Genomic DNA, 59,460 nt, shown 5'->3' with positions numbered 1-59,460 from the left:
TGAACATAGTAGCACTGCAATTGATATTCACATAAGTATCATCTGTGGACCAATGTTTAGAACTATTAGTTACATAAACTAATAAACTAATATTAGAGCAAAAACCGATAATATAAACAGTTTTTAACGTGAAAGATGAGCTCTAGCGTTATTCACCATCATGTCATATTTGATATTAGTTTTGCGAATCACCCAAAAAACAATATAGAAAAATCACATAAACCCATAACAAAAGAACACAAAAATATCAAAATACAAAAACCAACATCCAAAAAAATGGGCACGACTAACGATCTTGATAACAAAGTTTATGATTTGTCATTGATGACCCTACTTAGCCTTAATTGTTATTTGAACAAGTTAAAGTTCTGTCTTGGTCCGAGTGAGGCTCTTCGTCTCTCTGCATGTCCATTGAGTTTTGAAAAATCCAAACATCTCAGAGATAGATAGAGAGGTAGAAACTTATCGAACGAATTGCACTCCTTCGTATACGGAGTCCATTGATGAGAAGGGGTTGGGAAAGGTTGAATCCAATTCCTAAAGTGATGAATATGAGCTACTCAACAAGAACTCACTCAAAAAAAATTAGATCTTGATTTTATTTAAAAAAAACTAATAAATAATAGAGAGGATGGAAGAGCAAAGACGCTTAATTAATGAAGGGGATGAAGATCGAAGAGCGGAGAAGTGATGCCTGAAACTCTAATTTTGGAAGTCGACTCTCAAAACTGCAAACTCTCTTGAATCCCTAATTTCTTCATGTCGCCTATATAACCGCAAAATATAAATATAGAGTTGGAGGAGATGATGTGAACATTTATAAATAATGAAAATAGATCGACAAATATAGAAGAACAAGTGAAGTTAGCTAAAAAATTTATTGCTAAAAGATGGTGGTTGAAAAAGGCACTTATGTATATTGATCAGCTATATGAGGGGTCATCTAGGATTTAGCTAACTCGTTTACATGGATTGGAAATGCTCTAACATTGACTGATACATTTATTGAAGTTGTAAAAGTAAAATAAAATACTAGTAGGACACATTGAGGGAGAAATGAACAGATTGATGAAGCTGGAAGTCTGGAACTTCTGCTGCAACTTATCAAGTAACTATTTTACATACTTCGTTTAAAAAAATTGTTGCCACCTCATTGCCCGTTCCAAGTCCAGGCTGCAATCTAGACATGCAGTGCCCCCAAGATTTGAATCTTAGATCCGTCACTTGGCACAGGCAATCACGAAAAGAGGGCACTTTTTACGAACAGTAATGCCTGAGACACCAGTCATGTCCAAATCCACCATTCTTTCTCCATCGGGCAATTTAAAATCAAACTTGTGCACTACATTTGCTATCGCAAGCTCATTAAGGGCCATCGCGAATCTGATTCCAGGGCAAGACCTTCGGCCTGCTCCAAACGGAAGATACTCATAGTTTAGGCCTTTGTAATCAAGAGGACTACTCAAGAACCTCTCAGGCCGAAACTCCTCTGGTTTGTCCCACAATGAAGGATCTCTTGCAATTGCCCAAGCATTTATCAGTACTTGTGTCCCTGATTTTATGTCATACCCCATTACTTTTATGTCCTCCCTGGCCGCCCTAGGAAGTAGTAGTGGAGCTGGTATATACAGTCGCATACTCTCTTTTATTACTGCTTTCAGATAATGCATTTCGATTAAATCACTCTCCAATATTTTAGGCTTCCCTTTGCCTATCTCCCTGACCTCGTTCTGCAATTTAATCATGGTGTCTGGATTTTTTATCAGAGCTGCTATTGTCCACTCTAAAGTTGTTGACGGTGTTTCAGTTCCAGCAAAGAACATATCCTACAACAAGTATATAACAAGTAAACGATTGAATTAAACCTGCATGAGCTCTGATACCATGTTAAGTGACCAATTCTCCCAAAACCTCAAGGTGTTGGAAGGAGGGCTTACTAGAATCATATTATATTCTAACAAAACCGAATGACAGATGCAAACATTATCAAACAGAGCGGATTTAATGACAGATGTTCTTACAATTATTTGATCATGTAAAAGTGTGAGTTTAGTAGCTATTTACCAAGATAACAGCTTTGATGCAATCTTTGTTAATCTGAAAGTCAGAATCTATGTTCTCTTTCTGAATTTCGAGCAGAATGGAAACAAAGTCCTTGTTGGCATAACTATCATCTGATGCAAGATCACTTTGATGATCTCTGACAACAGCTTCGAGAAAAGCATCAATCTCATTAGCTATTTTGTCCACCTTTCCCTTTAATCCTTCTAGCCAATCAACCCAATAAAGCAATGGAATATATTTCCCTATGCTGCGGAAATAACCCAAAAGCTCAGTCATTTCCCCGAGCAATTTCTTATATGAATTCCCTTTATCACTTTCATATTTCCTTCCTAGTGCAACCCTGCACACTACACCACTAGTTAGTTCAGAGAACATCTCGCTTAAGTTCACTATTTTCGAATGAGAAGACTCAATATTATGGATCAAAAGTGCAACTTCTTCTTCTCTGACATTACTAAACGAATTAACCCTTCTTTTACTCAGAAGCTGAATGACACAAGTACTCTTCACCTGTCTCCAATATTCACTATAACGAGCAAGCGCCACGTCCCTACCGTTATAGAAAATTCGATTGGAGATACTTGAATCAGGCCTGTCCGAAAAAACCAGATCATGGGTTTTCATTATCTCTCGAGCTGCATCAGCTGTGGAAACAACAAGAACGGGCACACTTCCGAACTTAAGTAGCATCAAGGGACCATACTTTTGAGCCAAGAATCTAAGTGAAATGTGCGGGTCTCGACCAAGTTGATAAAGATTTCCAATTATTGGTAATTTTGGCGGGGAAGGGGGCAGATTTTCTGGGACTATATTTCTAATTCTTAACCATTTGTAGAGAAAAACCGTGACAGAAAACAATGAAATAAAATATAGATGAAGGGTATATTGTTCTAACATTTTCTTTGGTATTACTTGGCCACTATAACAGGTAAATTCTGCATATATATGGAGGAAAAAAAAGTGTGGACTGGTCACATTTGATGTACTGAACATTCAACATTTTTACACGAGGTTAAAGTCTAACGACGAATACTAAGGCCGTGTTCACTTGGATGGAATGGAATGAGGGGAGAATGGAATGAAAACTTATGTAGAAGTTTTATGGAGAAAGAAGAAAGTATGAGATAATAATAACTTAATATGAATGGGTTTAAATTTCTTGTGATAAAGATTGCAAGGAAACATGATGTAGAAAGAGAATGAGCATTCCTTTCCGATACATGTGGATTTTATTGAAAATAGTAGGAATGGAATGACTGAAAGAATGAAAATCATAAAAGAATTCCCTAATCAACACCATTTTAGAGTACAAAATTCATTCCGTTCTCCCTCAATTTCATTCCATCCAAGTGAACACAACCTAAGATTACATGTTTGATTTTTCTCTAATTTAGCATAGGAAAAACATTGGACCTATCTCCTATACACATGTGTTAGAAAACGGGTTTATCATATATCGTATTCTTTTATCATAAAAGAATTCTCTAATCAACACCATTTTAGAGTACAAAATTCATTCCGTTCTCCCTCCATTTCATTCCATCCAAGTGAACACAACCTAAGATTACATGTTTGATTTTTCTCTAATTTAGCATAGGAAAAACATTGGACCTATCTCCCATACACATGTGTTAGAAAACGGGTTTATCATATATCGTATTCTAACAATATGCAGTCATTTTTGATTTTATTGACTTGGTTGCAGAGTTATCTGGACCATATCAGTTGCAGAGGGACAAGGTCGTTGACGCACAGTCAAATTTCCACAAAATTTTCAATACAGTTAAAGGACATGGAGTTCTCTTTTGAAAAGTATACTTTTGATTTTGGGTTTTGAAATTGCAAAACTTGTTTTGAATTCTGTCATTAATCAATTAATGAATATTTTCATTTTTCGCATAATTTTTTATAAGTAGTCTACATTCTGAGGAGTCTACATTCTGAGTGATGATCAAGAATGAACTATATACTGAATCCAAACCAGTAAATCAATATACGCGTTGAATTGATGTGCCATGCTTCGTAAGATCTGCCAATTTGCTGGCAACAAGTCCATGCCCTCTCGAGGAAACGATGTAACTTGATGGTGTCTGAGTATATTTCCCCCTCCTGGATAACAATGGAAATTCGCTACATTGGCGCCACTAGTTCATCTTTCCTGCAAGTCCTGATATTGACTTTAGCAGTGCTACTATTAGTAACTTGAATAACGTCGCAACATTCACCTCTGTTCTCGTTCTGTAATGTAACAAAACAAATGACTAGTGAACACAAGAGCTTTAGCATAAGCTGGAATTCGGTTAAGATAAGTAATTAATCAAGCTGACCTTTACAGGTTCTGCTGCAGGTGAAACAACCTCAATTCTTGAGATATAATCAGCAGACCGCATTGTCAATCGACACGTTTTTGCCTTACGTTTTTCCAGTCGTACATAATTTGTCACAATCGTATCTGATGTCATGCTTTTCTCAATAGTATCCAAGTAAAAAATATGAGGAGCATCACAAGGTTGTTTCGGTTCATATGGCCTAATGTTGAACATATAATCAGGCGGTCGTTTTTTAAGGCTCCAGGGAGTGAATGTCTCCAGGGGTTTACGAAGAATGCTGACAGGGAGAAGCAGCTCATATATATGAGCCGAGTAGCCCCATGAAATGGAAAATGACCATTTCATTCCCTTGTGATAACAAATGGTTTGTTGTAGCATACGTGCCTCATCGAAACTTGCAGCTTCCATGAGGTGTTCCAGGGATTTATTTCGCGCTAATTGAGGGAAAATTGGGAGGACAATATCAAGATGATGCAGAGTTACCAGTGGTGATTGAGGGTGTGCTGAAAGAAGCCCTGATATGTCGTCCACCAGATCAAGCTGCAAAATACTACTTGTTAAAAAATTTCTGCTTGGGGCTTTAGATATCTCAGGACCGGCCTTACTAGCAACATATGTTAACTCAAAAACGAAGCATTATGCTAAAGGAAAATGCTTGGTGCACATAATTGTGTACATAACGACATGTGGTGGGTTTTAATTGGAATGACCCCTGTATTTACATCAACAATCCCAATTAAAACCTCCCGCATCAATTGCCATGTCATAATTTTGTGCACCTAGCACTACTCTATCTTAAAATCCAAACGGACTAGAAAACTAAATTTAAGTACCTGATGAAATCCCTTCTCGAATGTGACTGAAACTCCGAGTTCAGAAATGCAGAACTGCAGAATCTGATCACTGGCATAAAGATACGGATACCTGTTGATACAAGCATCCAAATTCTTCACAAGAACAGCAGCCAAAGGGTAGCTCAATGCATAACCTCCACCACCATAGGCCATATCAAACGAAAAATCATAATTTGATTTTGTACACTCCGAAGTTCCCCCAATATAGAAGTATTTCCTATGATCATATTTTCTCAAAACCTTCAACAGATTGTTCAGAAAGAATACCGTGTCATCGTCTCCCAGGATGTACCATCTGACACCCGAATGATCCTTCACTTCTCTAAACAACTCCAAAACCGTCCTAACAATCCGGACCACATACGGCTTCACGTGTTTTTTGTACACCTCAAATTTTGTAGCATTCTCCGCCACTCTGTACGGAGGAGAGGAGGAAGGCCAGGGCAGGAGGTCTTTCGAGGGAGGATCATCAAAAAACACGATCCCTCGCGTTACATTAGGCCTCCACCAGGACTCAATGTACTGTTGTCGACTCTTCCAGGACTTAGCTGCTGCGGATATGCCAAACACGAGGTGACTCACATTTGTTGTACTCGGAGAATTAGGCCTAGCCCGAGCCCGAGCAGGAACAGGAACAACAGGGGGAGGGGACCGAGAAGAATGATCAGATTCAGGCTGTGCTGAAAAATGAGAAGATTTAATCTTAGGCGAAGAATTCTTTGGCTCCGGGTGAGATAATCGTCGAGTAGGAATTATACAATCCGCGGGCTGACAATGTGTGTTACGAGAGACGAACACGAAGAATGCAAACAAGATGAGGACTGCAATGACGAGTGCTTGACATAAACCTGCAAAGAATTTGTTCGACGGAGATCTCAAGTTTTCTTTCAGCTTGCTGCCTAATGTATGCGGCATATTCAAATGATTGACATAGATTAATACAGCGATACCAGAATATCATAGTCTAAAGAATTACATAGTCTGAATAATTACAAGCACTTTCATTTTCCTCGTTCTTCTCGTTCTTGATCTCTGTTCTTTAAACCTATTCTTTAGGATCACATAGGCTACAATGTAGTTAGTCGTTGTTGACCATGATCTTTATATGTTTATGCATAATTAATATTTTAGTATAATTACATTCAAATAAAAAATAAAAAATTAGTATAATCAGTTTCTGTTAATCAGTAATAACCTTATACGACTAATCAGTAATTAGCTTGGTGCTGAGTGACCATTCATTTTTTTTTTTAATTTCTCGTTTCTGTCTATGAAACAAATCATATATTATAATAATAGGTCCAAATTGTATGGAGTTAACAAAATATTGGAGTACTGGAATTCAAATTGAATAAAATATAATCTAAGATTTTAATTTTAATTTTATTTTTGTTTTGCAATATTTGTAAACATCTAACAATCCATCCGCGCATTAGTTTTTACAACACAATAATTGTCATAAAAAGGTTGAACAATTACTTTTACAAATCACAGGAGTATATGTTTGACAATATAATCATTATAAGTAGAATAACGATGATTGCTAAAGTTCGATGATGTTAATGATTAATCGGTAATTATATGTTCAACAAACTTATAAACTACTTTTTTTTTTGAATTCAAAAAAAAACAAACTTATAAATAATAAATTATAAATTTGTATAATCAAAAACATTATTTATGATTAAACTTGAAAATTATGAATGATACTTCAATGCTCCAATTTAAATGCGAACTCCATAGAACTAACTCGTCCATATAAAAACTCAGCCGAAAAATAGATTAGTAAAATAAAAAATAAATAACGATTAAAAATATAACACGTTTACTCTCTTTTTTATTAATTAGACGTTTGACTTTTATCACATTAAATATGTGAGCGACTCGTAAACAGTGAGAAAGTAATACTACAGTATAAGATATTTTCAAAATAAAATAAAATAAACTACTACAGTATAAGATTTTGACATTTATTTACAATGTGGTCAGAAAAAAAAACCAGAACTAGAAAAAATTTGATAATCTGCATTATACAGCTATAAACATGGCAGAAGGACCCTGTCTTTTTAATCCAACAGTACTAACTGGAGTATGTTTTTTTCCCCCTTATCTAGAAGTCTATCATGCACTTTGCTAGTTACTGAATCCTAGGTATACAGAGTGCCCAATGAGTATAATTTCAGGTACATGGTTTGCATTTTAATCCGTTTATAATTAACAACACTCCTAGATTCAAGTTTCACCGGTCCTTTCTTGTTCCTGAAAATGTGTTTTTATCAGCTAATAACAGAAAGTACACAAGCTCTTGTTAAATTATATTTTTCAAACAAAATGTCCTTTAACACTTTCTTTTCTTCTTTTGCTAAACAAGATCTCTTGTTTGATTTTCTTCTGTTTCTTTGCTAGACGAAAGTTCTTGTTTCCGCTGTCATCTCAAATCCGAATCAGAGGAATGCTGCATGTCACGCAGAGGAAGCAGAACAAGCCAGGGTAATCTTGATTCACTTATCAGTTTCACAAGGCCATTATTCTTAATTTTATAGTGCATGCGATGGAGAAGGAATGATGATTATTAATTATCTTTGCTCGGCACATCCATTTGTTTTCCTTTTTAGGTAATGCTACGTACACAAATCTTGTTCCCAATATTTTATGACTGATTTTAATTGGATGGTATATGTGCATACAGGACTCCAGTATTATTAACACAACTAGAATTTAAGAAAAAAATTGGGAACAATTTTTGGGGTAGCTAGTAATTTTCTTTTCTTAATATTGACTAGTAATTCCGAAAATTCGGATAAAATCATGTGGGGAAAAGCATGGCTTGGAAATTTCAGCAAACTACTTTTATAAAAGAGAGCAGACAAACACCACCAACCATCATCTGGAGTTGGATAGATATCCTTAAAATGGAGCCTTTAATCATGTGGCTGTGCCAAGGATGAGTCATTTGTCATGCAACTGAAAGTTCAGATCCATTAACTAACGTTATCTACATATTCATGCATGTATGATCATGTGTCATGTGTGTTTATAAATGAAGATTAGGCACTTTTGTTTATAACTTAAATTGGTGAAAATGTGTGTTACAGACACCTTAGTATGTTTAGGATTTTTACCTAGGAACCGACTACCTCCATAGCCAACAAAGTTATGTAAATTGGACTAACCGAGCGAAATGCACGGTTTGGGACCCGATCCTTTTTGGTGAAATCTTCCCACTAAGTGTCCAAGAACGGGTGAGGTTCAAACCTGTACCTTTTGGATCAAGGCCCCGTTTTCATTGGGGCAGCCTTAGATTGAAATTTTATTGATTAGTCGTTTATGATCAATATAAAAAGGAAGCAGCCTCAGAGGCATAGACAGAATATTTTACCACTGCTAAGATGAAGAGTGAATTTGGAAGACAAATTATTCCATTTTCATTCAGCTCATCTGCCTGTTCAGCTGAGAATACTATGACAGATGTTCTTGCTAGTCGATATCATGCATCTTCGAGTTTTAGACGAAGTAGTCTACTGTCCTCTAGTTTCCTATGACTGATGAATGTTAACATTCACAAAAGTCTGACATTATATCTTGAAAATGCAGGTAAAATAGGTTCTGCAATAGGTAGCATGAGCAAGATTGTTGAAAGAGTAGACAATTTTGCACAAGGCATTCGAGAACATGGTAATTATTTCATCATTTACAAAAACTTTCTCTGTTTTTCTTACAAAATCCCTCTGCTTGATTAAAGTCCTGTCATATCTTTCTGAGTACTAACTGTTTATTGCGCGATCGATGCTTTGCAGTGAGAATAGGATCCAAGATAAGTGAAACTGTGAAAGGAAAGCTGAGTCTGGGAGCGAAAATCATACAAGTAGGCGGAGTAAAGAAGATATTCAAACAGAATTTTAATACCAGAGAAGGAGAGAAACTATTGAAGGTTTCTCAGTGTTATCTGTCCACAACAGCTGGTCCATTAGCAGGCTTACTCTTTGTCTCCACCGAGAAAGTTGCCTTCTGCAGCGAAAGGACAATGAAAGTTTTTTCTCCGAATGGGGAGTGTATCAGAGTGCATTACAAGGTTGTGATACCTCTAGGAAAAATAATGAGAGCTAGCGAAAGCGAAAATGTGAAGCAACCATCTAGAAAGTATATAGAAATAGTGACACATGATAATTTCGAGTTCTGGTTTATGGGGTTCTTGAATCACCGGAGGACGATCAGATGCATTCAAAAAGCAGTTTTTCACGTTCAATGAGGATTTTGAGTATGGGTTTTATATCAATTAAACCACCCAATTCACTCCGAAATCTCAATTAGACCACCCAAAAAAAAAGTATATCATTTAAAACATTAATTTAAGATAAAATATCACTCCGTTAATTAGCAATAAAATGATTGGACGGAAATCTGAGCTGGCAGAGGACGTGGCACTTCATCTGTTCCAACGGCTAGTTGCTGGTGTATATATACGATACTTATATCGAAAAAACTAGGGTTCATAACACTGTAAGCTTCTCCACACTTATCAATGGCTGAATATGATGTGTTTTGCGAATGTAAGAGGAGTGCTGCGATTCGAACATCACGGACCTCTAAAAATCCAGGGAGGCGTTTCTGGTGTTGTGCCAGATTGAAGGTAATTAAGTAATCTGGTAGCAGTTTATGATAATTAAGTGAAATTTTTAATTTGAAGTTTGTTCTGGGAATTTTTTTTGTAGAATGAGAAACCATGCAATTTCTTCATGTGGCTGGATAATGAAACAATGGGTTTGGCAGATGATGGTCTGGAGGAAAAATTGAAGCAACTTGAAGATAAATTGGCTAGAAAAAGTATGAAGAACAAGCAGTTGAAGAAGCAAAAGCCAGAACAATTTATGTATTTCTGTATTGTTATTGTGGTGATGTTTGCTGTCATGGTCCTCAAATTATAAAGAAGGCATGAACTTGTAATTTTTCATTGTTATGAATGAGAAATAACATTACAATTTCAGACATACTAAGCTACGTAAAAAGTATAGTCCAAAAGATCACATATTTCATTCACCAAAAGATTCACAAAAGATTCAGTAGCCACAAAAGACAAACAAAAAGATTGGCCAATGTTAGATAAGCATTACAGAGTGGACAGAGCAAATTAAAAGTTTCAGTAGACAAGAGAATTAATTTCATTCTACAATGACTGGATCATCTTCAGTGTTTGGGATGGTTTTGAAGTTGGCGTTTCTCAGTCTGTTACTTCTTCTAGGTGGACTTGGGGCTGAGTGAGCTGAAGAAGTCTGTTTTCTTGGAGCTGAGGGAGCTGGCCTTCTTGCAGCCCAAGGTGCCACTTGATTATATGGTGGAGCTGTGAAAGCCCAACCATTTAAAGGCTTGTAAACTGCAGTCTCACCCAATGGACCAAGCACTCTATGCATCAAATGACCACCTTGATTAGCAGACTCACCTTCATTAGCAGCTGGAGATGTCTGTGAAGCTTGTGTGGGGATGTTGCTACACTTTGGCCTTCTAATAGCTAGCTTTGGCCTTTTAATACCAAGAGTTTTCCTCTGAACCTTACTCATACTTGCAGATTCATCAGCTTGATCCATCAATTTTGTTGCAGTCCTAGCAGTTTCTTCATGTCCACCAATATCTTCACCCATTCCAAAATCTTGTTCTTCACCAATCCCAACATCTTGTTCATGTCCAGCAAATTCAGTCCTAGACTCTTGTTGTTGGCCACCTTCAGTTGCAGTAGTGTCACCTTGTTCTTGTTCACCAACAGCCACCAGCTCTGGACATTTAGGCTTTCTATGACCTGGCTTTTTACACTTGCTGCAGTGATGCACCCTTTTGCTGCTCCATCTTTGCACTTGTTCCTCTGTCACCTTTGCTTTCCCTTGAGTTCCTCCCTCCCACTCCTCCCTCCTCCTTAATCTCTTAGGCCTGCCTCTCAGTTTTTTTGGGAGTTCAGGGGGGAGTAACACCTCATCATCATGGAAATCCCAGTAATCAACACCTTTTAATGCTGTTAAAGGAAATGCATAGGCAGCTGCATACTTATCCCTCTTGTAATAATCTGATAAATAGTCTACAGGTTGTCCCCTTCTATCATAAATAGCAGCCAGTGCATGACTGCATGGTATTCCAGTCAAGTCAAAGTTTCTACAGTCACAACTTCTACTATCAAGATCAACTGTCACAAACCTTGTGTTGTATTTAACCTGATATTTACTCTCTCCATCCCAAACAGCCCTCCATTTCCTAGACTGCATAATGTTTGCATCTAAAATTTTCTTGATTTTAGGACATATATCCCAATTACTGTCCCTTATTTCTCCCCTCTTTTCTGTTACCCTCCTCAATAACTTGAAATGAATTTCTTGTATCATGTCCAGAAGATGCAAGTACCTTTTAAATTTTTTGAGATTATTGAGATTACTGTACAAATGCAAGAAAATTAAGAGTACAATAAAAGCTGATGGATGCAAGTACCTTTCATTGATGATCCAAGAGTTGAAGCACTCTGACATATTGTTCTCTATATTATCGGCTTTTGGCACAGTTGAAATAAAGGCTTTGGACCATGTCTTGGCATCTATCCTGTTCAAGCTAGCAGCTGCCAACTTTGAGTGATTTTCAATTTGTTTCATGAAGTTCTTATGTGCAGCTGGGTGAGTAGAACAAGCAGCATTCCAAAATGCCTTTTTAATTACACCAGATGGAAATCTAAATCACAAGGTACAGGGCAAAACATAATCAATAATTATGGAAACTTAAACAATATTATTAAGTATGCAGCAAGTACTTACTTCTTTCTAAGATTGGAGTAGATGTGTCTTGTACAAAATCTATGTTCAGCTTTTGGCAAGATTTCTTTGACTGCATTTTCAAGACCCTGCACAAGAATAAAATTAAACAGTTGTGTATGACTGAATGGAAATTGAAGCAAGTATAATAAGTATGCAGCAAGTACCTTTTGTTGATCACTGATGAGAGTTAATCCTATGCCGTCATCCAGATCCAAATCATTTTTCATCAGCTCAATAAACCACCTCCAACTGTCAGTATTTTCACTTTCTACAACTGCAAAACAGACTGGATACATACAGTTATTCCCATCTCTCCCCACTGCACTCAGTAATTGCCCTCCACAGACAGATTTCAGGAAACATCCATCCAACCCAAGCAGTGGTCTACAACCAGATTTCCAGCCATTTTTCAATGCAGCAAAGCATAAATACAATCTCTTGAATCTGTTCACATCACCATCATTCAGTCTTGTGCCACATATCTTAACTGTGTTGTGTGGATTACTCTTAAGAACCTCATGAGCAAAGTCCCTCACCCTTGAATAATGTCGTGTCAACTCTTCTGCAACACCATCAAGGGCTGATTTCTTCACTCTCATAATTTTTATCCAAGGCACATCTACTTCCATCTCATTCCTTATTGTCTCAATTATCTCCTTCACTCTCCATTGCGGATTTTTTCTGATTCTCTCACCATATCTCTCAACTAAATACTTTACGCTAGCAAGCTTGTTCTTATATGGCTTGGTGCAAAGATGCTCAGTTACCAGTGTCTTAATTTCTACAATTTCAGTCTTCTTCTGCCTTCTAACCCAAATCCTAAAAGGACAGCCAATTTCACACTTTACATGTGCTCTGTCAGGCTCATTACATACAAAATGCACACCCCTCCTTTCCTCCAAACCATAGCTCCTAACTTGCTCCCTAAACTCCTCCATGCTTACAAAAGCCATCCCAACTTCCCACTGAAACTTACCAGACCTGCTTGAAATACCCATAACTTTCCTTTTTTTCTTCTGCAACAAATTAGGAGGAGGCCCTATGTATCCAACCTTTGTATTTTCATCCTCACTTGAGGAATCAATGGACCTCAAGTCATCAGACTCATATTCTTCCTCATTAAAAGCTGTAGGTGTGGCCATTGCAGTTCTCATTTCATCCCTAAATTTCTTAGATTTATTTTGATTTTCTCTTAATTCTTCATCACTGTCAACTACAAAAGAATTCCCACTGTCACTGCCCTCACTCTCAGAACCATTGTACTCAAAATCTCCATCCTCACTGTCATCATTCTCCTCCATATCCTCACTGTGCTCTTCCTCAACTAAAGGTTTCTTACCCTTATCTTTAACAGTCAGGTCATCCGTGAATGAGTGATCAATGTAAAGTTCAATTTTACCATAAGGCTTGCAAACATTAACACACTCCCTAACAGTATCATCATCATATAACAACCTCATCCCATTGCACATATTTTTACCATCATTCTTAAAATGGACTAAACACTCAGCACTGTAACCATAATTGTCTGCAAAATCATCTAAATCCCTAAATGACAGCAAATCAATATCAAACTGCTTAATCACATCGATATATCCACCAATATACCTAGGGTTTCTTGCATCAGATGTGAAAGTCCCATGGTGGTGAATCTCTATATCCATAAACATACTGTAACATGCATTCATCATCTCAGTACACATAAACGATTTAAATTCAAAATATATACATACCAATCACAAGAATGAACACAAAACATACATACACAGATCAATACAATATGCATATTATAGTGAACAGTAAAATAGGGTTTTAAGAAACGAAAATTACCTTGTTCGATGCTGTGAATACGCTTGCTTTACTGATCGTAGGTGCTTCAAATGTATGATTAAACGTTGATCCTTCCTTCAGCTGATCGATTTCAACGAAGCTGTAGATTATCCCCAATTCTCATTATCTCCAAGAGGGGTTTAATTAGGGTTTATCTTTTCAAATCCCCGCCTATATCCTCTCTTATACTTATGTTTTTTTTACTTTTATTCTATTCTTTATTTGCTATTAATTCCTTTATTTTACTTTTTGATTATTTGACTCAGCTGCTGCCATGTAATGCACTACGTGGCGTCCAGGTGGTGCAACGTGCACTTAACTGCTGACTAATTGACGGAATCAAACGTTTTCTGTTTAAAATGCTGACATCATCTAACGGAGTGATATTTTATCTTAAATTAATGTTTTAAATGATATACTTTTTTTTTGGGTGGTCTAATTGAGATTTCGGAGTGAATTGGGTGGTTTAATTGATATAAAACCCTTTTGAGTATATAAATACATATTAGGCAAGATTTTTTGTTTGCTTGGTTGTAAAATGTAATATGTAATGATTTGGTGGTAATATATTATACATATTCCATTGTTTCCAGATTAATTTACAAAGTTAAAGAAATTAGCTGGGAGTGGAAATAGAAGAAGGCAGATGCAGTTCTCTAATTCTCCGGTCCAACTAATACCTCATTGGCTAAAAAATTCTGATTCTGCAAAATAAATTTTAAAGATGGGTTTGCTTTGGAGCATTGTGTTTCATACTTGTTGATTTTGAATTCGAGATAGATTCAAATCTTCGACTGAATTTCATAATATGACCCTAAGAATTGCACATGATCGATGTTACTAGAATTTGTATATGATTTTGAGAGTTAGATCGTAGAAAATTGTCAAGTGACCAATTCTTCTAAACCTGTGTTTGGGAGGAGGGCTTACGAGGATGATGTTATATATATTCCGACATTCCCCGGCCCCTCACTCAAAAGCTCATTTTTGGTCGAGAGTAGATCACGGACGCCCAGCTTCGGGATCGAACCCGATTATGCCGTGATACTGAGCTCTGATACTATATTAAATGATTAATTCTTCTAAAATCTCGAGATGTTTTGAGAAGGGTTTACCAGAAGCATCTTATATTCTAACAAAAATTCTCAGAACCAAGTTGTCAAATAGTAAAGACAAAAATTTTGCACAACTGCGATTCTCCTCCTTATCTTTCTCGGAATCGCCGCCACGGTGTTTTACTTCGTCTACAAGCCGGAATCGCCGAAGTACACCGTCGATTCGATCGCAATCATCGGCTTCAATCTCTCTTCATCTCGCCCTATTTCACCGGAGTTCGACGTCAGTATCAGCGCGAACAATCCGAACGACAAAATCGGAATCTACTACGAGAAGAAAAGCTCCATACAAGTCTACTACTCCGACGATCGTCTCTCCGCCGGAGTTCTCCCCGTCTTTTATCAGCCGGTGAATAAAGTAACGGTTTTCAAAACATATGCGTCTTTCGTTCAATTATTTTCCAGTTGAATGAACTTCTTTTTGTTTGATTAAATTATGATTAATTGCTGTTGATTATAGTGATTTGTTTGATTTTAATTAAACTTTTTGTTTGATTTGTGCCTGCTGAGTAATCGGTTGACAATATGAGGTTATGATTTTGCGGTCATGTGCGAGGGAGATAGCGTAGCAGTGGTAGAGGCGGTGGCTGAGAGTTGCGGCGACGGTAGATCCGCCTTCAGAAAGGAAAGCGTTAATTGTGCCTTAATTGAAGGCGTTATTTGTGCCTCATAATTGAGAGCGTTATGGGCCTCATAATCAAGGGCGTCAACCGTGCCTCATAATTGAGGATGTTAATTGTGCCATTTTAATGGGCGTTAATGTGTCTTAATTAAGAGCGTTAATATTTTATTAATTGTGCCTTAATTAAGAGTTTAATTGTCTCAATTATAAGTTATCATAATTGTGTAAATATTTTGATCAGCACATACATATACACGTGATATTATTAATAATTAATTATTGAATATATTTTTATAATTTATGTAATCTAATATATATCGTCTTATATTTTTCTTGTTTTCATTGTTTTATTTTCAGGATTCTTGGAAGAAGACCGGTTTTTCTTTTCGGACATTAAAGTTTTATTGTCTAAATTTCCCCGGTCATCTTGCATGTCCGACGGTTAGATAATAAGCTTTCTTGAATGAAAGAATTATTACGGTGAATTGCCGATTCATATTTGTGAGATTTATTCTCATTTTTTGAAATAAAATAAAATAAAATTTTGCACAGCCAAGTTGTAACATCCAGGTCTTAAATCATGATCCATTAGTTATCTGCGTACACTTGTAGATTTTCTGCTCCTTCACTGTCCCATATATGTCGGATTCAAATTTAGAGTCCCGGTTACATCCTAATTATTAATACAATAGGGAAAAAAACATTGATGTATTCACCTATGATATGTTATAATATGTTATTCTCACGATCATGATATATGTATTTTTATCCGGATCATACTTTTTGTGTGTTACAAAAATTGACAAATTTTGTGAAATGTGACTATATTATATCTTAAATGTGTATATATTAGTTAGCAAACAAGTTATATGGTAGGATATTAAAGTAAACTAAAATTTAAAACTTAGAGTAATACAGAGAAAGTAAGCACAATTTCATTTTTTATTTTTCTTAAGAGATTCAAGCGATTTAGAGCGAATACGTGAATGATCCTAAACCAAGTTATTTGGGTAATTTTTATTATAGATGACCTATATTTATTAAAATTATAAAAAAATAGATTACTTATTTTAATGTTGAAATTGATTTTTATTAAAAAAATCATAAAAATAAAACAAGTTGATAAATAAGTACATCGTATTAATTTATGACTTTAGGTCAGTTTTGACTATTTTTAGTTTTAAGCTGATTTCGGACTTATTACACAAATAAACTAGAAAATGGCTTCATGCTCGGGTTTAAACGGTCTGTGGTACTATTTCCATTATATTCTAAAAAATATTGTCAGATACAAGTGTCAAAAAGTAAAGCACAACTTTGGAAGAACCAAGCTCTAACATCCCGGTCTTAAATCATGATCTACCGATTATCTGCCATAGTGCTTGTAGATTCTCTACTCCATATAGACAATTACAGTTCTCATATATGTTCAAATTTAGAGTAAAAAACATTGATTTGTTCACTTCTGATGTTATTCCTACCGTCAATGTGAAATATATGTATTTTATCAAGATCATACTTTTTGTGTGTTACAAAAATTTTACAAAATTTGTGTATTGTGACTATTTTATGTTAAATGTGTATATACGTAGTTAGCAAAAAAATATTATATGGTAGGATATTGAAGTAAACTAAAATACAAACAAACCATTTGAATAAATTGATAGTAGAAATATACGCCTATTCTCGGCCACCACCGTAAATCCATTAATTTTTAGAAATGTAGGAAGTAAGTCTGGATTTTTCTCATAATGAGTGTATTGATCTTGATGTGAATGGTTCTTCTTATTAACATAAATATTTGAGTGATTGACACTTTGCACCCCTTATGTTTAGGCGCTTTTTCAATTTGGTCTCAAATAATTTTTTTTGACAGTATGCACCCTAAAGTTTGAAAAGCGCTTCGCTTTGCATCCCTTTGACCACTCTCCGTTTAATTGACCGTTAAAGTTAACAAATGTGGGGTTTACACTTTGCATCCCACACTTTGCACTCTGCACCCCATATCTGTTAATTTTTTTCATGAGTATTTTGTATCGGCTAATAGGAAAAGATGACAATTGAAGGACCTGAATTTAACTCTGCTGAAGTTATAGGACATGTTGGTTTCACAGTCAATCTTACTGCGAAAACCAAGAAATACAAGTGCAGCGCCATAATGCGACAATGCACCCATGATTACAAACACATGAAATATCTGGTGGCTGTGTCTGGCTAGATCAAACCACCCAGGCCTCCACCTCTCAGGAATCCGGGTGACATAGAAGAGTGTGCCAATTAGATAAGAAAGTGTCATGGCCAGTTCGTTACCAAGTATGATGTTCCTGCTGGGTTGATCCCAGTTCACTACCATTGCGTGAACTGCAAGCACTAGGCCACCAAACAGCCCCATTGCCACAAATAGCGAGGCTCTAAATGAGCGAAATTTATTTGTTGAAAATACGGGAGAGAGCAATGTTACGAACTTGTGATAGTGAATATGCCCATAATTGTGATACAGCTAAGGTAGAGAATTTGCCAGTGTGGGGAGCATTGAAAGATGTAGTAGATTGGAGGGAAAAAAGAGGTGATGATCATGACTGCGATTCCCACGTAGTCTATTCGGAGCATTAAGATATTCATGGGATGGGAATTGCAGCAGAAGAGGTGGCAAATGCTGCTTGAGAGGAGGCAAAACATGGAGCCTCCAAGAAATACAAAGAATGGCCACCGTGTAACTTCCAGTTCTGGTAGTGTAATGTCCATGCCCAAAGATGAATGCTTCAGGTCGATGAGTTTTGTCGTGTCCTGTGTTATCAAACTTTTCATCATTTGTCTATCAAAATTATATCTATCTGCGTATTCATCAATTAGTATGTCTTAGTCCTTGAAGCTTTTTACATGTGTTAATTGGGACAGAAAACTGGAAAAGTATTGAAGCTGCAGTGAATAACATACGGAGAAGAAATTTTTGGAATTAATCATGAGAAACATTCCCCGGTGAACCTAATGGCGAAGACCGGTAAATATAATGATGAGATTGGATGATGAGCACCATCATAGATAATTTGTTCTATCACTAAAGAACTGATACAAAGTCCTGGTTATTCAAGGCCTAGTGAAGCTTATAGCAGTTTTTAAGTTACGTGGCCAATTTAAGGCCTACAAGTTTGTACATGAAATCCAAAGGTTATCGGCCACAAATCTACTTAATCTGTGAATTGGCACGATCAATCAACCAAACTTTATTGTCACGATTTTAAATCAAGCCAAGTTGATGGAAGTTAGCTCGAGTTTGGCAGGAATTATAATTAGATTTTATTTGTTAAACAGTTTTCTTTCTTCCCTGATTCTGAAAATTCTTTTATCTAAGTGATCAATACTTTATCTGCTATAATTAAAAAATCTTTACCTGTTATTGAAAGAATATCTATCATCCATTTCTATTAGTTACAGATGAAGTCAATAATAATACAATTTTCATTTGCTGTAAGGATATTTTAAAATTCAGGTCCTTCAATTGTCACCCTTTTTCGTATTAGCCGATACAAAATACTCATGAAAAAAAATTAACAGATGTGGGGTGCAAAGTGTAAACCCCACATCTGTTAACTGTAACGGTCAATTAAACGGAGAGGGGTCAAAGGGGTGCAAAGCGAAGCGCTTTTTAAACTTTAGGGTGCATACTGCTAAAAAAAATTGTTTGAGACCAAATCGAAAAAGCGCCTAAACATAAGGGGTGCAAAGTGTCAATCACTCTAAATTTTTCTAGTATGCATTTGTTGTTATTGCATCTTCTCAACTCTTTCTTAAATCTAAAAACTTATTATAAAAACAAAAAAAAAAAAAGTTTTAAACATGTGCCTAATAAGATGCTTGGTGGATTATGATGTGTGAAAAGTAATAGACCGAAGTAATCTTAGAGACAACACTCTCATATGAAGATTGGTGAGCATATGACTTGTGATGGATTAACTCTATTCTGGATAAGTTCTCAAAGAGTCGAATAGATAATTGTTGTGTATTCTAAGATTCAATTTAGATGGCCGCATAAAGTTCAGTACTTTACACATAAGGATGATGGTTTTTCAAAGCATTCAACATAGATTAATAAGTCGAAAATGCATGCAAACCAGGTTATCACTTGAAAAGATTGTTTCAAACTGTTTGTGGGTCAATCTTGAATTAACAGTCCTGGCGGCTTTCATTGTTCAAATAAACAACTCTTTCTCGGGTCAATCTTGAATTAACAGTCCTCATGATGGGCTCACCGCGGTTCATGATTACAACATTATGTCGAGATCACGTAGTTATAGATTTATTGTCATGCAATGGTAAAACTTCTCCCTGTTTTTTTTACAAATTCCTTCTGCTTGATCAAAGTCCTGCCACATCTTTCTGAGTAGTAACTTTTTATTGCCCGATCGATGATTTGCAGAGAGAATAGGATCCAAGATAAGTACAACCGTGAAAGGAAAATTGAGTCTGGGAGCGAAAATCATACAAGTAGGCGGAGTAAAGAAGATATTCAAACAAAATTTTAATGCCAGAGAAGGAGAGAAACTATTGAAGGTTTCTCAGTGTTATCTGTCCACAACAGCTGGTCCATTAGCAGGCTTACTCTTTGTATCCACCGAGAAAGTTGCCTTCTGCAGCGAAAGAACAATGAAAGTTTTTTCTCCGAATGGGGAGTGTATCAGAGTGCATTACAAGGTTGCAATCCCTCTCGGAAAGATCATGAGAGCTAGCGAAAGTGAAAATGTGAAGCAACCATCAAGAAAGTATATAGAAATAGTGACACATGATAATTTCGAGTTCTGGTTTATGGGGTTCTTGAATCATCGGAGGACCATCACATACATTCAGAAAGCAGTTTTTCACGTTCAATGAGGATTTTGAATATATAAATACATATTAGGCAAGATTTTTTGTTTGCTTTGTTGTAAAATGTAATATGTAATGATTTAATTTGGTTGTAATATATATTATACATATTCCATTGTTTTCCACAAAGTTAACGAAACTAGCTTGCAGTGGAAATAGAACAAGGCAAATGCAGTTTTCTAATTCTCCGGTCCATCTAATACCTCGTTGGCTAAAAATTCTGATTCTGCAGAATAAAATTTTATGATTGGTTATCTTTGGAGCAATGTATTTCATACTTATGTTGATTTTGTATTCGAGATAGATTCAAATCTTCGACTGAAATTCAAGACTACACATGATCGATGTTACTAGAATTATTATATGGATTTTAGAGTCTATCCTTAAAATTTCTCAGAACCAAGTTTTCAAAAAGTAAAGACACAAATTTCTCAGAACCAAGTTGTAACATCCTAAATACCGACAAAGTAAGCACAATTCTGTTTTCTGTTTTTATTAAAATTAAGAGAGCCATTCAGAGTGAAGACTTGAATGATTCCTCATGGAAATACATAGATAAATTACGAAAGATGATTTTGAGTCCCGACTCATGGGTTTCTTAAATCATCAAAATACTTTTAATCATTTTCAAGTAGCAGTGTATCAAGAACACTGTGCATAGTCAATATGGCCATGCCTAGGCTACCCGTACGTGCCATTTAATTACAATCTTATACTATGAGAAAAAACTCTGTGCACAGCAGAACTTTCTGTAAGATCTTGTATAGCTTCTTCCTTTATGCCAATGATGTTTTCGTTTCATAAGCTTGATAATTGCATGTTATTCTGATGCTTTTCAACTATAGTAGTATAGGATTTACCGGTTATGCGAGTAAACCAATAAATGTATGTTATATTTATATAAAGGAGGTTCTTCAGAGGGTGACATGGCATGTCTCAAATCTCTCTAAACAAAATCTCTGATTTTCTAGCTTTTTATATTTTTTTAATTAGAATTAGAATTTTGTTTTAAATTCATGATAACTAAGGTCAGGTGATGAGACGTGCCTTTTTGTTGTCTTTGTTTTAATAAGGAGCCAGTTTTGGCTCCCGCCGTAACAACTGCAATGCTGTCTTATCAATCTAAATCTTTCTCGCATCATCATGCCTTGCAGTTTGGAGCGCCAGGGAATCTTCCGCTTTCCTTCTTTGCACCAGGTGAATCACTTCTTCACTGAATTTTTCTTTGATCTTTCTATGTTTATGCATGCATATATACTTGTGCTCAAAATTGCTTAAGCATCTTCTTTGGTGGTACTTTAAGGGAAGCTTCTGGCATCGTGAGGATGAAAAGTGTTATGAAACTGAGCACTCCCCAATTTAAAGCCTCTCAACTTAGAGATATCCTTTGATTAGTGTTTTTGATTTTTGGGTTTCTTGGTGTCTCTGGATTGTGGTCTTCTTGTGGGTTTTTTGTGTTCTTGAAATTTAGTTCTTCTCATTTTTTTTAGTGTTTTAGACTTTTTTTTTGTTGTGGCTGAAATTTGGCTTCTAGGGAGGCTGGTGAGGGTGGTCAGTGTTGAAAGAGACCTTGCTGCTTCAGATACTTGGCTCCATGAATATAAGGTGCTTGGATTCTGTATTATGTGCATGAAATTTCCGATGAAAAAGTCGAATTTTGTATGTTTCTTTACAAGGTTTTGTGTTGCAATTCATGCTTTGATGATGAAGCCATCTTAAGATTAGAGACTTTCTTCATCTGCAGAAGCTTTTTGGTTTAAAAGTCTGCTATGATGTTATCAGAAGTGATTAGTAATGTATTGTTTTGTTTACAAGATTGCATAATTTATGTTTGGTTCCTGCTGGCGGCAGTTTTGTCTTAATTTGCAAGTATCCCAGTGGCTAACAGATGAACAAGTGTTGTTTGTTCAATTGCATGCAGACCATTTGTTACTTGCTATGATCCCAGAGGAGTTGTGAATTGCGGGATTAGAAAGCACAGGAATTCTAAAAAATTGGAGGAGAGGCTTGAGCAACCGAAACTGCTCAAAAAGGTAAATATAAATGACTGCTTATTTCGTTTGTGTCTCTTTAGTGCCCTCCCTTTAGTTTTGCCTCTTCACATCAAAACTCTGACGCTAGCCACTGATCAGGCCAAATCAATAGCACCATGGCACTCTTGCACCAATTGAAGGCCGTCCTAGCATGACTCCGGTCTTACGTCCTAGGGGCATTGGTTTAAAGTATAACTTACTTTTTTCAACTCTTAAAGCTAGGACAGAGAGAAAAGCTGTTGGTGTTCCTGATTGTGAGGGGGCTGCAACTACAAAAGCCCCGTGGAACACACCTGGTATGCTTGAAAGCTAAAGTTTATAACCTATTATGACTTATTCTTTATTACAATTAATAGATCATCGGTTCTCTATGCTGTTGCAGAGCTCTTCGATCTTTCAGGCCTTGAAGGAGAAACAATTAGAGTGTGGGAAGATGGAACAAAGAGGATTGGTCGGCGTAGCTTTAGTATACTACGAGCTTGCGTGCTGCCTTTGCACAAATGGTAAGTTGCAGGTTCCACCACCCCAGAAAACCAGAGACGACTGTCACTCTTAGTGACCAAGGACTGCCTTTGCGACCTATAAGTCTTTCTTTCAATTATTTAGCTTGATCAAGAATATTAACTTATTATATATTTTTAAACCAACATCACTGGCTTGCATTACTAAGCAATAACCATTTTGCGTTATGTTAGGTTGTACAGTATTGGTTATGATATCAATTTACTTTACAAAAGCCTGCAATTTTTGATGGTATATCTTAGTATATGTGTGCATATATTGTTTCTAATACTAGGAATGGGACTGTCTCATATTATCAAATTTGGCATTGGAGAAACAACTTCATACGGCAAGGGAAGAGCTTAGTCATGCCCTTTACCAGGTTTCTATTTTTTTCGTCATCAACTATTGGTTCTTGTATAAGTTTTATATAATTTCTGTATGTAGATTGATTCAGTGTGGTATATCTATGTGTTGGCAGCATGATGCTGCTTGTATAAGTTTTATATAATTTGTCTACGTAGATTGATTCAATGTTCTAACTAGCTAAACAGTTAGAACAGAAGTTTCTGGAATAACAAGAAAGAGAAGGAGATTACCTAATTTACATATGAATATCATGTCAGATAGATGTCCTCTGATTTATGTTTGTCATTGATTCAAATTAATCAAACTGCAAACTACAGCTACGACATACTTATTTAGTTTTCCTTGCAAATGATTTTGTTAACATGAAGTTGGAGACTGGTTATATCTGATTATTTGCTGGTACCAATATGATTAGTCAGATAAGCTAGCCGTGAATGTGTAATTGTGATGATTTGGCTCTACTGATGGAAGTCTGGTAACTGAACCGATTTTAATTGCACAGAATAGTCAAATGGCCGTTTTCATAATTAGCATTCCATGACAACAATGACACAATTGATATGCAGGACGTGTGGACTAGACTATTTCAGGTTGTAGACGTAGCAACTAGATTAATGCAGGAATTCCAACTGGAATATCTTGAGGATATGTTCTGAGGAACGGTAACTTTACTCTCAAGGCAAAGTGTCTTCCTTCTATCTGGATGCAGTTGTGAAACGGAAGTATAGCATAGCTTACTGCTTCTTTGGAAGATATCTATTGTTTCAATAATAAGAGTTCATACCTTTCTAGGCATCATAAAACAAGTCATGTCCTCTTCTATTTTTAACTGATTAATATTTTAGAGTTTTTTGTTAGGAAAACAAGCTGGAATAATTAAATTGCTTAATAAAACTGTACAGGCTGGATAAAAGAGTAGTCCGGATTTATAATAGAAGCATACAGCTGCAACTGGCATTGTGCTGCTATATGCTTCTATTTTAGTTTTTTTAGCATGCTCTATTTTTGAATGGCCACTTCTCTGTAGTAGGTAACCCTAACCCTATGTGAGACTTTGCTTAAAGTTATATAGGATGTAAACAGAAGTTCTTTCTCTAATTGCTTTTATATCTGCAGGCTGATCAATGGAAACTCAACTAAAGAACATGATCTTGTCACGAAGAATGATCTTGAACACCTGTTGCATCTTTTAGATGGAAAGGGATGGGATAGGCCTTGGCACTATCTCAAGGACCGCTCTGCCTCAAACATGGCATATCAAGCCTGGCACCATGAGCCTGAGGTACACTTGAACTTAACATTGTTATCTGCTTTCATGTGCAATGTTTTAAGTGTTTCAGCTAGTGGTGCATCGTGCTGAGTTGGAAGGAATGAACTCCGAGAATCAGAGACTGAGGGACATGGTGGATGAGGTGACCAACAATTACAATAATCTTCAGAAGCATTTAGTCGCATTTATGAGGCAGCAGCAACAGAAAGTGGATAATAATGAAGTAGAAGCAGATGTTGTTGGTGATATAATAATAAAGGTGAGCAATTTGTAAGACAAAATAGCATGCGAAATACAGTGCCTACGCAGTTCATTGATCTTAGTCACAATCTCTGTTCCCGTGAAAGAAAAACTATATTTTCTTATATTTCAACAACAATTATAGAATAAAAGGATTCAAAAAACTATAAATCATAAATATCTTTTAAAATGTCTTATATTCTATTTTTCTCACTCGCGCGGAGCGCGTTTTTTTCTCTAGTTATGAATAAAAGATGTCCATGAAAGTGTTGAGTGGGTGTCAACCCAAATCCCACATCGAAAAGATAAAGAGAATTTGTTTTGAATATAAGCAGCCTAACAACTCCATTATTATAAGGCTTTTTGGGAGGAGCCCGAAAATAAATCCGTGCGGCTTGGCCACCAAGGGTCACAAGACTGAGATAAAATCATAAATTAATAGGATGTACGTTTTTGATCAACTTAGGTTATTTTTATGATTTTTTTAATAAAAATCAATTTCAACACTAAAATAAATAATCTATTAAATCTATTTTTATTATTATTATGTTAAAAAATTATAAGTCATCTATAATAAAAATTATCCAAACAGACAATTTAAGCCAAACGTTTATTAAATTAAGTCAACTTAAACTATAAGTCATAATTTTAATTCTACCCAAACGGGCTAATGTTTTTGATATTGTACTTATACCATCGATGAACCGAAAAATTCTTTGACAATAATATTTCAGGACAGGCACCCTGTTTTTTTGACTTGAAATTTTTTGACATTGGATTTTAGATATTTCACTTTTCAAGATAATAAACTTGAATTCAACAAAAGAAAACCACAATGAAGAAGTTAATAAATCTTTTTGTTAAGATAACATTCATCCAAAATATTTTTGTTTGAATAAATTACATGGTGTAGTTTAATCCTTGGACAAAATACCGTTGAGCCAAGTACAAACACATACTCCCTCCGTCCCTCCCATTTCTTATCAAATGGGTTGGACACGGAGGTTAAGAAATATGTATAAAGTAGTGAAAAAGAGAAAGAAAAGTGGGTGAAGTGGTGGGACACATTGATTTTTAATGTATAAAAAGAAGATAGTGGAGTAAAAGTAGTGTGAAAAGGAAAGAAAAGTGGAGAAGTGGTGGGACCCATTGACTATATTTGGTAACTTTTGAAATGTGAAGAATTGGATGGGACACCCCAAAAAGGAAAGTGTAAAGAAATGGAAGGGACGGAGGGAGTATGTATCATCATCTTGACAATTTACTGATACCAGATTACCTCCAGGTTTACTCGACAGGCATGCTCTCCGGCAGCTTTCAGTGTTGCAGTTGCTTATTGGTATCGTAGTGTTGTTGGTTATTGGATGACCGCCTCTAAATTTTGGGACCACTTTCTCTCTTCTTTGTATACTACACCTGTAACAATAAATAAATATATTATAATATTCAATCAAATATTGGTCAATTTGATACCATGGTAAATGATAAATTCTGTTAGATCTCGAGGTGTTGGGAGGATGGTTTACCAGAATCATATATTATATTCTAACAAAGATTCTCAGAATCAAGTTGTCGAAAAGTAAAGACACAAATTTCGCAGAACGAAGCTGTAACATCCAGGTCTTAAAATCATGATCTATTAGTCATCTGCAATAGACTTGTAGATTATCTACTCCTCTACTCCATATAGACAATTACAGTTTTCATGTTCAAATTTAGAGTCGCGGATTACATCCTAATTATTAATACACCAGGCTAGGGAAAAAACATTGATTTGTTTAATTCTGATTTATTCTTAAGGTCAATGTAAAATATATGTATTTCATCAGGATCATACTTTTTGTGTGTTACAAAAGTTTACAAATTTTTTGAATTGTTAGTATATATATGTTAAATGTGTATATACGTTGTTATCAAAAAAACCTATATGGTAAGATATTGAAGTAAACTAAAATTTAACATTTAGACTAATTTGATACATATACAATTATTACATTAGCTTCACCTGGTTATTAATTTTTAGCATATAGTTTAGCTATAAAGTAAGTACGGATTTTTCTTGGCTAGCTATGAGTGTATTGATTTTAATGTGAATGGTTCTTCTTCCTAACATAAATTTTTCTAGTATGCATTTGTTGTACACTCCAATATGAAGATTGGTCGATGACTTTTGATGGATTAAGAGTCTATTTGGAAGTGCCGTTAAAAATGGCTGTGCTGTCAGAAAAAATGCTAGTAAAAAAAGTGTTGTGGTAGAAATCAGATAATTGTTTGTTAATTTTTTGAAATTTGCTTATTTTGATTTATAATATAAAAAATAATGTTTTTGATGAGGTTTGACAATGAAATTTGTAACAGCTTTCCGAAAAAATGGAAAAGCAGCTTTTTTCAAAAGTATAAGAGGACTTGCTTTTTCTAAAAGCAGCTTTTCAACTAAAAGCTGATGTTCGGAAAAACTGTTGTTAGATTTACCAAATAGTTTTTCATCTGTTTTTCAGCAAAAAACTGTCGTTGCTGTCTGCAACAGCAACCCAAACAGTACCTAACTCTATTCCGGATAAGTTTTCAAACAGCCAAATAGGTCTTTTGATGGATTAACTCTATTCCGGATAAGTTCTCAAACAGCCGATAGGTAATTGTTATGTATTCTTAAGGGTTAATTTGGATGGCCGCATAAAGTTCAGTACTTTACACATCGGGATGATGGTTTTCCAAAGCATTCAAGATAGATTAAGAAGTCGAAAATGTCTGCAAACCAAGTAAGCATCTGGAATGGGTTGATAGAGTTATCCGTTTGTCATCCCCATGGTCTTGGGTTCGATTCTCACCTATATCGAATTTAATATAGAACAGATGATACTAATGAATATCCTTTAGGCTTATCAAAAAAAAAAGTAAGCACCAGGGCAGGAAAGATTGTCTCAAACTATTTGTGCATGGCTTTCATTGTTCAAATAAACAACTCCTGCTCGGGTCAATCTTGAATTAACATTCCCTCAGGATTCACTGCGGTTCATGATTACAACATTATGTCGAGATCATGTAGTTTGATGGTATTTCCAAATATCATCATGTTCAATTTCTTGTTGGTTAATGGTCTCTACATTTTTCCTAAAGAAAGCAGGCACAAGCATGCATGTTTGATATCTTTTTTTATCTTGAATTTCATGCCTTCGCTTTTGTCTTGTCAATAAGCCCGAGAAGAGTCATGCACTAAGATTAAAGATTATTTAACCGTCTCGACTTTCCTATAAATACTACACTGAAACAAGAGAAAGAACCAGAGCTAAGCATTGATCATCTGAGAATTCATCAAATATGAAGAATAAGAGTGCGGAACATGTATTTGGAATTCCAACAAGCTCAACAGCATATTCATCTGAGAAGTCACGCAAATGTCTATCTATCAGTGCTAATTATTTTGAGAAGTCACACAAAGGACGTCTGTATTTCCCTTCTAATCAATACTTTGCATCTCCTAAATACAGGCAAAGTAAGCACAAATCCATTTTTGTTTTTCCTAAAATTTAGAGAGCCATTCAAGCGAAGACGTAAATGATCCGTCAAGGAAATACGTGGATATAATTACGAAAGATATTTTGAGTTCTGGTTCATGGGTTTCTTAAACATCAATATTCATCTTCACTAGCAGTGTATGAAGAACACTGATGCATAGTCAATGTGGCCATGCGAATTCGAACTTTCTGTAAGATCCTGTATAGCTTCTTCCTTTATGCCAATGATAATTTTCGTTTCATAAGCCTGATAATTGCAGGTTATTCTGATGCTTTTCAGCTATAATATTATAAGATCCTGTATAGGTTATTCTGATGCTTTTCAACTATAACTCGTATGTTTTCGCTATTGTACTTGAACCATCCGACCAATCGAAAAACTCTTTCACACACTTTTTTTTATTTGGGACTTTAGATATTTCAAAGGAGACACTTTTCCAGATAATAAACTCGAATTCAACAAAAGAAAACCACAATCAAGAAGTTAATAAATCTTTCTGCTACGGTAATACTCATCTAAAATATATTTAAAAAAATTACATGAAGGGTGTAATTCAATCTTGGGGTAAAATACCATTGAGCCAAGTACAAACACATGTATCAACATCTTGACACTTTACTGATGCCAGATTACCACCAGGTTTACTCGACAGACATGCACTCCGGCAGCTCTGACTGTTGCAGTTGTTTACCGGTATCGTCGTGTTGCTGGTTATTGGATGGCCGCCGTCTAGATTTTGCGACCACATTCTCTCTTCTTTGTTCGCTACACCCGTAATAATAAATAAATATTTTGTAACAGTTAGTCGAAGATCGGGTCAATTTGGCTTATCGAAAACTGAAAGAGATATGTAATTTGGGACAAAGAAACGTTCATACCGACTGTAACAGGCAAGTTTATGCTAAGTGTTGCATAAACGACACAAATGCAGAGAATTCCAAATATGATTTTGCCCATAACTCTGTTTGCTTGCAAATGGAAAGTTTAAAAACTGCCTAATTATTGTTTCTAGCTTCTCAATTACTTGTGGTCTCAGACGTACTAGAGACAGAAAGGAATTTATAGGGAAAATATGTGGCGTGCATTTAATTAATATTTATTATTCCATAAATACTCACCTAAAATCTTCATGCTGTTTATGTATACTTTTTATAATGATATTTTTTTACAAAAGAGATCTGGCTTCTTGTCTTTAGCGGTTAGATTTTAGGAAAATTTGTAAAAATATGATAGCATGTCTTATGTGTGAATGTTCTGACCACATGTTTTTAAATGCAGCTTTTAATTATTTTTTATTTTACTTTCTTAAATGTAGTATTTATTTCTGACATTTATTTTATTGATATATAACTGATTTGAGTATAGATATTAAAGCTTCATTTAATAATTAAATGATGTCAGTATTTATTTAAACAGATTTACATTGTGTTTGATAACATATAATTTATTTTAAGCTGCATATCATTTCAAGTACATAGTCATGGGTCAGAATAACTTTTTGACTATATTATCCGAACTTGTTTAAAAATGTCTAACATAGATATCTATCCGAGTGTCTCGACAATATTTTGAATTTTTTTATTTATATATTTTTGGCTTAAAATAAATGTTGGAGTTTCCACATTTATGTACGGGTGCTAAAAAGTGACTAAATTCATTGTCAACTTGCAGTTACATCATTGAAATCCAAAAACTTGGAAACTGATCATAAAATTAAATTTAACTTGCTATTTTGTCATTGAACATTAATAGTTTGCACAATTGTTAACTCTAGTTTGATTTTAACGGAAAACATTAATACAGTTAGATCTTTGCGATTGTCATAATGAAAATTTTATTAGTTCAACAAATTAGGGTCCATTCGATTATGTATTAGCTTATAAGCATGTTTCATATTCATTATTTAGCAAAAATATGTGCTAATTTTCGGAAAAAGTACATATTTGCATATTTTTTCTAGAGATATGGACTTATTTGTGGAAAATAAGGTAAGCTAAATGGAGTCGTTTGAACTCGATATCTATTTAATAAAAATGCACCCATGAAATTAAAAAATATAAAGATATTTTTCGAAAAATTGACATTTTTCTACTATTATAAATTTTACGAAATTATAAAAACGCACCCATAAAAATTTGAATTTTATAAAATTATAAAAGTGCCCGCATAAATAAATATATTTTTCAAAAGATTGACATTTTCATCCGTTCCATGCATTTCGTTAACGACACTGACGACAACTATCTAGATACAAAGTTCAGTTAGTTGATTGCGAATTTTTAAAGTTTAGTACTCAATTGCATGCAAGTTGGTCATAAATTGAGTGACTAAAAAGTCTATCAACCAACACCCAAAGAAAAATGGTCATAAATTGAATGACTAAAAAGCCTATTAACCAACAACCCCAAGGAAAATGAAGCGTAGGTGTAATATAGCTTAATTAGTATATGGATTTTATTTTGAAGTTAAGTCTTATATTGTCTATCCAAATCCTAAAAAACACATGACTACCGATACCTTCAAATTCCACTTTCAGCTGAATCTTTAAAAGTAGAGGGTATAGTTTCTTTTACATTAGTTCTCTAAAACTTCTGATGCTTAGCTCGAACCTTGTTCCAGGTAACTCTTTTAGTTGAATCTTCAAAAGTAGAGGGTATAGTTTCTTTAGTACTAGTCCTCTAAAACTTCTGATCTTTAGCATCGAACCTTGTTCCGGGTAATTTAACCATTCTATGAGCCCTTCCCAAAATTGGGAGTACTAAGGTTCGAGTTTTGTGCATTGGTACGCCCTTAAAGACTCTGCTGCCTTAAAGATCGTCGTATTCTTTTTATCTTATGTACCTCCAGCCCACGAAGAATGACAGTTTATAGGATCATCTAACCTGATTTACTGATTATTTCTCTGCTAAGGTCGTCACTGGTACAACATAATGAATTAGAAACCGAAAATGTAACTAGCAAAATATAGACTGAAAACTTTAGAAAGATAGTCACATTTTCTCACTAAGTCTTAATACAGGGCAGCTACAATAACATTGCAGCAGTATTATATATGCAGATTGTATTATGTAATCATCAACCGGTAACCGGTTTAGTTTGATTGTTACAGCTTTTCACCGGCAAAGCATGCAACTGATCAACCTTTCTCATTTCATTACTTTTGCCCCAGAGCACAGCATATAATCCGCATATTATAATCACTCCTCCAAGCACACTGTGATGAAAAAATTATATAAGAAGTGCAGTTATAGGTATTTCCTAATGTTGTACCAAATAATTGTTCCCATGCATTGGTACTGGGAAATCATCGAGTTGCAAACACTTACTGATCGCTTAAAACAAATATATATGAAGGTTATGCCAGAACATGAAGATAATAGTACCTTCCAAGGTGTAACTTTTCATCTAACAGCAAAGAAGCAGCAAAGACCCCTACCACAACCGTCAGAGGATTAAATGCCGAGACAAATATAGGGCCTCTCATTTGCACACACCAAGCAGCCATCGTAAATGCCACTCCAGAAGCCCCTATTCCCTGCAAGCTTCAGTTTAACTTCTTCCCAAATGAACACAAAATTTTGTACCATCTCTCTGCAAAGTATACGTAAAGTTTGTAGAAGGTTTAGTATAATTACGGAATAAGCAGCAGTGAAGAGCCTGATGTTGAAGCCTAATTTCCATTGACTCCAATCTCTCTCCAAGCAAAGCGTAAATATTGTGCACTGAACTGAAGCCACTACATTCATCAAGGCTATGCTGGTGTAGGGAAAAGGATACCGCTTGGTAATCTTGGCCTAGTATTGATAGCAATTACAAAATGTAACAGTTTTCTAGCGTAAAAATCTTGAAATGTTTTAGATTATAAATTCATAACATACCTGGACAGTCAACCAGAGAGCATAACAAAAAGAACCACAAAAACACAAAAAAATACCCAATAATTGGATTAATCGAGGATGTTCTTCGTGGCTAATACCATTTTTAAGAAGGTCAATGTGAGTGTTCCAGATATCTATACAAGGGCCTTTATAGAATGTCAGGATCATTGCACCAGTTACACCAACTATTGTTCCCAGCACTTTTACTTTCCCTGCCGCTCTATCCCAGCCTAACTTCTCCGACCTACGCACAATTTAGAGTGCATCACTGATCCAACAGCCAAGATGCATGTTTGTAGTACGGTAAAGATGTTTATGTGTTGGTGTACGCACCTGAGGCTAACAGCCAAGATAAAAGTCATGACGGGAACGAGATTGGTAGTTGCCATTGCAAATGTTGCTGAAGACATGGCCAAGCCCCGCAAATAGAAAGTTTGCGCTAGTGAAGCTCTGAAAGAAACTCATTTAATTAGCTGAATGCAAAACCACAAATATTAAAATATATGTTCACTATGGCCCTTCTGAATTGGCTTACCCAACTAAACCAGAAACAAATGTCTGGGAAAGTATTGTCCAGGTTAGCTTCATCAATTTATTCCTGTACACAAAATCAGAAAAACAAATCAACAATATTACATATCTAAATACAATTGAAAACAATTAAAGATGCATCTAGAAATATTAGATAGTACCCTTCAACGAAGAGTGCAAGGGGAAGCATAAAAGCAGCCGCAAACAAGAAGCGATAAGCAACCAATATGTTCAAGTTCATTCCATCCATTGCAGCCAACTTGTAGAATATATTCATCGCGGAAAATGACATCTGTACTACTATCATTACTAATGTTGGCTTCAATCCATTTGCTGAAACACGTAATTTCTCCATCTATAGCAATAACCTCTAAAGGCTAACCAAATCTACTATTATATACTAGGTGCACTTCACACAAAACAAAATCTGGTGCTAGCTGGTGCACATTTAGCGAATTTGGTTGGCTAGCATTCTTACATTCGACCTAGATCACATGAAATTAGTGTCGGGATCTTCTAGTAGACAGCGTATGCATTAATATCTATTGATTCTGCGTGACTGGTCATAGTCACACACAACATAAGACAAACTGATCAAATACAAATATCAAGAGAGCTGATGGACAAAGTTTGGCTCACCAGGCCAACTAGCTAGACTATTTACATGAAACTAAACATCATTCAGTACAAGTGTTAACTAGTTATATTGCTTACTCCATTGCAGACTAGCCATTAGTTTTGCGGCAAAGATATACACATAGAGGCTAATAAAACTCTATAACTACAGAACCATATATCAGTTTATATACTATAAATTAACATGATGTTACAAGTGACTAAACAACAAATTGGAACCACCTACAATTCAAGGATACAGAGTAATAGAACTGTTTCTGAAAATATCACTGTCTAATTTGAAGTTACTGATGAACAAATTGTTTCTGATCCAAATAAACATATGATCTCAATACAGATTACAGCTCCTGGTTTGCTGCAAATTAACAGAGTCAAGTTAGAGGTTTCCTGAACAGAGTCAAAGTTTAATTATTTTTTTTCTAAAATGAGTGGACTCTATTCTAGTTTTCTAACCTAATAGAAAATGATGTTAAAGATCATAAATGAGGTTTTTTTTAGCTATTATTTTTATGAAAAAGTATAATTCATTCACTCTTGATGATATAATAATCATGACAAAAATATGGATAATTTTGTTACTATTCATTTTTAATGAGTGCACCATTGAATTTTCTAATTGGTGTGAGATATATATATATATACATATATAATATCTCACCTTTTTTTGCTAAATAATATTAATTTGTTTATTGGGAAACGCTATGATATAGGAGTAAACCAAAAAATACTTATTTAATTGAAATAAGTTTTAATTTTTATAATTATGTAATATATAAAACAACTTAGAGCGTCAAATTCACTGTTTTAATTAAATAATAACAATAATATTATTAGTTGTAGTTTAAAAGTAACTCGTGACCTGACAAAAAAAATAAACTCGTGGAGAAGGTTTGCTCTTAAAATATTACAATCTTTCCAAATAAAATTACTAGTGTCCTTTAAAAGTAAATGACCATGTTCAACTATGGGTGATTAACATGTTTCAAACCATTCCAGCAAGCCATGGAAGAGGCGAAAGTGCAATCATTTTGGGTGTTGTAGTAAAAAAAATTTATAAACATATACTCCCTCCGTCCCCGTCAATAGTATACATTGGGGGACGGGGGCGCAGCACGGACTTTAATGCTTCAATATAGTATAATTCTGTAAATTATTTTTAAGATTTTCTTTTTTTTGTATAAAAGTATAACATTTATATTTTTATACAAAAAAGGAAAATCTTAAAAATAAGTTGTGGAACTATGTTTTATAAGAACCTTAAAAAGCGTGTCGAGCAGTGAAAAAGAAACGTATACAATTGACTGGGACAGAGGGAGTATTTTTTAAAGCATTTTGGTTGTTGAAGTCAAAAATTTTATAAACATATTTTTTTTAATCATCCAAGATCTATTTTTATAATTTTGAACATTTTTTAGCATCCTTTTATTTTGCACTAATACATACTTGATAAAAGAAACAGTAAACTATTTTACCCAAATCATTATCATCAATAGCTTTTTCTGGTTCTAATTTGAACCTAACCCTGCTTTGATAGAAAATTATTAATTTCTGGGGGCCTTGGCTTGACCTGTATGTTTCTAACATCTTGCCTAAAATACGATTCACATTCATTACCCCTTGCATTTCTCAAATGCAAGACTTTGTGAAAACAATGTACGTATTCACGAATGAATGAGGCCAAGAAAGAATCAACTAATTATATTTTTTGTTTAATAAGTAATACCATATAATATAAAATCACTTGGTTAATTGCAACTAATGTTCTGGTTAATTCTAATTCATTTCTTGGTCTGGCCAAGTTTAATAATCTAGGAAAGAAATTGTAGGTTTGGAGTTTGCTGCTAGATTAAATGTAGTTGAAAGAAATTCATTTCTAGCTGACATAACAAAAATTTATCTCCAACAACAAAGTACATAAAAATAATTAAGAAAAGGAAATTTAATGTTTAGCACAGCCGTTTATGTGACCCCAAATAGTACCGGTACAAGACCAACTGGGTTCATCGGAACAAGAAAAACACAAATTCATTTTGTCTGTTTTGTCTATCACCTTAATGGAAGTAGATTACGATGGCATACATGTCATAGCTCAGATTAACTGCAGCCCGCAATGCCGTCTTAACAACAACCTCAGCAGCTTTCTACAACAACACAAATAGCAAAATTAGAACTAATCAGTCAATTAATGAGACCACCTATTCATATAAATAAGTTGCAAAGCTTACCTAGTGGCTCTAAGTGGAACACAATCCACTACTCCCTGGTTACCCAACACATTCCATATATTGTCGGCACCAATGATAATAAATCGGTCGGCCTCCTCAACAACAGCTTCTCCAATCGAGTAATCCATATGATAATTCATTATTTCAACATCAATCGGTGTCACCCTGCCATTCTCAAATCGGGCTTTCACACCTCTAAACGGCCCTCTCATTGCTACATACAATCCTTCTCCTGCAACAATGGTTAATATGAAGTGATAACTAGTGTTGTCAGCAGAAATCCACCTTCTGAGGTCCCGACATCCTTCTTCTGTTAATTGCATATTCAGCAGACCTGAAACGTACATGAAAGTTAGTATGTGTTAAAATATAAATCAGACATTACAATTCTGAAGTTTTACCTCTTAAAGCACGGTCGATGTGCACTGATTGTTGCCTGGTGAGCCCATAAAATATTCCTGCAAACTGCCATCTGTTGTCTTGCATTTTAGCTCAGCATTTCTTCCAAATCTGTAAGAACTAATTTTAAGAACTTGGTTCCAAGACAATGACAATGACATGATCCCTCCTAAAAAAATTCATGTTCCAATGAAGGTTGCTTTCAGAGGTCCCTGCCCTTTCGGTCAAGATTAGAGATTCTTCTTGAAATAGAGGAATCTCTAATCTTATCTCCACAAGGATTATGCCAACGAAAATATGCTCTTGATATTATCTCCGAAGCAGGTTTGTTGGGTGCTAAGCCTGCGATTTTACCAATTCAACAAAATCATAAACTTGGTCATTTACCGGTGCATATATTAAGGATCCAGAAAAATATCGTAGACTTGTTGGACGTTTAATTTATTTGGCCGTTACACGCCCCGATTTGTCATACACGGTGCATATTCTTTCTCAATTTTTACAAAATCCTCGCCAAGAGCATTGGGATGCAGCATTACAAGGAGCTCCGGGGCAAGGAATTTTACTTCGCTCTGATAGTGAATTATCTTTGACTGGTTGGTGCGACTCTAATTGGGCTGCATGTCCACTTACACGGCGATCTCTTACAGGTTGGTTGGTATTTCTTGGACAGTCTCCAATTTCTTGGAAGACTAAAAAACAACATACAGTTTCTCGTTCATCAGCTGAAGCTGAGTTTCGTTCAATGGCCTCTATCACCTGTGAATTAAAGTGGTTGAAGGCACTATTGTTGAGTCTTGGTGTTCATCACAAGAAAGCTATTCCTCTATTTTGTGATCGTCAGTCGGCACTGCATATTGCCAAAAACCCCGTTTTTCATGAGAGAAGGAAACATATTGAGGTAGATTGTCACTTTGTGCCAGATGCTATTCAAGGTGGTATTATTTCTCCATGTTATGTTCCCACAACTGAACAACTGACAGATATATTTACAAAGGCACTTGGGAAGAAGCAATTTGATTTTTATTTTTCGCAAGTTGGGCATATCTGATCTAGATGCTCCAACTCGAGGGGGGTATTAGGAAAATATATTATATATTTAATATATTATATTTTGGATATTTATTTTATAGTCATAAATTGTAATATTGGGGTTGATATATATGCAACTCCAAACACATTATTTGAGAGAGTTTTTGAATGATTGAATAATAAACTACCCCTTATCAATTTTGTCAATGGGCCTTATAGATGGATTTAATTTAAAACACGAAAGTTGATTTGTTTATAAAAATATTTATTCAAAGGAATTTCCTTTTTTGCATGACAAAATTTGTTTATATTTTATTTTTAAATCTTTTGCTGAATTTGTAGTTGGTGATGTCTTAATTTATCATATTTCGTGAGATTATTCACACCCTTTTTTAGTTGATCTTTTATTGAACACACTTTTTTAAAATTGAATAAAGTTAATAAAATTTTATTATATTAAATTTGTTATAATATAAACTGATATAGGATAGTTCGCATTAAATAAATTTTCAAACTCTCCGGAGGTCGAATGTTGGAGATGTTTTCCCCCGTTATTAAGAAAAAAGAACCTCAAAAGACATTGGATTTTAAATTATTATTTGTTAATATATTGTTATTATTATTTTTTAAGAATTATAAATTTTTATATCTCAATTTCACTTTTATGCAATAATTTTAACGATATAACTATATAAGCAAAAAGAAAGCACTGTATTTTATTAAATTTTATACATCAAAGGCAGGACTTGATTGTGAAAACACCATTATCAAACATATGAAACCTGATTTGAACTTTCTCCTTAGCATGAGCAACTTGAGAAACTTCAACTTAAAATTTGGATTGTTGCCCAAAATTAAAAATGATGTGCAATACGTCAAACATTCAAAACAGAGTGTTTGATATGCTTTGCTACTGGAATTTTAGTCCAGATTCCAGATTCTGCAGAAGGAGAATACATTCTTTTTTGAAATGCCATTAGATTAAGATTGACAAGAGAAATAATCACTATTTTTTTTTTTGAGCAAGAGAAATAATCACTATTGATTCTGCGCAACTGGTCATAGTCACACGGAACATAAGACAAACATATCAAATACAAATATCAAGAGAGCTGATGGCCAAAGTTTGGCTTGCCTGGCCAACTAGTTAGACTATTATGTTGTGTTTGGTTGGGGGGAATGGAATGGAATGAAATGAAATGAGTAAATATACTTGAAACTAATAGAGATAGGAAGAAAATTTTGAAAAAAAATTGAGGAAGTGCAAAATTGCTATGATGAGATTTGAGAAGAAATTGAGAATGAGAGAGAATGAAGCATTCCATCTCAAATTGAATGTGTGAAATTTAGCACATGATGTAAGGAATGGAATGGAGGAATGAATGAAATTTCTTGAAAATTGTCCATAAAATAGTTCATTTTTCATTCCATTCCATCCGGAATCATTCACCCCAACCAAACACAACATTAGTCGGTTATATATGAAACTTAACATCATTCACAAGTGTTAATTAGTTATATTGCTTACTCCATTGCAGGCTAAATGGCTAACCATTAGTTTTGCGGCAAAGATATACACATAGAGCCTTATAACACTTTATAACTACAGAACTATATATATATATCAGTTTATACAGTTTATGGCCTTGTTCGTTTAGCAGAAGTCTTTTTGTTTCTGTTTTTCTTGACCTGTTTGTATAAATAAATATAAGCATTTTTAAAAAGTTGAAAATGTTAGTTTCCCGCTCACAACTTATGCTTCTTTTCCAAACACTTTATTAACTTATTTACTTCTCACTTTTAATTTACTTCTTTACTTTAAGCAAGTTTTTTAAGTTTGCCCAAACGGCCCCTATATATTAGACATTAACATGTTACAAGTTACTTAACAAAAAACAGGAACCACCAATAGTTCAAGGATACAGATCAATTGAACTGTTTCTAATGATGAACAAATTAAAAAGTTCAAGGATACAGATCAATATCACTATCTAATTAAAAAGTTACTGATGAACAAATTGTTTAGGATCCAAATCAACGTATGATCTCAATACAGATTCAAATTAGAGTTTTCCGAACGAGTCAAAATTTTATTTTTATTTGTGAAATGAGTCGACATTATTGGAGTTTTCTAACTAAATAGAAAATGATGTTAAAGATCCAAAAATGAGTTTGTTTTAGCTATTATTCTTGTGATAAAGTATAATTCATACACTTTTGATGGTATAATAATCATGACAAAAATATTTGGTACTTGAACTGTTGATGGTAAGTGAGATTTAGATATATATATAGATATATGTATATATAGATATATGATATTTGAACTGTTTTACTAAATTTGATTGTTAAAAAAGGCTATGATATGGGAGTAAACTGAAAAATACTTATTTAATTGAAATAAGTTTTGATTTCAGTAATTATGTAATATATAGCATCAAATTCACTAGTTCAATTACATAATTATAAAAATAGTATTAGTTATAGTTTAAAAGTAATTCCAGGACGGGTTTGCAAAAGTAAGTCCAGGAGGGGTTTGCTTTTAAAATATTATGATCTTTCGACATTAAATGATTAGTGTCCACTAAAACTAAGAAGAAAGAAGCTGTATCATATATTATCAAAATGACAAGGTTAAATTATTGGGAATGACTAGCCTGTTTCGAAAACATTTGTTGGTTAATAAACTCACGTAATAGTATAAAAATATATTACGATTTTAGTTTTTATGTGACGGTTGGGTGTTGAACCAAAAAAATTTATAAACATATTTTTTTTAACATCCAACATTTATATTCATAATTTTGAACATTTTTTTGGCATCCTTTTATTTTGCATTAATACATGCTTGGTAAGAGAAACTGTAAACTATTTTACACAAATCATTATCATCAATAGCTTTTTCAACATACTTTGATATAAAATTATTAATTTTGGGGGGCCTTGGCTTGATCGGCATGTTTCTAACATCTTGCCTGATTCAATACCCCTTGCATTTCTCAAATGATGAAAGCAACATAACACATGAAAACTACATGTACATGTAATATTCAAAGTCCTATTTGCATGTATTCATATGACATTAGTTAGATTCTCAGAGGTTTCATTCATATGCTACTACACATTGGACTTAACCTTTACCAAATCTGCCAACAGATCTCAACCATCTAAAGGAGAAAGACAAACAATATACAGATTCTAGTCACTAGCAATGTAGTTGTTTGCAAGAGTGTTGCAAACTCTAGAAGCGAAGATTGGTTGGTGCTGAGATATCGGAAAAGTATAATTACGGATTTTTAAATTAATTTATCCTTGAGCTGTTCAACCTTCCCCACCATTTCTTTTTCAGCTTGTCACCAGATCCTTCTTCAGATCCTAGCTTGGTCAAGATCACCTTGGTTTCTCTTAATCTTGCCCCATAATCCTTTTTCCAGCCTTCAAAAATTTGTTTCAGCCTTCTTAGTTCTCGATCAGGGTTTAAGCTTGCATCAACCTGACCTGATTTCACCTCAACTAAGAATTTTGCATCATCGCCAAAAACTTGGCTCCTCTGATCAAACTCTTCAGCCAATCTACTTATGACACTTAGACCAGCACTCATTGGCCTCACTCCATTGCTCTCACGACTCCTGAAATTACTCCCTGTTTCCCAGCTGGAGTCTCTATCATCGTTCACTGATGCATCGGAATTTCTCGCTGATTCATCGAGGGCTAGACTCTTCTTTGCAATGGAGAGACTAGACTGCAATGATCTCATTTGTTTCTGCCATACTTCTTCCATTGACTTCATTTTTCCTTCATATTCGGACCAGCGGTTCTCGTATTGTTGCAGTCGTTGGTGAAGAATGTCATTTTCTTCATCCTTGACTCTTAAAGCAGACTCGGCTTTAAGTACACGCCGCTGTAGCTCCGCAAGGAATGATGACTTTACCAGCACCTCATCCGACTCATTGCCCTGTTTAGAAAGCCACAATTTTCATTGAAAGTATTAAAAGATTAGGAAAACACAGAGAAGATTACAGATAAGCTAAAATGCTTACTAGTCAAAACACTATGTTTTGAGAATGATGGCAGTAGAAACCTCAAGTTAAATATTACAAAGATAACCATTTACCGCTAATTATCCCACTGTCTACCATTGTCTATTGGCTGATACTACAAACGGAGTATCATTCTCCCTCAATTTCAAAAGTTGAGAAAATTTTAAAGTTTTAACATATTAGATTAACATATGAAATCCTAAATTTCAAAAACAACAAATATGATTTGGCAGAGGTTTCTAAATTTTGACTAATAAACAGAAAGTTCTCATTGTTTATACAAATTTCAAGCCATACTATATTAAATCTTGGATCTATGTCCATGATGTAAACAGTCATCGCTAGTTGGTACCTTTTTAGCTCCAAATTGTAGTAATCCTATGTTTCCTGAACATCTTCTGACCAACCAGCCACGAATTCCTGAAAAGCAAAATATTACTCAATCTCAAGAAAAAATCAATTGATTCACAATATAGAATCAGATGACTTCCATGCCCTCTTCTTTATGTATACCAGTCCACTTTCTTAGGGCAACTCCAACAGTGACCTAAAGGTCCAAATTTCGGCCGAATTTGGGCCTAAATCTTCCTGCTGGTGGCCTAAATCTCGGTCCAAATTTATGCCGGTGAATAGTGCCAATTTAGGCCAGCACTATTCACCGAACTAAATCTTTTTGATAATAAAATATTAAATCTTTTGTCTTTTGTATATTTAGTTAATTAATTGATTATATGTTAATATAATTACTAAATATTTATAAATTATATCTAATATTTTTTACGTACTTATGTCAGTATTCTAAAAGTCGGCGATTAATCGGGATTAATCGCCGATTAATCGCTCAAAAATCAAATGCCCAAAATAACCATTTTTAAAAAGTTGGCCCTGAATAACAAGTAAAGACGTATCTGAAGTAGCGTTTTTAACTTGTACTAAGACGCTACTTCGTGTAACGTTTTATAATTTTGTAAAAGATGTAAACGTTACACGAAGTAGCGTTTTACAATTTTTAGGCCCAAACCCAAGACTAATTACTTTTGTTTCTTTTTGCTTATTTAAAAATAATTTTGATAACCCCTAATAAAATAATAATTGGAACGTAAATTAATAGTCGTTAATATTTTAGGGTTCATATTGGGTTTTAGAATAATTTATTTATATTTAAAATTAAATTGACCGATGATTAGGGTTTATGTTTGGGTTTTAGAATGATTAATATAAACTTGAAAATTAAAAACATTTTTTGTATAGCATTTTTGTTTTTATAAACTAAAAACAAAATAAAAATAAAAGTAAATTAACAATATTATAAAAATATTATTGTAAAACAAAAACATTATGAATGCCTATTTGAAAAAAAAAGATTAAAAAACTTAAAAATGTTTTAAACAATAAAATGAATACATTAGTATAAACATGGAAACGCCAGTGCAAAAGGCGTTTAATGTTTGAAACGGCAGATGATGTTCTGTTTTGCATGCAAGTAGATAAATGAAAAGAAGCAGAACGCTAAATGAAGTGGCGTCTTATGCTTTTTTTTTTTCAAAAAAAAATTCTTAACGCTACACGATGTAGCGTTTTGGTTTTTTTAACCAAAACGCTACACGATTAGCCGTCACTAATGGGTATTTGGGGCCTTTTTTTTATAATGATTATTTTGGGCATTAAAGTCCCAAATCTGGTTATTTGGGGCCAACACCCCGGATTAATTGGTCAAAAATTGGTATAATCGGTCAAAAAACGGTAATTTTAAAAATTAACTTTTTTATCTTTTTTTAAAAAATTTGAAATTTTAATATTTAATTTAACTAAAAATTAAAAAAATGTATTATTTTTTGTGATAACTTAAAAATATGTATATAATTTTGCTAATGACATTTGTTATACATATAATAGGTAATATTTATGTGATATATAAATTTATACTAATTTGACTTTATAAGACAATAAATCTATAATATACAAAATAATAGTTATATATAATTTTAAAATAATATTAAATTAATTCCGATTAGTGACCCGATTAATCATTCCGAATTATCCCCGGACCCCGATTATCCGATTAATCCCTGGACGGTGCCTTCACCGACTAAGTCTGATTCCCGCTTTTTATAACACTGACTTATGTAGTTATATATATATGTGTGTGTGTGTGTATGTGTGTGCCGGACTCAAGAGAGAATCGGTCCTTAAAATAGAATCTTAGAAACACTAAGGTTTTGCTACAGGACCCTAAATTTTAAATAGATTTTTAGGATCCAAATTTGAATACATATTTTTTTCATCGTTATTAATGACAAAGTTTGGTTACGAAGTTTGAATATATCTCACTCATTTTGACTCTGTTTTACATGATTTAAGGGTCTATTTTATGTAACTTTTCGCAAGGATTTCAAATATACAATTTGTTTTAAAGTTTGAAATCAATAGAGAGTAGATCAAAAGTACACGAGTGTACCATAGAGAGTAAATTAAAAGTACGAAGGTACCACTGGTAGAAGTCAAAAATGTGATGGTACCATTGAAAAAAGCCAATTCTATGAATGTACCATCAAGAATTTCCCTTTTTATTTTAGTTAATTAAGTAAAATGTTAAATTTCCTCTTATTTTCTTTGTTTAAATGTAATATTTTTCTAATTTATTAAGTTTTATATTAATATGAAATCTTATATTATTATTAAAAGATCAAAATAATAATATAAAGATAGTTAAAATAATAAAATATTGATATATGAATTTGGACCAAAATTTAAGCCAAATTGTTGGAATGAAAAGATGGTACGGTCTAAATTTAGGCAAAAATTGCTTCTACTGTTAAAGATGGCCTTAGCAACCTACAAGTGGATAAAGCCGGACATGAGTCCACTAGAATTTGAAGAGATTGCAAGCTAACTAGCTCAAGTCAACAATAGTTTAAATCTCAAAATTTTTAACCAAGGGCGGACCGTCACATGGGCTGGGGTTGGCCCCAGCCCGGGTGAAATTATAGCCTGTCCATTAATATTTATACATGAGCTGAAGTCCAGCCCGGTAGAAAAAAATAAGAGCCCTGTTGATTAAATTGTCTCCGCCTCTGCGACAGAGTTAACGCTCCTAGTCTCCTGTGTCTTACTTTCATTGGACAATAAAAATAGGTTAAACACTTAAAATACGTAATTTTTCTTAATTGTTATGAGACGAATTTGTGTAATTCACAATTATAAATGTTTTAGTATTTTTATTAATTATTTAAAATTTTAAGATGTGCTTTGAGTTTGTGATTTATGCGTGTTCTGTAGACAAGCATTATAATCTTAATGTTTTATGTGTATTTTTTTTAGACTTAATATTGAACACTTTATTAGACAAATATGGTTCTACCGTCGAATGAGTTTGAATATTATGATTAATTTTTAGCGATTTTTTGGTGAAAATGAGGAAATTTTATATTTGTTATTCACTAATTATACATGTGTGTGTGTAGATTTCTATATAAAAATATAATGATTTATAATGTACAAATTAGTGATTTCTATAGTTAAAAATAGTGTTAAAATATTGGCCAAAACTATAGGCTAAAATATTGGCCAGAACTAGGTTCTAGTTTAGACCTTTATTTTATTATTAGAAGTGATTTTTTTTGCTAGTTTTGTTCATTTTTTCGTCAGCTAATTTTTTTTACTCAAGCCCCGGCAGGAAAAAAATTTCTGTGTCCGCCCCTTGTTTTTAACCATTGTTGAGTCCAGATTTTGGGCCACATAGGCACTGTTCATACTAAGCTTTTAAGATGACAACACATAAAACATAACCATATACTAACTTAAGATTTATGATTTAGTTATAAACTGAGAAACATATTGCATTGACAACTTAATTATGCTTCATATATTTTAGGATATTTCATCTGCAATATCAGAATACAAAGATAGTAAGCAATTGTTTATACAATATCTGCTTATCCTTACTGAATTTAACTTACATGTGATTATTTAAACAAAAAGGTGTCGGGAATTTTACTTTGATTGGTTTCATAAAGCTAAGGGATGTTAAATGTCTGTTTTTAAACCAAGGCTACCGAAATGCCAAACCTCCACAGCTAAGGAATATAAACCAAGAGTTGCTCCAACTTTTAATACAACTTGTAATGAACAAGAGTCTAATTTGAAGGTCCTAAAGGGTAATACAATCCAAGAAGGCTATTTGTTTATATAGGCTAGTGATCAAATACAAATCAATTCTTATATACAGACTAAAAAACAGTTCCAAATCATTGTCCCATTTATACTCCATTAATCACTGTTTTATACAGTAAAATCAGCAATTTTTATTTTTTATAATTAAGAAAATCTACTTATGTAAACTATTGGTGGTTGATTATTGATGATCAATTGTAGTTATAGGAGGTCCGTGATTGTAGTATGTGACGAGAGGTGTGTGATGGATGTAAGTAGTCGCTAGTTGTGGTGAGTTATGGTAACAAATGGCGGTGGCTATTAGTGATGGTAGGCGGTGGCGGCAAGTCATAAGAGGTGCCGGTAATGGTGACAGGAGGTCCATTATTGGAGCACAGGGTGAAGATGACGATCATATACTTTATATATACATGTGTGTGTGTGTGTATTTATATTTGAGAGATATGTTATATATAAAATAGTAATTTGTGATGTACAAACGGGTGAATTCTGTAGTTGAAAATAGTGATTAATTACTGGTCTGAGACTGGTTTTTAGTTTATAGGCTGATTTGGTTTGTATTGGAGTAAGATCTACTTATATATACCTGTTATTCTGTTAACCAATTCTGATGAAAGATGATACTAATATTTAAAGTCCGCCAGGATTTTGAAAGACTATGTGTGGGTAGAGAATCTGTGACATGTACAAATATCATCACAACCTTTTTGAAAAAGAACCCATATTTTCAATCTGACGCGTACAGAGAATTTCTACAAATAGAAGAGGAACATAATCCCCTTGAAAAAACAATGGACCAGAAACAACAAATGATAAAATTTAATACCTGACTGTAACAGAACTGATGCATCATAGACTTCCTTATAAATATTCCTGTTGATTCTGCCTTTGATCTGCTTTTGAATAATTACAGCAGCTCGATATTGTCTTAGTAAGCGAGAAAACTCCTTTCTAGTTTTCTCACCTCTAACAACTGCAGTTATAATTAATATCAAGTTTTATTATCCGATCCATCAAAAATAATAGATATCTGAAAACAGCATGGCGTCGATGAGACAAAAGAGTAATAAAATCTTAAAGGCCATACGTGACTGCAAGGTGGTGACTCCTCTCCTAATCTCTCTAAATTGACGACGAGCTTGATAACCTCTAAAGCAACTTTGAACATGTAAGATTCCATGGAGAGTACGATTTCTTGTGTCCTCAAGCACACCGATCTGTATGGACAGAGAAAATTGTAGTTTCACTTTGACCAGCCCAAAGCATTCACACAAATATAACAAATTGAAGATCAAAAGAAGTTTTAGGTACTTATAAATAATTGTTACCTGTCCAGTTCTAAAGAACAATTTTGTATAGCCAACTTGATACATTTCAGCCAGAATACCAAATTGGTGAAGAATAGAAACTGAAACACTTAGTGGATCTTGTGATGCAACAGTGTCCAACAGAAGGAACCCATACCTGATTCAAAGTTCAAATTAGTAGAGTAAGCGGATATATGAGACATGTAAATATTGAAAAACAAAAAGGAATGCAATGTAAATAAGTTAACTGTACGCATGTACCTTTGGGCAAATTTATGATGCGTCATTCTGGTAGGAAATCCAGATCTCGATATCCGAACAACTTCTAGGACTCCGCAGCATCTTAATTGCTGTAGTACAAGTCCTTGCTCATATAATCCAGGAGACTGAAAGTTGTTGGGCTTAATACAGCGTATAAAATGCGGTGTTGTATTCTCCAAACGTTGCATTAGTTGAAATAGTTGCCCCTATTACCAAAAGAATATAGAAGTTATTAGGTACAAACTAACATCTGCACCAGACAGACAGTTAAATATATTATAAATTAAGATATGTATCAGATTACAAATATTTAAAAGTGATCCTAATCATCTGATAACCCTTTGTATTGATTAGAGCCAAATGACATTTGCAACTATGCGAAGAGAATCCTTAGACACATACAAAGTTAGAAGCATTTTCACTTCATCCATTCAGTTTTAGTTACACCTTATATATGGTTATCTTTATTTTATGCCCCACAAGTAGAACATTCTGGATCAGAGTTTGGCAGTATACTAACGAGATTTCCATGCAAAAATTAAATGGTAAAATAACTACTTGAGATAGTATGAAATCACAGGTGACCTTGATTAATTGCAACCTGATAGATATGACAAATTTAATAACGAAGTTATTACCTCTCATGAGAATTCTTCAATGAACAGAAACACGAAATGCATATTACTCGTTCTACTAAAGGGAATATATAATTGTAATGTAAGGGATATGTAACAAATGTCTTGACAACCTTTGGATGTGTCATAATTGAAAGCCTGGAATCACATTGCAAGACATGCAAAACAAGAGTTTTCTCGAAACAACTAAAGGCAAAATCACTCATCACCATATTCACAACCTCAGATGTAAATGTAATGCCAAAAATATTAGCAGTAAGCATTATCATAAATATTTAGGTACCTTAAATTTCGAGACTACACTCAGCTTTTGGGAATCTGCTCCACCTGATTTATATAATGGACCAACTACTGGCTTTTCAGATTGAGTGCGCAAATTGGACGCAAACGCTTGAGGTAGATGGCACACGCAAGATGACAGAAGTTGAATGGAGTCCGAGTGCAGCAGATCTCTATTCTTCTCTAGGAACCCTGTCGTATCATACATGACCTAGGACCAAGAAAAAACAGCGATCACTGATCAGTAGAAAGGATAAAAAGAGATATGTGCATCATATTTATAAATCATATTCCAAATGAAAAAAGTTTACATTATCTGACTGGTGACCTTGTAATCTATTATGTGATCAGATAGTTGCACGAGAATCAAGATAGATAAGCCACTATAGGTACAGCTCAGTGTTGCATGGTTAATGGGTCAACCTATGGAACCGTGATCTAGTTCCCTAAATAGTCAATCCGGAACACAAGTCGATTCTTCTTCGACCCGGGTCACCAGGGATCACGCTCCAGTTCACTGACTTTGGCGATCCACCCTTAACTTACGGGATATACGTAAGGAAGATAACTTGACACTATCTTGATTGAAAATGACTTCTAAAAACGTACTTTAGTAAAAGAAATAAGAAAAGGAAGGAGTTGGAAGATGATACAGATGAAAGAAAAGACACACGAAACATGCCTTCATTACAAAAACAGAGTTAGATCCCCTTATAAAAATACGTATCAAAGGTCCTCAGTATTTTTATAAGCAACCTTAAAATTCATTTTCTGATCGACTTGCTTCTATACTTTGAGGGAAATAAAAAAAAAACGAATTATAAAAACCATAACTAAACTTTATATCGTTTATTAAAAATCACTAAAGAGGAATCCTGATATCGACGCACGAATCCCCGAGTCGGATACTTGGATTCGCTGGACAGCGTACTGGATTCATAAAAACTAATGTTATATGTACACGATCCCGTATCACGTACCCGAACGACCCATGAACCATGCAACACTGGTACAGGTTACATCTTTGGGTTGTACCGTTGTTGAATATACTGTTTCAAATGACAAATAAATTCTATATACATAATTATGCAGAAACTATTTCAAGTACAGCACCATTAGAAAAGAATACTAGATCTGTGGGGCGAGTTATTTTCAGCAACAAGAAAAACACAAAGAAGGGTATCACGGGGATAAGTACATACTTCGCCTGCATAGTGGCATACAGTAAAGGCATTTTCTCGTTCTCCTTTGAAACAAGAATTAGAATTCAGGTGCTGCTTAAGCTTATTGGCAAATGACAGATCTGTTCCATTTGGAAAGGTGGACTCTTCATCTAATAGAGACAACAACCCCAGTGGTTTCTGCATGAAAGGCAACAAATAAATGTAGAAGGAAGTTAGCTACATAGTCTGGTCAAAAACAGCCTTAGTTCTTGTTATTCTTCAAAATTATTTATATATTTTTTTCGGGGAGGGGGGGCAATAAAATGCCTATTTGTCATATCGAAGAGGAGTGCAAAAATATGATCTCTTCAAATAGCAAACAACTATTTGCACTGGCAGAGCAAGAAAGTGTGCTTCAATATTCATTGAGCACTAAAATCCTATTGTTTTAATGCTAGAGAAGCTGTAATCAGTCCTTTGCAGAAATGAGTCGCTCAAAAAACAACTACGAAGTAAATTCAAAGAATTATGAAAATTGAACTGGGTAGCAATAAAATGCCCATCTGTATCGAATATGAGTGCACAATATATGTTTTCTTTCAAAATAGCAAATAACTATCTGCACTGGCAGAGCAGGAAAATTTGCTTTAATATTCATTGAGTACAAAAACCCTATCCTCTTAATCCTAGAGAAGCTACAATCAGTCTTTCACAGAATCTTATGAGACAGTCAAAAACAATTATGGATATAATACTGAACAGTGAACTGGGTTCTAGACTGATTATCTAACATAGATTGAAATGGAAAACTATGCATAATATTTTCCTTATGGAGATGTTTACAATTAAGAAAACAAATCCAACTGATTGAACTTTAAAAGAGAATGGATCAGTAAGCACCTTCTCGAAAAGATTGAGGCAATCTTGGTTGTCTTCAAAATCCACTTTAGCCCAGTCAATACCATCTTGGATATATTCCTGAAACATAATTTCAAATTTTCATTTAGCTTACCAAATCCATGTGATTCTGAGTGATGAATAAAATGGCTGTAAAGGATGATTATGATCTGAAACATATTGGCGTTACAAAAAGTCAAAAGGATATTGACCACTGGTAAATTGTGACGATATGAATTTCACTAAGCCTGATGCATCAAACTAAAATCTTTATTGTTAGGAAGTAAGAGGAAATTACAGTAACAGTACTAAAATAAGGGTAGTGATTTCAGTCATAAACGTTTACAAGATACTAGATAATAGGATCCTCACCTCCTGCTCTAGTTTGAATAAATGACGATTGAAGTGTTGCTGCAATCTCTCATTAGCATAGTTAATGCAGAACTGTTCAAAACTATTTCTCTGGGAAAGAAGAAAACAACATGACATACAATAATCAATATAAAATAAAAGAAACATACAGGCAACATTGTTACAATGTAAATTACAAGAGCAAACCTCAAACGATTCAAATCCATAGATATCAAGGATGCTGATAGATCTTCCAGTACGGTGCTTGCCTACACCGAGTGACTTGTTTATTTGTGCTACTAGCCAATCAAATAAACAAGAATACATTGATTTTGCCAGTGCATCTCGTGTGTCAATAGCCTGAAGATGTGATTAGAATATACTAAGATAATTAGTAGCTAGTCAGATCAACATCATTATGAACAAGTTGATAACGTCAATCATCATAGCCTATATTTGAGCAAATTCCATTAAGTTACTATTCCACTCTTACCTGAGAGTGCGTCAATTTCTGAACTATATTATCATTTCGTACTTTCATATGTCGAGTCGACAAAGCTAGCTTTAAGTCGGTAATCTTACACTCCATCAACTTAGCAACAGTCACCAGACCTGAAAATTATATATATATCTATAACTTCAAATAAACATCCTCCAGGCCTAAAATACAATATAAAACATTTATCATTGTAACAAGTTCAAATGTTCAATAGAATGACAACTGACATCCTAATAGGCTAATACTGTGTCCAGGTCAAACTACTCCAGAAAAAACAAAGAGACAGGCAAAAGAAGCTGAAATACTACTTCCATGCGACATAACAATGACAATGCTTTAATGCATCCCTGCCCATCAAACCCATCAACCAATTAACTCATTAATTAACTTGATGGAGCTTGTTACCATGCAAAACATATATGTATTTTGCTATTTTTTATGCCACAGTTACAAATCAAAATAGTTCATCCGGACGCCGAATCAACAAACTGGTGGCTTTTATCAATGCAGCGGCCTTTTATTGATCAATCTATCAAATTGATGGCCATCAATCCATCACCAGCTCCATCAATTTTTGGAGTGGCTAACTTATTGGACTGCGATTTTACTGCATTAATAAAGAACTTCTGCATTACAAACCCCGTCAATCTGTTGATCCATCTGACGGACCAACTTTTTTTATTTTTGGCACTTGTTCATTTGCTCTTAGTAACTCTCAGTTAGCCGGGGTCATTAAAATTCAATTCAACACCATTTTTTGTGCCGGAAAATGAGACTTGATCAAATATGGAAAAAAGAATCATCAAAGGAACGGATGCGACAAAGTGAACTGTTTTGGCATGATTGTTTAATACCATCACCTGAATTAGGATTAGTTGTAAAATGGAAAAACAAGTGAAAGCGTGGGAGAAATTCCCGATTATTGATATTGGACTTTTTGAAACCCCCTGATTTAGAAACTTTACAACAGTTCTAATTTTGTCTTTGTTAGTTTCACGTAAATATCTCAAAGATTTTGTTGACATGAGGAGCCCAATGGCCACAACACATTAATTGGTCTACTATAGCGCTAACTGAACAACCTGAGAAAATCGGTCTCCAAGAATATAACTGAATAGATATTTTTTAACCAACCACCATTACTATGATTAAATTTTTCAAGGTGGTAGCATTCGATAACCAACTATGACTTTAATTCGCTATATCCTAAGGATGGTAGCATAAATGCTGCTGAATAAAACTACGAAGCACGGACATGGCAAAAAGGCTGCCATACAAGTGTCGGACACGGCGACTCGGCACCGACACGGCTGAGTATGTGTCCGACATGTCACATCAGACGCAGTCCACACGCAACTGACACGGCCCGCCGACTCAGCCCACTAAAAAAAGCCCAATTCCTTTAATTTCACCTGGTTATGTGTTTAAGGCTGAGTGCTTTAATGGCAGAATATATTATATCAAAAGATTGCTTATAGTCAGAGGAACTATTGTTTCTATTCTAGAAAGCACCGACTCGGGTATGGCGACACGGGAAACTGGGATTCGCCATTTATCAAAGACTCCTGGATACGGGACACGACAAAAACAGATTGTAATAAAAATAATATATGAATTATATATATACATATATGATATGAATTATATATATACATATATGATTATAATGTTGCAGTAGTTGCATTGCCACTTTATTTGCCACCCTCCTTTGATAATTGGTGAATCCCCGTCCCGTGTCGCCATACCCGAGTCGGTGCTTCCTAGAATAGAAACAATAGTTCCTCTGACTATAAGCAATCTTTTGATATAATATTTTCTGCCATTAAAGCACTCAGCCTTAAACACATAACCCAGTGATACCTGCCATTTTGGCATCAAAGATTTGATTTACTCATTTTGTAGAATATTTGAGCATGGAGATCAGAATCTTAGACTGCATGTTTCCAATGTTAATATAGAGTTACCGTATAGTCTTGCTAATCGAAAGAATTTATTTTTTATATTTCCTCTTAATAGTAATAATAAAAAATATCATCCCACCCCAAGAATGGCATGTTCACTCTCCATAATCATGACAAAAAAATAAGGTAGATGTGTCTCCAACCTACCAAAATATCTGACCTTCAAACAACTCAAATGTAACTCAATTATTTCCAAATAACAAATAGCAACTTCCAGGGCCGGCTATTAGCATGTGCAAGAAGCCCCCAGGGCCCCAAATTTTTAGGTCCATAATATTTTTACACATATACAATTAACTTTATTTTATATTATATGTTTAGAATCTTTTGTTTATATATTTTTAATAGTTAGTCGATTATTATTAAATTATTATTACATACTTACATTCTTATGTTAGTATTTTATTTTAAATTTAATTCTTATTTTTTAAGTTTTTTTATTGATTTGCTAATTTTTTTAGTGAATAATTAATATATAATTTTTATTCTTGTCACAAATCACATATTATAATAATTATTTAGTTTTTGTGTTAAATAAAACATATTTAAATTTAATTTATTTAAGAAAAATATAAATATGCTACTTAGACAATGTATGTTTTATTAAACGTTTTCCTTGTTATAAGTTTTAAATTAATTTAAAATAGAATAATATTTATGTGGTATATATTTTTCTATTAAAAAGGCCTCCAATTTAAATTTAGCACAAGGCCTCCGTTTTGATTGAGCCGGCCCTTTGGCAACTTCAATTGTAAAGGATATCTAAAGCATCCATGCAATTTTAAAAGCAACAGATATTAACTAGATAGAGTATTTAATGAATGGGAAAACTAAGATATCTAAACCATGTTAGGGATCCAAAATAGAATAAATATAGGAATATTCAGAAAAGTACGAATTAGAATCAGAGAAGCATCAACTTTGTATGTTGACAGATTGATATGCCAGAAAATTGATACCTTCATCAACTACAGGTTCAACATGGTTCTCATTATCGATGACAGTGAAGGACACGTTCCCTAGCCACAATACCGCAGCAAGCATTGCGAAAACTCTCTCTTGGTTCTCTTTGCTGACATGAACAACATTAAGAGCTTCCTGAAAAATTGCAAGATCTACATTATGCTTGCACTATAATTCTGAATTCAATGCTTACTTGACTTTATTCAGTTAAACAGATTTTTAGGAGCTCATACACCCACTTGTACCCATTGCCATAAGAAAATGGCCTTACTATAGCTCACAAAGATGAATAAGTAGAAATAATAAAATTAATAATTATATTTATAATAAAAACTTTAATGATAATGATAACGAATGATTAATAATGAGATAAGTTTGCAGTACCACTACGACACGAAATTCTTCAGCATCATCCACCCCAGAAATTGTATAGCAATTGCTTTGACTCAAATATTTATACTCACTTGCACTTTTGAGATTCAACTTCTCTGCATGTGCAAACAATAAGAGAAAATTTATGCAATACTTGTATTTAAGAATGAATACATGATACTTTTTAAACTTCTGAATGAGAACTCAATGCAACATGCCAAAACTCATTTGCCGATAATACTTTTGCCAGCTGATTATGGTGCCACAATTTTTACATTATCGTGGCAACATTCAGCATACCATACACAAAAGTTAATTTTGCTCACAGGATAGTATATACTTAAAGTTGGGCTTCAGTTAACCTCATTAGTGGGTATCAGATCCTTGTATCAGTTAGTAACATATTTCCAGAAACAAGAATCAGAATCATTCAGCTGACCAATTAGGATCATTCTTTGCATTTAAATGGAAACTAGGAATATATATGCTACTTCGCCAAGATTAAAGCCATGAGTCCCTATTTATTGAGACCCCTTGAAATGGCTTCCACCAACAGTGAAATAATAAGGGCTGCATCCTTTTATAATCACTGAACGTTTGCAGCTGGCCCAGCTTCTGTATTGCAAACAATAGTCGATCATTCGAGAAGTTTTATTTTGGAACGTGAAGTATCTGTGTTCAGTGTCGAATATGGATTAGCTTAAACCTTAGGCATATTTTATTCTGCTCCATTTGGTGGTTAAATAGTACAACAGAGAGATTATGATCTATCATTTGTCAAAAATGAAGTGTAGAGGAGCCAGCATTACGAGTATCAAGGGACATCCGTATCTTCCTCTCCCTTGTATTGGAAAATAACAGAACAAGAGGTTAAAATTTTCAAATACAAAACTCTGGTTAGAAGCAACTAATAGGAAGGAAGAGTGCCCTCAATGGACAAATTCTTTGCTGTCACTAAATCAATTCTTATATTCAGTGTTCTAATATGCCCGTGTAAATACGGCACCACATAATTAATTGATGTAATTCACACTACCAAAAGCAAAGATAAACAAGAAGAATAATATGCTAATTATATTGACCAGTAGAGCTAGCAAACAATAATACCTCTAAGAGCAGGGGGAGCCCCTGCACATAGCTGATAAAATGAGTGGTATGACCTTTCTCCCTCTGTACACTGAACCACCCTAGACTATTTAATAAATAATATGGATTAGATATCTCTACAAGGAAGATGATCAGTCAAAAAGCAATGCATGTGATTTAAAAAGTACCTTCTCAAGTAAAACTGTAACCAATCATAATCCGCATTCATGAAAGCAAAAAGAAAATCATATATGGTCAGCCATAGAATAGTGATAACAGGAAGAAGATAGATCATAGTACGATATCAATGAATATGCACACTTACAGGTTTGAATATTGGCACCGGATATTTTTCCAGTTTCACTGAAGTGAATTTCAATCAGCTTTCCCTGTGACAAGTTCATTTATAAATAACTCATAAAACATAAGGTCACTTCTGAAGTTCAATAGCTGTGTTTGCTTCTCAATTCACATCACATCCAAGAAAAATTATATTATCTTTTTAAGAAAGATGCTACTTACAAAACGACTTGAATTGTCATTCCTTGATGTCTTCGCGTTACCAAATGCTTCCAAAATTGGATTAGTTTTTAGTATCTCATATTCTATTCCACTACCACCTCCAAGTGCAGCCAAATATTGCATTGCTATCTTTGCTGTTTCAGTTTTACCTGCCCCACTTTCACCACTGAATGCAAATAAACAGGAATTAACTGACATGTGTCTGTACTAACATTAAGAGCATTATTAAACATATCTTTATTACTAGCTGCTTTTCTTCAAAGAATTGATCTTGATAAAGTATTGCGCCCAATGCACAAAAGAGACATCATCAGTCCATGACAAATACTTGTGAGGTGCTGACCTAATGATATGCAATTACCAAAGACGTGTATATGTTTGGGTTGTAGTCCAAGAACCAAAATCCTTACATTATAGGCCCGTCACTATAAAGTACTGATGAATTTAGCCACCTAGTGTCACCAGTTCCAAACAATTTTACAACTTACAAGCACGCTATATCCGTATATCCAATAGAGTAAATCTCTTTGTAAGGGTATCGCCAACATGAGGCATTTCTTTAGATGGACAAATTAATTAGCAGGTTGGTGATTCCGTCTAAGTCATATACTAATAAACACAAGACGGAACCGAAAGGTAACAACTTATTATAATAATGCTAAGTATAGAACCATTACCATTTACATACAACACAGAAGACCCCAAAAATTAATGTATTGACCAATTCAGAAATTGTGCAACTGACCTGATAACAATAGATTGATTGACTTCATCTGGAGAAAAAAACAAAATAGAACAATCAATTAAAATAACTTTTCAGAAATAAACTTAGTTTAATGATGCTGCTAGTAATACAAACATACCACGTATCATTTCACGTATAGCAGCATCTGCAATGGCATACACATGTGGGCTATCATTGGATCTACGCTTATAAGCTTCAATGTAATCATTCCCATACAAAGGGACCTTCTTAAAGGGATTAATGGCAACCAACACTGGACCTGCTTTTGTCTAGAAACACGAAGGTAGAAAGCCTCAGAATTTCGAAATATACTACAAGATTCTAGGCACCCATTTTTACAGTTAATGAGCATAATATGGAAGCTTACGTAAATTGTATCTCGTTCATATCTATATTGCAGATTGTACAACACTGATGGTTCATTCAAGTAACTTAGTTGCATGAGATCATCTACGCCATCAAGGATATCAGGATTTGCAGGAGTCAGACTATCAGATTTCACCTTTAGAACCTATATGATCGAAAAAGGGAAATTATATGGACTGCATTGGAAGTATCTAATCACGACCCTCAAAAGTGTGCTTACCTTTTCTCCTGACAGTGTTACAACTGATTCTGTCCCTGAAGTTGACAGGATCATTGCTAGTTCCCACTTGCCATCAGGAAGTTGAAACCATGATTGAAGTTTCTGGGAAAAAAATCAACAAGTCATAAGATCGTGATGAATGACGGATTATCCTAGCCTAAACCAATGATAGTTATAGTAACTTTCTCTATGTATGTTATCTGTATTTATGGTAGGAGATAATCAAAAATATATGGTACGCTCTTCTAGTGCAATGACAGAAAGATCAATGACTAAGATATGATTAAGTTGGGAAAGGAAAAAACTATCAATAAGCTAAGAAAAGATAAATGAGTTATCATTTTCGTACATAAAAAAAGATGACCTTTTTAATAATAATGACAAATATTTAAACAAAAGAATGGAGTGTTAAGTAACCAGTTACTCTAAAACCTCAAGGTGTTAGAGAATGGCCCTCTTCAGGATCTTATATTCTAACATGGAGCATGTATAATAACTTCTTGATTGATCCAGTAGTCGCAATTTGTTCTAACACGCAGTAGGTTTTTGAAATGCCCAAATCTACAAAGCTCAGAACCACTACATTCACATTTATAGAAACTGACTCACATGTGCACGTAAATGACACTGTTTCCTTGGAATCTCTGTAAAGCATATAATATGAAAATCTGCTTCAGGTCTAACAAAGTAATGAAAGCAGGAGTAGGGTTTTATTGGCAAACTAAATAAAAATGCTAATTACCTTCTTTGCAACATAATAGGAGGTGTCGTTCCACTTTGATTCATTATGCCGTAAAGGATCAGCTGCAAAACCCAAGCTTTCGTCACTAGCAAAATTCTCTTCTTCAAGTGCTAAGTTCACACTACTATAAGGCGATTCATCTTCATTCCTAGCAATCTTGTTCCCAACACCGCCGCCAGCCAACTCACCATTCTCAGATATACTCTCGGAGATCATTTCCGTCTTGCTGATATTTAAAGCCTCAGCCTTTCCAATAGAAGAAGGTTCCCACGAACCAACTAACCTAAAATCAACAGGCAGAGATTTAATCGATTGTAAATATGGCAAACCTTGAGCTTTCGGCAACATTATCTCAAATGTATTCGTCAGTCTTGCACCTTCCAGCAAAACACTATACGAGCTTAAAATTCAAAAAGCTAACCTTTTTCACCAAAAAAGTAACATCAATTATCAAACTTTAACAAGGTCCCATGACTTAACTGCCCAACTCATAGAGGGGACCATAATTTACTAAAAATCTCCCCTAGTGCTGGTAAGGTCACTTCTTAATCATCAACATTATCGATCTTGGATATCCTAACACCTACACCTATGTGCTAATCTACCAAAACCCATCAACCTAAAACTGATAAATCACACTCAAACAAAGGGAAAAAACAATAACAAAATCCAAAAAGCCCTAAATTGATCAAATTATGCACTGAACATTCCTTAAATGATACTAATTCAAATCAAGAAACATAATAAATCATCAATTTCAATACAGATCTCAAAAATTTCGTAACTTGACAATATCAATCCACCAAACCAACCCTTCTTGACAATTCTTGAAATAATCTTAAAAATCCAATCTTTAACACAATACACAAATTTCAAGAAACCAAGAGAAGAGCATTACCTCATTCAGCCATCAAACTATATCTTCTTGGATGATTCTATGTATGTAAGTGTGTGTGTGTGTGTGTGTGTGTGTGTGTAAAATTGTTGATAGTTGAGCTAATGCAAGCTGAAATATAAGTTGAGAGGGAGAGAAAAGAAACTCCAAGAAATAAAGAAAATGGTATTAATGGAGTTTGAAACTGCAGCTGCTTTTGCTTTTTAATTGCCTTTTCCCTCTTCTCTCTCTCTCTCACTCTCTCTCTCTCTCTCTCTGGATGTTCAAAAGCATATATGTGCTCTTCTGTCTCTCTCTCTCTCTCTCAGCAACTGTTACTAGAAAACTTTAATTTTTAATTTTCAATTTTTGCGCACCAACCGAATTTGAATTCATTTTGGTCCTGTAGTTTTCTTGTGACGGTTTTGCCCCCATATCCTCTTTTAGATCACTTGTTAAAAACATAAAATGAGTTGAATTTTCTTTTTGGCAAAATAGAAATAAAAGCCTTTGATGTAATGAACGAGAAGTAGAATGTAACATCTCAATTTCACACAAGTAAAGATTAGTATACAAGAGTATCTCTGTTGAATTTGTGTAAAAATTTGTCCAACATGGTATAAAAAAAATATTAGAGGATATATAAAATTTTCTCAACAAAAGGAGTTCACTTTGCTAAAATTTTAATCAAAACTCATCATATTGGTTGTTTCATAAACTCCACAATATTATAACAAGAATATTACGTAGTTTTGACAAAAATTACATATTCTTATTACGTATTCTTATGTTAATTCATTATTTTAGTCAGTTGAAAATATCCTCAATTCAATATAAGTGATACTAGGAAGGATTTTTTTTTGAGAATTTATGTTGGACTTAAGCCGCAAACGAATTTAGTCGCCAGTGAA

At 34.4% G+C, this 59,460-nt stretch overlaps 6 protein-coding genes and 1 pseudogene across 8 annotated transcripts; 2 read left to right on the top strand and 5 right to left on the bottom strand.

Moving 5' to 3' along the window:
* Positions 1 to 894: 894 nt before the first annotated feature.
* On the bottom strand, positions 895 to 3,126 carry LOC108195408 (psoralen synthase). Its single transcript, XM_017362366.2, has 2 exons — positions 2,065 to 3,126; positions 895 to 1,826 (listed from the first exon to the last, which is right to left on the bottom strand). The coding sequence occupies exons 1-2, from the start codon at positions 3,055 to 3,057 to the stop codon at positions 1,221 to 1,223; spliced, it is 1,599 nt and encodes a 532-aa protein (XP_017217855.2). The 5' UTR covers positions 3,058 to 3,126; the 3' UTR covers positions 895 to 1,220.
* Positions 3,127 to 3,894: 768 nt separating this feature from the next.
* On the bottom strand, positions 3,895 to 6,320 carry LOC108195573 (uncharacterized). The gene is made up of 3 exons (XM_017362550.2): positions 5,228 to 6,320; positions 4,392 to 4,934; positions 3,895 to 4,302 (listed from the first exon to the last, which is right to left on the bottom strand). Exons 1-3 carry the CDS (start codon positions 6,161 to 6,163, stop codon positions 4,195 to 4,197), a joined length of 1,587 nt encoding a protein of 528 aa, XP_017218039.1. The 5' UTR covers positions 6,164 to 6,320; the 3' UTR covers positions 3,895 to 4,194.
* A 2,289-nt stretch (positions 6,321 to 8,609) lies between these two features.
* On the top strand, positions 8,610 to 10,235 carry LOC108195379 (GEM-like protein 4). The gene is made up of 4 exons (XM_017362339.2): positions 8,610 to 8,761; positions 8,843 to 8,923; positions 9,046 to 9,878; positions 9,961 to 10,235. Exons 1-3 carry the CDS (start codon positions 8,638 to 8,640, stop codon positions 9,495 to 9,497), a joined length of 657 nt encoding a protein of 218 aa, XP_017217828.1. The 5' UTR covers positions 8,610 to 8,637; the 3' UTR covers positions 9,498 to 9,878; positions 9,961 to 10,235.
* Positions 10,236 to 17,620: 7,385 nt separating this feature from the next.
* Positions 17,621 to 18,594, bottom strand: LOC108194396 (heptahelical transmembrane protein 1-like; annotated as a pseudogene).
* Positions 18,589 to 20,469, top strand: LOC108194395 (GEM-like protein 4). The gene is made up of 2 exons (XM_064081335.1): positions 18,589 to 18,601; positions 20,018 to 20,469. Exons 1-2 carry the CDS (start codon positions 18,589 to 18,591, stop codon positions 20,467 to 20,469), a joined length of 465 nt encoding a protein of 154 aa, XP_063937405.1.
* Positions 20,470 to 31,176: 10,707 nt separating this feature from the next.
* Positions 31,177 to 33,479, bottom strand: LOC108194394 (WAT1-related protein At1g68170). The gene is made up of 7 exons (XM_017361342.2): positions 32,963 to 33,479; positions 32,806 to 32,868; positions 32,604 to 32,720; positions 32,271 to 32,514; positions 32,028 to 32,186; positions 31,776 to 31,927; positions 31,177 to 31,606 (listed from the first exon to the last, which is right to left on the bottom strand). The coding sequence occupies exons 1-7, from the start codon at positions 33,154 to 33,156 to the stop codon at positions 31,468 to 31,470; spliced, it is 1,068 nt and encodes a 355-aa protein (XP_017216831.1). The 5' UTR covers positions 33,157 to 33,479; the 3' UTR covers positions 31,177 to 31,467.
* A 6,652-nt stretch (positions 33,480 to 40,131) lies between these two features.
* On the bottom strand, positions 40,132 to 58,880 carry LOC108196037 (myosin-1). Of its 3 annotated transcripts, none has more exons than XM_064081233.1 (24): positions 58,574 to 58,880; positions 57,676 to 58,052; positions 56,934 to 57,035; positions 56,715 to 56,858; positions 56,466 to 56,616; positions 56,348 to 56,375; positions 55,603 to 55,768; positions 55,406 to 55,469; positions 55,269 to 55,299; positions 55,102 to 55,181; positions 54,007 to 54,110; positions 53,619 to 53,757; positions 50,693 to 50,811; positions 50,407 to 50,559; positions 50,221 to 50,310; positions 49,852 to 49,929; positions 48,991 to 49,149; positions 47,793 to 47,999; positions 46,875 to 47,080; positions 46,635 to 46,770; positions 46,394 to 46,523; positions 46,133 to 46,279; positions 41,486 to 41,553; positions 40,132 to 41,048 (listed from the first exon to the last, which is right to left on the bottom strand). In XM_064081233.1, the coding sequence occupies exons 2-24, from the start codon at positions 58,021 to 58,023 to the stop codon at positions 40,395 to 40,397; spliced, it is 3,504 nt and encodes a 1,167-aa protein (XP_063937303.1). In that variant the 5' UTR covers positions 58,024 to 58,052; positions 58,574 to 58,880; the 3' UTR covers positions 40,132 to 40,394. The 3 variants fall into 3 exon arrangements, with proteins under 3 accessions (XP_063937303.1, XP_063937304.1, XP_063937305.1); XM_064081234.1 differs by having other exon boundaries at positions 55,102 to 55,186; positions 55,269 to 55,282; XM_064081235.1 differs by having other exon boundaries at positions 57,676 to 57,958; positions 58,574 to 58,879.
* Positions 58,881 to 59,460: the final 580 nt, after the last annotated feature.

This window comes from Daucus carota, chromosome 7 (assembly GCF_001625215.2).
Source record: "Daucus carota subsp. sativus chromosome 7, DH1 v3.0, whole genome shotgun sequence".
Classification (NCBI taxonomy): domain Eukaryota; kingdom Viridiplantae; phylum Streptophyta; class Magnoliopsida; order Apiales; family Apiaceae; genus Daucus; species Daucus carota.
This window is presented reverse-complemented; position numbering and strand designations above follow the sequence as displayed.

Excerpts from the sequence above, each read along its gene's own strand:
- LOC108195408 (XM_017362366.2), bottom strand. The coding sequence starts at position 3,057 with ATGTTCAGTACATCAAATGTGACCAGTCCACACTTTTTTTTCCTCCAT. Across the intron at positions 1,827-2,064 it reads GCATCAAAGCTGTTATCTTG|GATATGTTCTTTGCTGGAAC; the intron begins GTAAATAGCTAC and ends TACTTGTTGTAG.
- LOC108195573 (XM_017362550.2), bottom strand. The coding sequence starts at position 6,163 with ATGCCGCATACATTAGGCAGCAAGCTGAAAGAAAACTTGAGATCTCCG. Across the intron at positions 4,935-5,227 it reads TCGAGAAGGGATTTCATCAG|CTTGATCTGGTGGACGACAT; the intron begins GTACTTAAATTT and ends AGTATTTTGCAG. Across the intron at positions 4,303-4,391 it reads CTGCAGCAGAACCTGTAAAG|AACGAGAACAGAGGTGAATG; the intron begins GTCAGCTTGATT and ends GTTACATTACAG.
- LOC108195379 (XM_017362339.2), top strand. The coding sequence starts at position 8,638 with ATGAAGAGTGAATTTGGAAGACAAATTATTCCATTTTCATTCAGCTCA. Across the intron at positions 8,762-8,842 it reads ATCTTCGAGTTTTAGACGAA|GTAAAATAGGTTCTGCAATA; the intron begins GTAGTCTACTGT and ends TTGAAAATGCAG. Across the intron at positions 8,924-9,045 it reads ACAAGGCATTCGAGAACATG|TGAGAATAGGATCCAAGATA; the intron begins GTAATTATTTCA and ends GATGCTTTGCAG.
- LOC108194394 (XM_017361342.2), bottom strand. The coding sequence starts at position 33,156 with ATGGAGAAATTACGTGTTTCAGCAAATGGATTGAAGCCAACATTAGTA. Across the intron at positions 32,721-32,805 it reads TTTGTTTCTGGTTTAGTTGG|AGCTTCACTAGCGCAAACTT; the intron begins GTAAGCCAATTC and ends AGTTTCTTTCAG. Across the intron at positions 32,187-32,270 it reads CTCTCTGGTTGACTGTCCAG|GCCAAGATTACCAAGCGGTA; the intron begins GTATGTTATGAA and ends TATCAATACTAG.
- LOC108196037 (XM_064081233.1), bottom strand. The coding sequence starts at position 58,023 with ATGTTGCCGAAAGCTCAAGGTTTGCCATATTTACAATCGATTAAATCT. Across the intron at positions 56,617-56,714 it reads ATGAACGAGATACAATTTAC|ACAAAAGCAGGTCCAGTGTT; the intron begins GTAAGCTTCCAT and ends TCGTGTTTCTAG. Across the intron at positions 46,524-46,634 it reads TGTTCTTTAGAACTGGACAG|ATCGGTGTGCTTGAGGACAC; the intron begins GTAACAATTATT and ends CTGTCCATACAG.